This window comes from Phocoena sinus, chromosome 1, assembly GCF_008692025.1.
Source record: "Phocoena sinus isolate mPhoSin1 chromosome 1, mPhoSin1.pri, whole genome shotgun sequence".
Taxonomy (NCBI): domain Eukaryota; kingdom Metazoa; phylum Chordata; class Mammalia; order Artiodactyla; family Phocoenidae; genus Phocoena; species Phocoena sinus.
The window spans coordinates 168411514-168483602 of record NC_045763.1 but is presented as its reverse complement, the minus strand read 5'-3'; the positions used below and the strand labels follow the sequence as shown (position 1 = coordinate 168483602).

At 36.2% G+C, this 72089-nt stretch overlaps 1 protein-coding gene across 2 annotated transcripts; it reads left to right on the top strand.

Annotated features, from left to right (window-relative positions):
- The first annotated feature begins 33571 nt into the window (after nucleotides 1-33571).
- LYPLAL1 (lysophospholipase like 1) lies at nucleotides 33572-67629 on the top strand. Of its 2 annotated transcripts, XM_032603966.1 has the most exons (6): nucleotides 33572-33695; nucleotides 34419-34464; nucleotides 38149-38248; nucleotides 52449-52618; nucleotides 62170-62285; nucleotides 63091-67629. In XM_032603966.1, exons 1-6 carry the CDS (start codon nucleotides 33687-33689, stop codon nucleotides 63307-63309), a joined length of 660 nt encoding a protein of 219 aa, XP_032459857.1. In that variant the 5' UTR covers nucleotides 33572-33686; the 3' UTR covers nucleotides 63310-67629. The 2 variants fall into 2 exon arrangements, with proteins under 2 accessions (XP_032459857.1, XP_032459848.1); XM_032603957.1 differs by lacking the exon at nucleotides 34419-34464 and having other exon boundaries at nucleotides 33582-33695.
- Nucleotides 67630-72089: the final 4460 nt, after the last annotated feature.

Here is a 72089-nt window from a genome sequence, read left to right as displayed (position 1 = left end):
GGACTAAATGCTCCCACCAAAAGACACAGATTGGCTGAATGGATACAAAAACAAGACCCTTATATATGCTGTCTACAAGAGACCCACTTCAGAACTAGAGACACATACAGACTGAAAGTAAGGGGATGGAAAAAGATATTCCATGCAAATGGAAACCAAAAGAAAGCTGGAGTAGCAATTCTCATATCAGACAAAATAGACTTTAAAATAAGGACTATTAAAAGGGACAAAGAAGGACACTACATAATGATCAAGGGATCGATCCAAGAAGAAGATATAACAATTGTAAATATTTATGCACCCAACATAGGAGCACCTCAATACATAAGGCAAATACTAACAACCATAAAAGGGGAGATCAACAGTAACACATTCATAGTAGGGGACTTTAACACCCCACTTTCACCCATGGACAGATCATCCAAAATGAAAATAAATAAGGAAACACAAGCTTTAAATGATACATTAAACAAGATGGACTTAATTGATATTTATAGGACACTCCATCCAAAAACAACAGAATACACATTTTTCTCAAGTGCTCATGGAACATTCTCCAGGATAGATCATATCTTGGGTCACAAATCAAGCCTTGGTAAATTTAAGAAAACTGAAATTGTATCAAGTATCTTTTCCGACCACAACGCCATGAGACTAGATATCAATTACAGGAAAAGATCTGTAAAAAATACAAACACATGGAGGCTAAACAATACACTACTTAATAATGAAGTGATCACTGAAGAAATCAAAGAGGAAATAAAAAAATACCTAGAAACAAATGACAATGGAGACACAACGACCCAAAACCTATGGGATGCAGCAAAAGCAGTTCTAAGGGGGAAGTTTATAGCAATACAAGCCCACCTTAAGAAGCAGGAAACATCTCGAATAAACAACCTAACCTTGCACCTCAAGCAATTAGAGAAAGAAGAACAAAAAAACCCCAAAGCTAGCAGAAGGAAAGAAATCATAAAAATCAGATCAGAAATAAATGAAAAAGAAATGAAGGAAACAATAGCAAAGATCAATAAAACTAAAAGCTGGTTCTTTGAGAAGATAAACAAAATAGATAAACCACTAGCCAGACTCATCAAGAAAAAAAGGGAGAAGACTCAAATCAATAGAATTAGAAATGAAAAAGGAGAAGTAACAACTGACACTGCAGAAATAAAAAAAATCATGAGAGATTACTACAAGCAACTCTATGCCAATAAAATGGACAATCTGGAAGAAATGGACAAATTTTTAGAAATGCACAACCTGCCAAGACTGAATCAGGAAGAAATAGAAAATATTAACAGACCAATCACAAGCACTGAAATTGAAACTGTGATTAAAAACCTTCCAACAAACAAAAGCCCAGGACCAGATGGCTTCACAGGTGAATTCTATCAAACGTTTAGAGAAGAGCTAACACCTATCCTTCTCAAACTCTTCCAAAATATAGCAGAGGGAGGAACACTCCCAAATTCCTTCTACGAAGCCACCATCACCTTGATACCAAAACCAGACAAGGATGTCACAAAGAAAGAAAACTACAGGCCAATATCACTGATGAACATAGATGCAAAAATCCTCAACAAAATACTAGCAAACAGAATCCAACAGCACATTAAAAGGGTCATACACCATGATCAAGTGGGGTTTATTCCAGGAATGCAAGGATTCTTCAATATACGCAAATCTATCAATGTGATAAACTATATTAACAAATTGAAGGAGAAAAACCATATGATCATCTCAATAGATGCAGAGAAAGCTTTCGACAAAATTCAACACCCATTTATGATAAAAACCCTCCAGAAAGTAGGCATAGAGGGAACTTTCCTAAACATAATAAAAGCCATATATGACAAGCCCACAGCAAACATCATCCTCAATGGTGAAAAACTGAAAGCATTTCCACTAAAATCAGGAACAAGACAAGGTTGCCCACTCTCACCACTCTTATTCAACATAGTTTTGGAAGTTTTAGCCACAGCAATCAGAGAAGAAAAGGAAATAAAAGGAATCCAAATTGGAAAAGAAGAAGTAAAGCTGTCACTGTTTGCAGATGACATGATACTATACATAGAGAATCCTAAAGATGCTACCAGAAAACTACTAGAGCTAATCAATGAATTTGGTAAAGTAGCAGGATACAAAATTAATGCACAGAAATCTCTGGCATTCCTATATACTAATGATGAAAAATCTGAAAGTGAAATCAAGAAAACACTCCCATTTACCATTGCAACAAAAAGAATAAAATATCTAGGAATAAACCTACCTAAGGATACGAAAGACCTGTATGCAGAAAATTATAAGACACTGATGAAAGAAATTAAAGATGATACAAATAGATGGAGAGATATACCATGTTCTTGGATGGGAAGAATCAACATTGTGAAAATGACTCTACTACCCAAAGCAATCTACAGATTCAATGCAATCCCTATCAAACTACCACTGGCATTTTTCACAGAACTAGAACAAAAAATTTTGCAATTTGTATGGAAACACAAAAGACCCCGAATAGCCAAAGCAATCTTTAGAACGAAAAAAGGAGCTGGAGGAATAAGGCTCCCTGACTTCAGACTATATTACAAAGCAACAGTAATCAAGACAGTATGGTACTGGCACAAAAACAGAAAGATAGATCAGTGGAACAGGATAGAAAGCCCAGAGATAAACCCACGCACATATGGACACCTTATCTTTGATAAAGGAGGCAGGAATGTACAGTGGAGAAAGGACAGCCTCTTCAATAAATGGTGCTGGGAAAACTGGACAGGTACATGTAAAAGTATGAGATTAGATCACTCCCTAACACCATACACAAAAATAAGCTCAAAATGGATTAAAGACCTAAATGTAAGGCCAGAAACTATCAAACTCTTAGAAGAAAACATAGGAAGAACACTCTATGACATAAATCACAGCAAGATCCTTTCTGACCCACCTCCTAGAGTAATGGAAATAAAAACAAAAATAAACAAATGGGACCTAATGAAACTTCAAAGCTTTTGCACAGCAAAGGAAACCATAACCAAGACCAAAAGACAACCCTCAGAATGGGAGAAAACATTTGCAAATGAAGCAACTGACAAAGGATTAATCTCCAAAATTTACAAGCAGCTCATGCAGCTCAATAACAAAAATACAAACAACCCCATCCAAAAATGGGCAGAAGACCTAAATAGACATTTCTCCAAAGAAGATATACAGAATGCCAACAAACACATGAAAGAATGCTCAACATCATTAATCATTAGAGAAATGCAAATCAAAACTACAATGAGATATCATCTCACACCAGTCAGAATGGCCATCATCAAAAAATCAAGAAACAATAAATGCTGGAGAGGGTGTGGAGAAAAGGGGACACTCTTGCACTGCTGGTGGGAATGTGAATTGGTTCAGCCACTGTGGAGAACAGTATGGAGGTTCCTTAAAAAACTACAAATAGAATTACCATATGACCCAGCAATCCCACTACTTGGCATATACCCTGAGAAAACCAAAATTCAAAGAGAGTCATGTACCAAAATGTTCATTGCAGCTCTATTTACAATAGCCAGGACATGGAAACAACCTAAGCGCCCATCATCGGATGAATGGATAAAGAAGATGTGGCACATATACACAATGGAATATTACTCAGCCTTAAAAAGAAATGAAATTGAGCTATTTGTAATGAGATGGATAGACCTAGAATCTGTCATACAGAGTGAAGTAAGTCAGAAAGAAAAAGACAAATACCGTATGCTAACACATATATATGGAATTTAAGGGAAAAAAATGTCATGAAGAACCTAGGGGTAAGATAGGAATAAAGACGCAGACCTACTGGAGAACGGACTTAAGGATATGGGGAGGGGGAAGGGTGAGTTTTGACAGGGCGAGAGAGAGTCATGGACATATACACACTAACAAACGTAGTAAGGTAGATAGCTGGGGGGAAGCAGCCGCAAGGCACAGGGATATTAGCTCGGTGCTTTGTGACAGCCTGGAAGGGTGGGAAGGGGAGAGTGGGAGGGAGGGAGACGCAAGAGGGAAGACATATGGGAACATATGTATATGTATAGCTGATTCACTTTGTTGTGAATCAGAAACTAACACACCATTGTAAAGCAATTATACCCCAATAAAGATGTTTAAAAAAAAAAAAAAAAAAAAAAAAAAAAAAAAAATGTCACTAGTACACAAAACAGAAGCATGTATTATACATTCACTAACTCTTGTTAATTTATTTTTGCAAGTTCACTGCAAAGTAATTCTTCATATGCTAAATGTATCCTCCTTAATCTGTAGCCAACAATGTATTCCCTTCAAATAAAGTAAACTTCCATATTAACTTCGAGAGATAATAACTAAGCAATTCATTGGTGTGCTAGAGGTAGATTACATTTCATCAGGATGGCTAAAGGGACTGGCTGATCATTTCAAATTCCAAGTATTGTAGTTTTACTGAAAAGCAAAATAGATACAATATTTGATTCAGTTGTTGGTCAGTCTAAACTGTATAGAAACAGATAATTCAAAAAAATCATTTTTTACACCCTTATCTGTGGAATCCAATCTTAGAAATATTCTTCCTACAGAACATAGGTCTCTTTGTTTCCACTAGCATTAACTGGTTTTACAATCCCTGCTTTAAAGTTATTTGAGAAATTTTTAAAATACCACACTATGGTCTGTTTTCTCACAGAATCTTTAGTGAAGTAAGTAAGAATACAAATATAGACAATGCCATAATGAAGTGGCTTCATCTATTATAAAGACAGACTAGCCTGTTAACAATTTTAAAATCTTTCTGTTAGTCCCTCCCATCCTAAAAATCATTGGGGTCTTCTTTTTTTTTTAATATTGTATTCTCAATGAAATAGGTTTCTTAAAATGCTTTAGAATTTTCTCTGAGTTAATGTTTAACTAATGCTTTAGTGCATAATTGGTGTCTTAAATAAACAGAATTAGACAATTGAGACTGACCAAATTTCATGTCCACTTCTCACTACTATCCCAATACTCTATTCCTATTTGAATTCCTTGCCATTTTCCTGGAATGAAACTGGACCTTAATGTTGAAAGTATGATTGGGCCTCTTTGTTCCCACCACTATTTCCACCACTCCCCCAATCCTACCCCACCACAACAACTATTTTGCTTGCAATGATTCACACAGGTCTTCCTGATTGATAACACCCAGGCTTGCACTTCTGCCAAGAACCAAAGCTCCTTGAAGATCCAGCTGCTGCACTTACTCATACCATGAGATCTCAGTACTGATGCCAGACAAACCAGTATCAGAGTTAGTCATGCTCTTTAAAGAGCCCACAGTTTCTGCTACACAGTTCATTCCCCACAACTGCCCCTACATGTCAATTTCACAAAGCCCATTTCAAATGATGCGCTTTGTAGCTGAAAACATACTAATCATGAAAAACCCCCAACACCCTGCATGATTCCCACCATAGACTGGGAGCTCTGGGACTCCACTCCTCTACTCTTCAGGGCCACCCACAGCACTGTAGCTGCTCCCTAACTTCCTAGTATACACGCGGTCCCAGCTGCCAGCCATGACAATGAGGTTTTCATGTCATGACCAACTCTCCAATGGAGTTGGACTCAATCAGAACATCTATTTCAGGGACCCTAACTGCCTAGACACCATCTAATGGCAGGGACCCTAAACTACGATCACCCCAGGAGAAGCTCAGATGGAAGGAGTTGCCTTTACCAAGGACCACTTGTAAGAGGGAAGAAGAAATCTGACTCCATATTAGATATGTTCCTTGTGCTTTAACCTTTGTGCTTTGCTGCCTGTGCTTAGTCATGCTGGCTCTGCAACCTTTGTAAAAGAATGTTGCCTATAGCCTGAAATATACAGGACAGTCTATTCTTGGGGCTCTGACCTTTAAGAGTCCATTTCCATAGAGATAAGAAGTTGCAGAATGGAGAATAACATTTGTCTTGTTGAAAGTTTACAGGAACATCATGACCTGACCTGCACAGACAGCTGCAAGAACAGAGGATTCCCACACCAAGAAGTTTGCAACAGCTAACCACGCCCCTCCCTCACCTTGCTTTTAAAAATGCTTTGCTGAAACCCTTCAGAGAGTTTGGGGTTTTTTGGGCACAAGCCACCTGTCTCCTTGCATGGCCCTGCAATAAACCTTTAAACTCTGATATTTCCATTTGTTTGGCCTCACTGTGCATGGGGCACACAAACTTGCATTCAGTAACACACTTACCGATGGATATTGTCAGCCTAGGGTGTTTCCTTTTCAAGAAAAAAAAGAAAAGGTAAGAAGGTAAGAAGGAAAACAGTCTTTCCAGGGCACCTGGAGAGTCTGAAAATGAGAAACACCATGATAACTGTATTTTTACACTGAGGTAAGTCCTTCAGTGGATATACCAACATAAAGTTTAAATCAAAAATACACCTTGATGAGATGCTTTTTTAGAGTTATCTTGTATTAATTTCTGACACCTAAGTGTGGATTTCCTCTTCTGTCTTTTTATGATTTGCATAAAACATGGTTCTGAGTGATTTTACATTAATATTAAAAAACAGATAAGTTGCCCTCTTTTCATTATGTGTTCACTTCTGCATAATATTCTTTACTGGAATTAGGGACTGTCATTTAGGAGTACTCTAAAATGCCAATGACAAAAACGAAATTAATTAATTAATCCAAACTTCTCTTTCACTCAGGTGACTATTAATTAAAAAGTCACACTATCTTTAAGAATTTCCTGTAGAGGATAATGTCCACTTATTTCTAGAGTGAGAAAAGATTATCTTCTGTAACATGCTAAGTTACAAAAATATTAGCTATATGAAACTTTGTCACTTCCGCACATGCTTCTTTTGGGCAATAGACCCTTCCCCACTTTAGAAGAGTCACTTACAAAGAAATCCTATAATATTGTTTTAAGCTGTGTAGCAGGAATACCATATCTCTGAGTTCGTGACAATTTAGTATAGGCCAAGTCTTGTATATTCCTTGAGAGCATGATCCATGTCTGATTTACTTACTTTTTAAAATCTTCCTGGTCCCAAAACACCTAGGGACAGTGCCTTAATACTAAATACTGATGCTGAATTAAAACAGTTAAGGTACTTGAAATGATTTAAGTTCAATATATTACTTTGACTTCCCCCTTTCACAATGTAGCCTCTTTGTAATTGACCCAAATTCCCTAGAGCTTTCAATATATTTGAATTATGTCAAACTGCTGCAGCATTAGCAGAGATAAATTTTATTACATGGGATTAATATAAGGAAGTAGATGGGTAAATTCACTGTAAGATATTTATTTATGGATCTATCACATCACATGAAAATGTGAGTTTAAAGCAATTGAGAAAATCTACTATTAAAGAAGAATAAACTCGAACAGACTCACCAGAAAATGTTAAACTATTTTGGTGGATTTTGGTTTTGTCAAATTCTTAAATATGTTTGGCCTAACACATTTCCCTTTAATTCCCTTAATATACCCTGTGGATTTCCACAGAAATGTGAACCGTATGTTTCTGATTCATTTATACTTAACTCATCAACATGTTTGGTAAGAATGATTTCAAGCACAAAGCCTCATGAACAGTTTCTGTGGGCTCTTTTATTTTAGTTAGTAAACAACGAGAACCTGAACCCAGAAATCTTGGGGCCTCATTTAATACTCAAATTCCATAAAGAATGAGAGAGTTCTTAACTGGATCAGGCACACTTTGCCTTTGACGGCTCCTCGCTCCAAACCTTGCAGCTGGGAGAAATTATTTTGATATTTCCCTCTACTTCTCCGTCACTTTTATTTTAGAGAGTGTAAGCCTTTGATGGTGCGAAACTTGTTTGAGTTGGGACCAGCTGACACCCCATCAGCTCTGTTTGTTTGTGCAGGATGAGGCTCTAACTGCCAGGGCAGCCTGCTCAACCAGGGAGTCTGAAGAGAAGGCTCTTCTCTCCCAGTAGTAAATTAAAGAGGATCAAGTGGTGTAATTCTGTAATCTCTTGCGACCCACGGGCTACAATTTGCTTATCTATATATAGAGAGAAATTTTTACCTGACTCTCTCCAGGATATGAGTGAACAAGTACAAAATTATCTATTTAATGACTCTTCATCAAGCTGATAATTCCTCGGTTTTCTCATCTAATCCCAGTATATTTGATAAAGCATGGGGACACATGCATTTCCTTTCTCTACAAACTTGGGAAAGCATACACTAAAGGTCTATGTCTGAGTATTTAATGAAAGGTATTTTGTTCCCACATTCGGCTAGTACCTCTCTGCCATTAGCTTACCATCACGTGGGATTTTATATTTCTCATTAAAATGGCTGACATCTCGGTTTAGGAAATTAGCAACAATACCTCCGGTTCCTCCTCCTTCTTCGTGGGCATTCCTCCAACAGCTGTCAGATTCTAGTTTCCCTGTGGTTTGTATTTATAAAGACTCTTAATGTTCTGTAATACATTAGAGATAATCTGCTTATACTGATGTCTGCTTTTCTCTCCACCCACCCCTGCCATGTCCTTCATCACCAAACCCCACTCCTTCCCTGTTACTTCTAAGGACTCCTTTGGTGACAAAATCTTAGGGCTAGAGGCATTCCTTTCTTCTGCTCCTCACTGAAAAATAGAAATAAAAATCCTCTGGCTATGAGATATATGTAATTTCTGTAGAAGAAACTTAAAAACAGAGGATTAGCATACTGAAATAAGAATAATCCAAAGGAAATTCCTAGGGAGAAAAACAGCTCTCTTTCATCAACCTTCTCTGGAATTAAAGAGAGATGAAACAGATATGTGTGGTATTTGCAGAAAAGAAAAAAAAAGTGTGGTTTTCAATACAGCACATAAAATGTACCTTCTGAGTTTCATAAATGAAGGCCCTGAGCTTTTCTTTTATCAAACGAGAGTGGAAAAAAATTTTATCAGGAAAAATACACAGTGAAAGAAAACCATGCGGAAATTGGGTCCTGAGCCACTCGTTTAATAAACATTCCTGGACCAAGGTGTTGTGGAAAATAAGGCACTAGGGATGGAAGTGTTTTACCCCTCATTTATAATCATTAAGGACTTTTTATTTCCTTGCTTACATAAATCATTCTGCCCTATTAAGATAAAAGTCTGAATGGCCTCACTCCAAAGTGGGGAGAAGGAGAAATTCTAGGGCTTCCATATATTATTTATTTTAAACTTCCTCCTTTAAATTTTCTTTTAAAAATATAGTGTATAATGTGAACAATATACTAGTTGAATAGTACATGTATACATTTTACAGATAAATACACAGATATTGGAAGAACAGGCTCAAAATGCCCCTTTGTTTTGTTTTACTAATAGGGATGCAGAATCAAAAACAGGTTTGGAGCCCACTGACCTATTAAAACAAATCTTGTCAGAGAAAGATAAATACTGTAAGATAATCACTTATATGTAGAATCTAAAAAATGCAACAAACTAGTAAATATAACAAAAAGAAGCAGGGTCACAGAGATAGAGAACGAACTAGTGGTTACCGGTGGGGGGGGGGGCAATATAGGGGTAGGGGAGTAAAAGGTACAAAGTATTAGGTATAAAATAAGCTACAAGGATATATTATACAACACGGGGAATACAGCCAATATTTTATAATAACTATAAATGGAGTCTAACCTATAAAACTTGTGACTCACTATATTGTACACCTGTAGCTTATATAATATTGTACAGCAACTATATTTCAATCAATCAGTCAATCAATCAATTGAATCGAATCCTGAGCTGGTAATTCTGGACCCGATGCACAGCTCCTGACCTGTGACTATTGAGCTGCTTTCCCTTGGACAACTCACTCAGTTCTCTGAATCTCCACTTCAAGGTCCAAAATTAAATTAGATACTGCCTGTGGGAAAATGCCAATTGTACATTGTACACGTGCTTATTAAAACCAGGAACTTGAAATTCATAGTGACTTGCAACAGAACAGGTTACAAGGGTGAATAAGACTGTCATTGAAGAGCTGGGAGTCTAAGAGTAGAAGAAAATTTAAAAGCTTATTCTGCTGTAATCTTTATAATGAGGGCACCAAGAAGGGTTGTCCTACTACCTTAGACAGTTATATGTCGGATATGACACTGTCTCCTCAGGATTTTCCTGTTTTTGAATTTAAAGGCATAGTTTATGCACACAGTGGAGTAAAGTTCTCAATGGCTATAAACTGAAAGCAAATAAAGGCTCAACTATTAAAACTGAAGAAAGAAAATAGTTAACATAATTTAGAGTCAGCTTTGGTTAAGTATTCTTCTAAAACTTCCTTAGTTACATCCTCATATTTCTACCACAGAAAACTTTCTGGGTTGTATGGTTTATTCAAGGACCATTTTCTTAAAATATTATGATTCATGTTCTCAAATTAAGATTCTTGGATGTGTCCCTTTGGAGTTCGGAGAGTCACTTCTTATGTTCACCCAACTGACAAGTTCAACCCTCTAATTACACTGCTCAGCTATAAATAATATGGAGTATTTTTCATTCCTTTCCTTTCAAAATTAAAAGATCTTTATGTGACATACCACCCTTACTATATTTTTGATCTCTTGAAAAAACAAACAGTTTTTAATTCATCTTGGATTCCCCAAAGCCCCAAGCATGATTTTTTTGCACAGAGCATGTGCTCAAAACATATATTGAATGAGTGAATGAATGTGAGAGAGGAAAGTAGTAGTACCTTACCAAAATCTAGAAGAGCTTTCCCCAAATGTAATCCTTGTACCGTTTACATCATTCACTCTTCTGAGACTTTGTTTAAACACACTGTAGCGGACTCCATTTCAAATGTGTTGAGTCTCTCATATATTAGTAAGCTCACCAAGAGTTTCTGGGCACACAAAGTTTGAGAAACACTGACCGGGAGGAACGTCAATTCCTCACCCTTTTCAGTTTCCAGTGAATATCAGGAGTGTTTAGGATAGTTTCAATTCTGAAATTCTTTGAGACCTAAACTTTCCCTTTGCTTCTGAGTTTGTTTTGTTTAGAATCTCACCTGGATGCCCAAGACTGCATGTTTGTCGTAACTTGACAGCAGCGATCTTATTGTAGGGGTGGGGGTTAGGGGCCCACTGAAAGTAGTGACTATTAATGACTACGATGTATTGAGTACTTACGACATGCCAGGTTCTGTTTCAAGCATGTTTTATATAGATGTCTTTATTTAAACTTCATATTAGCCCTTATTTACTAGGTACTATTATTAGGTCCATTTTACAGGTAAGAAAACTGAGGCACCTAAACAGATAAGTAACATACCCTTGGTCACACAATTAGTAAATGGTAGAGCTTGGGTTCAAACCCAGGCAATGTGGTTCTAAAGCCTGCACACTTAGCCACTAGGCTAAACTGCCTGACAAGAAAAGGTGATAAAGAACAAAGTTCTAAGGAGTTCAAGAAAGAAAGAGACGATCATGCTGCCATAAAAAGAAGACTTCTGAGAAAAAATGAATGCTGTGTGTTTGTGACTCTGAGTGGTTAAAGCCACTGTGAAGGTATGATCTGACAACTTTTTCCTGAACAGCCGTGGCTTAGCTGCTCTCATACCCACTATACCCCAGCCACAAATGTCATTCTTGGAGCTGGTGCCTCTGGTTGATCTCAGTATGAGCTGTCACTCAGGGAACTTGGGTTCTCGATGTAGGGGAAGTCTCAGAGCTACAGGGAAGCTTAGACAAAGGAACAGATATCCAAGTGGAACTGGAGATTCCATATACAGCATAAATAAAAATATAATTTTAGGGGAACATAAATTTATATATCTTCACTGTGGACACACCAGAAAGTGGAAGCAAGGAATTTCTTACATGCCTTGATGGCAGCCCAGATTATATGAGACTTAAAAAATTTAAAGGAATATAGACTCCAGACCAAGTCATTCTCACCAGCCTCAAGTCATAGTCCTGGAGAATCCAGTTTCCTGGGGGTTGGGAAAAGTCACTCCCTTGGGTTTAGGGTAATTGTACAGCCAGAGTAGGTGATGGCAAGTACTTTAAACTTCAGTCCTTTCTAAAGAGGAAGGATGAGGTCTATTCACTTTCTTCTCAGATTAAGACAGGACAGCTCCAGTTGTGATACCGAGTTGTCATCAACAAGAGGGATAATGTCAGATACATCTTTCTGATGCAGCCTCCTGATGCTCTGCTCATTCCCAATAAGAAATGAGGAACTTTACCTCAGTAGTCAGGGGAATAGGTCAGTTTAAAAAGGGAACTAAGACCCAGACCTACCTGTATTAGTGAGACAGACACACAGTTCAAGTCATCAAGCACATTCTGAATGTCTGCTACATGCCAGGCATAATGCTAGTCTCTTATGGGAGAATTTCCTGCAAGTCATATGGAAGAGTATCTCATAGGGCAAAGAGTCATGGGAATATGACAGATCCTGGTCACTAGATCTGGTGAACAAACTCAGGAACAAACATAAAGTAGATCAGTCTTCTGAGGGATGACCTTGAACACTGATTAAAGTCCCATGGTAAGGTTAATAAAAAAAGAAAAAAGGATTTTCTTTCCCTCAACAAGATAGGATAACTTTTCAAAGCAAATCCTAATTATAAAGTCGACAAAAGGAAAAGATCTTTCAAAAAATAGGCACCAAAAGTAGCTTTCAGCAGGAATATTTCAGTGTAACTCATCACACATTTAAAATGAAATGTGAGTTATTCACTATCAGGAAAGTTCAAAGCCCTTCAACTGAATTTGTTTGACCTGTTTGACAGCAAAATAAATTCGATGGGTGGTCTGGTTCAGGCACCTGTCCAAGTCCAATCACATTACATTTTCATAGCATCGACACTTAAGAGCTCCATCCCTGTTGCATCAACAACAGTGCATGGGAACATCTCCCAAACTCATGGCAACTAACATGTTATACAAACACATCTGCTTCATAAGCTAGACTCTGTTGTTTTCCAGAAAACACAAACTCAGCAAATGAAGAAGGGATTCGCATGCTACAACTTAAAGCTCTACCGCTTGAAATACACCACATGGACTTTGGGAGTGAGGATTCATCTCATGTTAGTCAGGATACTTTGCAAAAGCATGAACAACCTTTTCCAGCTCAAATGGCAGAGAAGAAGCTAAAATGCAAGTTTTCTAACTTTTAAACCAGTATATTTTCCATTACACAGGATGCCTCTCAGTTCAATTTTCCGCATCACTGAAGTCTGTAATAGAGTTATTGAATATCCACCACCTTTTTTCCCTCTCTTTAGTATTTAAGGTGTGGCCAATAGATCATATAACCTAGATTTGGGCGCACAACTCTGCCATTAACTCGCTGTACTGAACAAATCACCTAACTTCATGCAAGTCCATTTTTCTAGCCTACAACTATATTGACTAAATTGAAGGGGCTTTGAAAGGATTTTAAGAGGAGTCTTGCAAACTATAAGCACCATGCAAGTATGTTTGTATTAATAACAATAATCTCCCTGAGGTTGAGGATTATATACACATTTGTTCAACTAAAGTACCTTGTGTAGAGTAGTAACACTAACTGAACATTATTAAATACTTGCTATGTGTCAGGCACTGTTCTAAATACTTTACTTGTACAAACTGATGGAATCTTTACCACAAGCCTACAAAGAAGTTCTTCTTCTTCTTTTCATTCGGCATGTATAATATCTGAGCCTCAGAGAGATAAATGGGGAAACTGAGATTCCAGCCCCAGAATCCCTATTTCATGACCACTAATGCATAAGGTGTACATTATAATTAATAGCACTGGACCAGTGGCCAGCAAACCTGCACTGTTTCTGCTTTAGGGACCTCCTAGCCAGAGTAAAACACCTGCTAAACTCACTGATGAGCGATGTGTTCTTTCACAAGTCTGTGAATCCTGCATCACCCGCCTATCTCACTGACATGCATTGAGTCTCAAGGAGAAAACACATTTTATACAAGTGTAAGGGGCTTTCAACAATATTTGTTAAGAAACAAATGACAGCCTTGCATAGATAGCTAGACTAGTTTGCTCCTCTCTCTTATTTTCCCCTTCTTTGGTCTAGTCTAGTATGTAGTGAATTAGGTTTAGCTATCAGAGTAGAAGCTGCTGTTTATGTGCCCATGTATGGAAGAGTCAGGAGACCTTAGAAGACTTAACACAAGGTCGAAGATCTTGCTGTGGGTCCATCCAATAATTGTATCATGGAACATGCAAGACCCAAGGGATGGCTCCATTGCCAGATCACTTCCTGTGCTATATCCTGAGGCCTCAACATTTTTGGCTACTCATCCTAGCAGACCTTCTCCTCTACAGCTGCTCTGGCTGACCACTTTTAAGCTGTGAAATGATGCAAGCCTGAGACATTATTATTACCACTTATAGTGGATTGAATATTATCCCCCCAAAATTCACATCTATCCAAAACTTCAGAATATTACTTTACTTGGAAATAGGGTCTTTACACATGTAACTAGTTAAGGATCTTGAGATAAAATCCTCCTGGATTTCGGGTACCCACTATCCAATGACCAGGGTCCTTATGAAAGAAAGGAGAGGGAGACTTGGGCACAGAAGACACCCAGACACGGAGACAAAGAACAGAAACGAAGGTCATGTGAAGACAGAGGCAGAGATTGAAGAGCCTCAGTGCAAGCCAAGAAACACCAAGGATGGTTTGGAGCTACCAGAGGCTGGAAGAATCAAGGAAGAATGATTCCCTAGAGCCTTAGGAGGGAGGATAACCCTGCTGACATTTTGATTTCAGACTTCAGGTTTTCAGAACTGTGAGAGAAAAAACTTTTGCCTTTTTAAGCAATTCAGTTTGTGATAATTTCTTGCAATGGCCCTAGGGAACTAATACACCACTTATTTGCTTATTCTATAAAGAATTAGAAAAGGTCTTTCAATGGGTTTAGAATTCACTGAAGAATCAGAGATTCTGACTCTAGAACTAAATTAAAACTTCTGTAAATCACACTCTATGTGGGGAGAAAATTCTATTAATCACACTCTACATGGAGAACACAAGGCACTACTGGCAACATTTATTTTCACTTTTGATGGTCCAATAGTGAGAACAAAATCTACTTAGAGTTGGGGGACTTTTTTCTCTTGTGTAGCATACTTCCATGCAATTATAAAATAGCATGCTATTAAAAAACACAGTCTAGGGCTTCCCTGGTGGCGCAGTGGTTGAGGGTCCGCCTGCCGATGCAGGGGACACGGGTTCGCTCCCCAGTCCGGGAAGATCCCACATGCCGCGGAGTGGCTGGGCCTGTGAGCCATGGCCGCTGAGCCTGCACGTCCGGAGCCTGTGCTCTGCAGCGGGAGAGGCCACAACAGTGAGAGGCCCGCGTACCACAAAAAAAAAAAAAAAAAAAAAAAAAAAAAAACACAGTCTATTAAAAAAACCTTAAAGGAAATATTTTAGAAAACAATGAATTCCAAAAATATAAGAAAATACTGTCATATATCTGCCATCAAACAACCATTTCCAGAAATATTTTCATTACTCTTGGTTACTAGTGATCTATCTAGCCCAGTTTTAAACCTATTATATAGTAAAGTTTATTTAAAATATTCATCAATCCACATTTTTCCACAACCTAAATAACTAGGGACCATCAAAGATGATTTTTTTATAACCTATTTTAACTGGGCTCATTTACACACTTTTGACTATTTTGTCCTAGATTATTATCCAAAGTGTAACATATGAGAGACCCCAAATTTTAACTTCGTAGGAAAAAAAAAAAACCCTGTAAAAATTTTTATGCTTTTCACTCAAAGGTAGTGCTCCCAGCATGGTGCCCGCTACCCATGTGCAGCTGTGACTGAAAAAACTCAAGGTGTGATTAAACAGTCTTTTTCATATAATCCTCCCTTAAAGGTTTTTTAATTGGAACACAGCCACCATTAACAGAGCCTGTTCACCAGAAGTCTTTGCTCCAAGTGACGAAAGGAGCCACCCAACTTCTGACTCCTTCATGCCAGGCTGATGCTTGCTACTGCCATCTCTCAACAGTGCACTGCTCTGTCACACGTCAGTTTTAATAAAGCAAATAACATGATGATAACTATGTTTACAAGCCTTTGACACTTGGTGGCTTCATAAGAACCTTATTTTTTCACAGCACAAACAAGAAGCACTGGGGCGGATCTTCTCAAGTAGAAAACTCTCCTGTGTACACATGCCCGCCTCTCCCCATCCCCACACAGCCCCTCCTTTTCAGTTTCCCCATATCCTCAGCTGTAGGGTTATTTTCTGGTGTACTAGCCCAAGGACTTGAGGACCATTACAGGTCTTCCTTCTGTATGTTCCCTGCATCTGATTTGCCATCAAATCCTTTCACCTTTTTTTTTGCTTGGCCATTCTGTGCTGCTTGCGGGATCTTAGTTCCCTGACCAGATATCAAACCCTCGGCAGTGCAAGTGCCGAGTCCTATCCACTCGACCACCAGGAAATTCCCTCCTTTCACCTCTTAACAGAAGCTGCCTCCATTCTTGTCATGGTTCCAGCTCCTATCACCTGAGCCTTCTAGAGGACACTCTTGGGCATGCACTCCTCCCCTCTGGAATCCCTTCCACCGTCTCCATCGAGCTAAATGTGCCTAAAACATCACTCTCTTCATGGCATTCCCCTTCTTAATATTTTGTTATGGTTCCCAATTTTCCACTAGATTCAGTGCTAATCCCATAATGTGTTTTCAAACCCCGCTATAATGTAATTCAATTTATCTGTCGATCTGGCTTGTTCGTAAACTCCAGGACAGCAGTGTTCCCACTGCTTCCTTTCCAGCTGGACCTCCCCATTCTCTAGGCCTCATGATGACTCTTTCACCCTGTCCCCAGTCCTTCTTTAATGCTGGGCACAGAATGTCCTCCCTCTTCCCCACCATTTAAACCCGACCCATTCTTGAAGATCCTGCTCAGTCTACTTCTTCAGGGAGTCTTCTCACACTACTCTACTCTACATAGTAATACTCCACCTCTGAAATAATTAACTCTCAAAGTCTTTTATTATGTGTAGCTTCCTGTCCTTCTATCTCTCTCAGTCCCTCATTCTCACGAAACTGGCTCAGAGACCTTGTTGGGGACCTGCAGGCTTTATCCTCTCATTATTTTTCTGGTCTACCTGCCCTTTCTTAGTTTAATGTTATCCCCACTTACCCTATACATTATTACATTCTCATCAATTCAATCAATAGTCCCATCTCACCTTGACCCTCTGCCTTGCCAACTCCAATACAAGATTATTAAATTGTTCATTTCTTCAGTGTCTTTTCAGTACCTACTGGTACAAATTTGATGACGACATAGACTAGCTCCTTTAAATTTTCTATATGGATTTATGGCTACTTAACAATTCTTCCCCAACCTTACCCAGCTTCCTTTTCCTTTAAGCCTTTATAGATTTTCTTAAGTCCTTAATCTTTTTCCTATTCTTTTCATTCCTAGAAAATGTCCATTACTATGTACAGTCGTGCTCGGCTTCACTATCCCCACACTCAGATTTGCCTATATTCTTTTCTAGTCTTAGAGGAAGAGCATCTCTACTCTGCCCGCCTCTTGCTTCCTTCCCCTTCCGTCTTTGAGTTCTTGTTCAAGCCATTGTTCCAGTTCTCCCTCTCCTGGATTCTCTTGTCAATTTATAATATGCTCAAATCACCCCCATATTTTCAAATACCCCTTTTCTCAGCTCTGTCTCCTTCTTGACTTTACAAGTAAACTTTTTAAAGACTACACTTGCTGCACTCACTTTTTTACTCCAGATTCCCAAACTGAGTCACAGAAACTGGATGCCTAGCCCTACTGCTCCACAGAAAATGCTCTCCAAAATGTACATATGTACATTAGAATACTATTCAACCACAAAAAAGAAGGAAAGCCTGCCATATGAGACAACATGGATGGACTTTCAAGGCATGATGCTAAGTGAAGTAAGTCAGACAGAGAAAGACAAACACTATAACTCCTCTTATATGTGGAATCTAAAAACAAACGAACTCATAGAAAAAGAGATCAGATTTGTGGTTACCAACTTCCAGTTATAAGATAAATGAGTACTGGGGGTGTAATATACAACATGATGCCTATAGTTAACATTGCCACGTGGTATATTTAAAAGTTGCAAAGGGAGTTTAATCCTAAAAGTTCTCACCGCAAGGAAAAAAAAATTCTTTTTCTGTATCTCTATGAGATGATATATGTTAACTAAACTTATTGTGATAATCATTTTACAATATATATGTCATTATTCTGTACACCTTAAACTTACACAGTGCTGTATGTCAATTCTATCTCAATAAAACTGAAAAAAAAAACGTTGCTGGTCACCTCCCTCCTACCTACCAAATCCAGTGGCCTCATTTCATTCTCATATAGCACCCACGGGTATTTACCTAAATAACTGTCTCAAAATAATTGTCTTCTTTGCTTTCATGACATTCCTCCATACTTCCTTCTACCTTCATGATTCCTCCTGAGAGGTTTTCCTGATTTCTCTTCTTTGGTCTAGCCTTTAAATGTGGGTCTTTTAAAGAAAAATTATTCTTAGTTTCTCTTCCCTCCTACTACTAATTTTCTCTAAAAGTGATTTCTTCAATTCCTATGGTTTCATCTGATTCCTAGACACTGATGACTCCCAAAATTTACTTCCACCCTCAATCTAAGCTTTAGACCCATATTTCCAACAGTCACCAACTTCTGCTGACACCTCAAATAACCTGGGAAAAGCCAGACTCACTCTCTTTACTCTATACTTGCTCCTTCTTCTATATTCTTTATCTTTGTTAATAACTTCACCAGAACACTTGGAGACAGTCATTTTAGATTTTTTCTTTCATCTCCAAGTCCAGTGGGTAACCCAGTCCTAACCCATTCCAACTTCCCAATCTGCCCTCACCTCCATCCTGAAAACCACTACCTAAATTCAGGTAATCCCTGTCTCTCTCTAGTCTATTGAAAAAGACTTCTAATGAGTCCCTCCCTATAGCCTCTTTCAATCTACCCAATATATTGTCCCTTAAGTTATTTCTGTGTTGCCAGAGCCATCTTGTTACATATATGACCACGTGACTCCTCTATTTAAAAAGAAGAATCGACTCGGATCTGAGATATGTTTCTAAAAGCTAGTTTGTCCTTTATGTCTTCCCAAGTTAAAATATGGTCTACATATACAGGCTGGTTGAGAAGACCAGTGTATAACTTTGGCCATGTGGGCTTTACTTGAGAGATGCTTCCTATTTTCTTCTGTTGCTCAAAGTACCAGGTGACATCTGTGAAACCATTTCTTCCTCTTTCCAGATGCAGTTTGCTCTGCTCCAAAATGGGTTTCTCCATGTCAGTGGTGACATCCCATCTTCATTTGCCTGCTGTTGCAGTTTCCTTGTACTTCAAGGAAACCGTGGTTAAGTGATGGAATGTGGGCTTCAGTGACCTTTCTTAAAGATGTCTCATTTATTTCTATAGAACAGTCTTTCCACTTGGCATAAAAATTAATGTGTCTTTTATAAATACTGGCTGAAATTGAAATGCCCAGTGTCCTGGCTTTCCATCTAGAATAAGATTATGATTAGGATCAAAAGGACTCACCTAATTGAAGATGGCTCTGGATTTTTTAGATTATTTTAGAAGACTTCCTATTGTTATTTTGCATTTTACACGTGCGAACAAAGCTATAACGCCAATTAAAGCTGCTTCCGGTTTACTCTGACTACACATGAAGGTGCTTATTTGCTGTCAGTGCCAGCCTGGGCACTAACCAAGTCTTGATGCATGAATCTCCCTGTCCCCACCACCAACAGCTGTGGCTGGGAGAATTTAAGCATATTTTTCAAGCCTTGTGTAGGATTTGTAAAGGTTCTTCTACTCTACCTCCCAATGTAAAGCATTACTTCATAGAAGACTGAAAGCCTTATTTTATGTTGATTTTTAAGCCTTTCACACAACATAAATATAAAAAGCTTTATGAGTTTACTTGTACTGTCTCACTCAAGACGGATCTTAAAAATGCTTTAAGAATCTCCCCCTTGCTCGTCACGTGTTAGGGTGTGTGTGAGAGCAGGAAAGAAAAAGCCAAGGATTAAGTTTGTTTATCTTAAAATTTTTAGCTTGTCATCGATCATTTCATCTTAATGTGCTACATCATGTTACAGTAATTGTTTTAACCCGTTTCCTGCTGGCCATACCAAACCTTCTGTGAAATCAATTTAAAGTTTTTCTTTTGAAATTTTTCTCCAGAAAATAAGGGAAATAAAGATTTGAAGTGATTATACAAATAATTACAGCAAAACCCAACTATTTAAGTAGAGTTTGAACATACTTTTCACTACTGGCTCACAATTTTTAGCAAATTTGTCATGCAAGGCACTGGGCTATATGTATTTTGCAGCATATAAAAACACCTAGATTAAATGGGTCAATCAGTTCATTAACTAATTAATTAACTTCCTGCTTCACTTTTTCTCTAATTACATAGCTGTTAATATTTGTTTAGGAGAGCCAAACATGATATAATCATTTTCATAAGCTATTATTCCATGTTATAGAAGTTCTGTGATACAAAAATCACACAATTATAGTATCCTTTAAAAAAAAACACAACCCTTCCCCCATCCAAAATTTAGGCCAATATAAACTTGTCAGCGTTCTCCCTCTCAATTTCATACCAGGGCGTGGTGCTACACAGCTGGGGAGCTGAGCTAATAAGTGTTGAAAAATGAAAAATGCTGCTTTATGCCATCACATAAACTGGCGAAAATAATACTTTTACCTCAACCCCATTTTTGACAAACAAATGCCAAAATGTAGATGCTGTAAGAATGAAACTTTATGGTATTAGACTTGTGGGACAAACGGGTCTTGTGGGATTTTCTTTTTATTGAATACTATATGTAATAAGAAGTGGCATAACATTTATAAAATCTAATCACTTTTTGTTCCTCTTTGAACCTCAAAGCAGTCGTTTCCAGAAAAGCTGTTGGAAACACTGCCTAACGATCTATTTACCCAGTAGCGAAATAGGATTATCCCTTTTACAAGGAGACTGAGCTTTCCCTAACAATATAAATACTGTAATATGAATGCACACTTTGAGGATTTTGAGGAATACCATGCTCAACAAACATTTATCGAACAACTACACAGAATTCAGAGTGAGGCTAAGTGCTCCCATGTAATCTACATTCAATACTGAAATCAGGATCCAGCTGATTGGGCTATGTTTCCTATCTGATGGCCATTCACTCATTCTCACTTACTCGCCATTCATTCAGCACTCAATCTGCAAAGATCTAGTACAGGTTTACCATGTCCAGGTCACACAGGCCTACTAAGTCATGAGAATTTCACACTTATAGCAAGATGGCCCAAACTGATCATGAGGAGAAATCCCTTCATTCAGGGGCTAGGAATCAACCTGATGGAGCCAGAACAACGTAAGCAAGGAAAGAGAGCCAAGAGCATACACTGTTAGGGTACATTCCTTCCCCACAGAGAAGCATTGAACTTCAGTGAAAAGAGGAGACAGAGCAGCTCACGACCCTCTCCTAAGGCTTCTAGGTGCTGTTAGGGTGCAGTGGCTGGGAATTTCTGATTATATTTAAAGAACTGTGATTGTCTATTCTATACATGCCTTCCCTGATTTTCCATAGCTAGGAACATATTCTTTCCTCTGAACTTATTAAAATTGTATCTGTAACCTTCTTATAGAAGTTACTAGTATGTATCTTACGTTATAGATATGTATGCCTCTTGTCTCCCTACAAAATGTAAACTCCTAAGGGTAGGACCAAAGTCTGACGTATCTTTCATTCACCAACAGTATTTAGCATGGTGCATTTTGAATATTCTGTCATTTGGTTGAATAAATGTCCTCAGTGGAGTCAAACAATACATAATCTAATACTCACAGCATCAGATAATACTTACTTCAGTAGTAAATAAAGACAAAAACATAAATACTAATTGAGAAAACAAAAAAGCATGCCTAATATTTGGGAGAAATACTGTTTAGGCAGTCTAAATCATGTGCCGATCAATAAGTGATAGGAGAAATGAGGGAACTCTGATTACAGTTTTTAAAATGTGGAATTACATGAAGAAGCCACTGAAAAGTGACTTTTCCCAAATTCCCCAAAGTATGTGAATATATTTTATAGGACACAACCGAAGACTACAGTTACATGAGCAGAGACATATTATCATTTTTATGTTCCATAATTTAATAAAATGCATCACCGGAGTATTTTCCTCACAAACAAATGCAAATTCTGCAAATGGCAGATGGTTTCCAGGAACAAATCTATTCCCCCATCACTATTATTAATCTCAGCGTTACTACTACTGAGTTACCACTCAGTTTACCATTATATACACTGAAATGGTAAAAACAAGAAGGATTTTGGTTCATTGTAGTAGGTTCTAACTATTAAACAGTCATTGTAGTAGGTTCTAACTATTAAACAGATGGCTTTAAAATGTATTTTTTTTCTCATCACCCTGCTGCTATACTCTGAGCTATAGAGAGGAACCATGAGTTCTTTAAGAATATAGACTTGTCAGTTATCTTTGCTTTAGTGTACCGGATATAGCTGGCAATCTACCGGTGTTATTGACATTTTGTCTAACTTGGCTAAGTAATTTCACTCCGGAAGAGAGGATTATTTTAAATAGATAGATAGGTGTGAATATCTATATATATGTTATTCTAAGACTCGGAATGTTCACATTGGGGAAGTGGTGAACACCAGAAAACTTTAAATTAACATGAGACATATGGATATGTGAGAAATCACTGATTTTATATCACTTACTATGAGATTTTGTTCCTCCACTTGAATTCAAATGATGACCATCACAATACAACTTCACTGGACTAGGCACAAAATAAGCAAAAGGCTTAAGTGAGCTTAAGTGAATCAACAGCAAAACAGCGAGGCATGACAAAAACACTCTTAGGGATGCAATAAAGCACTTTTTTCAAACAATGTGGGAGGTGGGCAAGACACTTCAGCAGAACAGCTTGGACTATAGCCATGTGGCATGTGGTGACATCTTTTGAGGAAAGGATTTAGTCAACCACAGATCAAGAAAGGAAATAATTATAAACAGTGACAATCTCGGAGAACAACAGCCATAGCCACAAATTAAAGTTCACTCTTCAAAGGACTTCATATTAAGCTTCAGATCCCAAAATAATTGGCATGATTAGCATAACCTTTGAATATAAAGAACAACCTTTTTTCTAACCTGTGATATGGACCACTACAGAAAAGGAAAAAAAAGAAATAGTTGTTTCTTGTTTCTTTACAGTATTTGTGTGCCTTTTATTTTCCTTTTTTTTTTTTTTTTAAACTCATATGATCTTTTAAATGAAATCCCTAGAGAAGCTTCTGGATTGCCCCTATTGAGAATGCCTTAGAGATGTGTGGAACACAGTTAAGAAATGGTTGCTGTTGAGTACGAAGAGTCTGACTGAACTTTTAATACCGCACGTTCTATTTTTCTTCTCTTCTTTTCCTTACTCAGAAGTGAACAAGCCCCTGAATGATGCGATGAGGGAAACTTGGTGCTTTCTTTACACAATGCACAACTTGTAGGAAAAACCGCATGTACCTTGTGTTTATGACCAGAGCCATGGGTCAAAATGAAATAATCAAGAGATTTCATTTGCAGTGCATTTTTATGTTTTCTGGAAGTTTGTTTTAAGACAAGGAACATATTTATTGATAGTTCAGTCTTTTCATTGGTCTAATGAATGGCTTAAAGACAATGATAAGACTTGAGTCTGTGTGTGTGTGTACTGAAGAAAACATGGAATTTACCTTCTCTACTCCCATTCTAGTATGTTCTCCCTGAATAAGCAACAAATTGGTGGTAGCTATTACCCCAAGTGGTTTCCAGATGTTAACCACATGACTGAACAGAACTATTCTCTGACAAGAGAGGCAAGTGATGGGAATTGTTAGTATATGTGATGATTTTAATAACCATTAAGCACACTTTTTTGTCTATCAACTCCACCTGCACAATGTAAAAAACCTATATAAATGGGATACTTTTTATGGGAAAGACGATGATTTAAATCTATATAGCATATGTGAATCTTTCTTTTTTTAAAACAAAAAATAAACTAACAATGAAAGCTGGTTATTATTTATCTTTTAATGTTTTAAACTTTTTTAAGACTAAATTTTGTGCTTATGCTCTATAGAAAGGCACGTACATTCTTACAATCTATGTTAAGATATGACAAGCCCTTTTGATGTCTTATTACATAGTCTAGGTAAAAATCTGCTTTTAAATTGTTTTCCGCTAACATTGAACACTGATGCACTTTCTATTTTTTTGTTAAGAAAAATAAATAATTCACACTTTTCCAAGTGAAGGTATGTACTTTTTCTGGCTTTCGTTAAATTATACCATTGGAAGCAAGTACCAGCAGACTTCGTGGGTGGCATTTCTCACTGAGACGCAAGACATGAATCAATATTTTTATTAGAGTCAACCCACTTGTCTTCATCAACAAAATATTGTTAATGTTTTTCCATTTAGACTTCAATGCTGGTAAGAAGAACATACAAATTGTTAGAAGAAAGAAATAAACTACTCAGATGAACAGTTTTTCAAAGACTATCATTGGTACAAATTGAAGCAAGAAGTTGAGATTTTTGCCAGTGGAATTTCCAAAAGCTAATGTTTAGCGAGTGTTTTAAAAATGTAAATTATTGAATAGATTGCTTATTTCTCTCTTGTACTTTTACTATTGACACAAATGTAGTGAATGATATTTTTTGAACGTCCTTTGGCTATTACACATTCTATAACAACCACGTAAATATAAACTAGTGGGGAGTATGGGAGAAAAAAGTAAATGACAATGCGTTCTCCACACATGTGCGTGCACACACACACAAATACACATCTGCAGCCTGCCTTCAAGTGAGAGAATCACTGTAAATTTTGTAGCACGGTGGCAACATTAAATGGAAGCTCTTTACTTTTGTTGGCATTGTTTTTTAGGGCCAGAGTAGGGGAGTGGGAAGTGGGAAAGACAGAAAAGTAAATGGTCAAATGTGCATATGCAGTGTTTGTAATGGCCATGTGTGCTGGAGGAACAGGTAAGAGGGGCATTTGAGCTCAATAAAGACTAGACAAAGGAAGAGAAGATAGATTTGAGATTTGAAGAATGAATAGGTTAGTAAAGGAGGGGAGAGCTATGCCGCTGAGAGATCAGAATGGGCAAAGGCAAAGGGGCCCACGGTGGCACAGCACATTGGGAGAACTCTTGCTGTTCAACATCATGAAGAGTAGAACAGATTGGCTGTCTCCAGAAATAAATAGGAAAAATAAAGAGGTATGTTCCTGAAGAGTGTTTTGAAAATTGCTTTGTAAAATCAACCTTTATACCAGATGTAAAAGCACCTAAAAAAAGGACTGTGAAGAATCCTTTTATTGTCTAGGCACTGGGACTGCAAAGATGGAAAAAATCCAATCTGCCTTCAGAAAGGTCAACGAAATATACTCAATGAAATATAAATTATGCCATATTTAATTTGTCTTGTACATATAGACTTTGAGATGTATATGATGCTTTCTTTCTTAAAGTGAGGCATTCCCATAAAAATGACCTCATTTCCTTATTCTTGCCATGCTCAGATGTGCAAGTATCATCTTCAAGAAAAGTGTTTTCTAAGTAGAGTAACTTGACCTCAAGAGTGTACAAGACAGTCCTTTGGAATGTGGAAAGAAGATATTAAAACTTGTTTACATCTTATTTTTATCCCAAGCTTTTAAATTTCTACTTTTATTTATGTTTTGTGTACACAGAATGTATTACTAAATAATGTATTCATATAACTTATAAGTAAATAAATATACATATACAAGAGGTGTGCTAAAAACTTTTTAGTGATAGGGCATATATAACAGAAAAGTTCTGGAGACGATCTCTATAGAAGTTAATATTTTTCTCCTACCAATTAAGCTGGATGATACGGTAGCTAGCACCAGGTGGAGAGTGCTGCTTTGGTTTAGCTGAAGATATAAAGCACAGGGCTTCTCATAAGCTTTGCTTGCTGGGAATCGGAATGATCTTGTCACCATTAATCTTATATGTTGTTGCTTTCAAAACTATAAAAGCATGGAGCAAGGTAGTCACACCTGAGGTCCATATATTTCTAGGCAGTCCTTTGGTGGATTCAGAAAACCCCCAAAGTGCACTGGGGTGTGCATGTGTGTGTGTGCGTGTGCGTGTGTGTGTGTGTGTGTTTGTGTGTGTGTCTCCCTTTCACTTGAAATGGCCCATAACTTTAAGCTGAATCTTAGGGAGACCATGACCAGCCCCTACCCAACACCACCAACAATTTAATAGACTTATCACAGGACAAAATCTTATCTTTGTGGGCTGGCTGACCCGTGTGCTCCAATCACATATGCCACATTTTAAGCAACCAGCCTTCCTGGATTATGGCTCATTCCCTGTCCTTATGACCTATTTCTTCTTCTCATTCAGGGTTACGTCCTAGCTTTGTTTTATTCCCACTACACAATCTCTTGACAATGTGCTCTCTGATTTTCAAAAAATTCTGCTTCCCAAGTGAAGCCAGAACCAGTCCTAATATTGTGATCCTGGCTCTGCCCTTGTCTGGTTTCCTCCAAGTTTTGGCCTGTCCACCTCTCTGGCTCTTCCTGGCTACTGCCAACACAACCAATGACAGGTAGATGTCTGAAGGGGTGTAGAGTTTAATTCTTCCTTCAGGCTTTTCCTTCAAAATATAACTCAATTAAAAGCATAATTCAATTCCAACAAGTAATATTTACGATTCCATTCTAGGCATCTCAGGAAGATATAAAAATAAGTAAAATAGGTCCTGCAAGTAAAATAGGTCTTCACTTAAGGAAACTACAGTTGAGTAGATCACAGGGATAGCAGGAAAAGTATTTAAACTTAGGTTTCATACCTGAAAGCCACTGCACCTTCCACCATACAACACTGACAACTTTGTCCAAACCAGGTGGGAATTGTGTATGGGTTTGTAGATTTTCAACACTGTTTAATAAAAACATTTCTTTTTTAAATCTGAAGCTCTATCTGAAACCCTATACTCATTAAACAGCAACTCTTCTTTTCCCTCTTGCCTCAGCCCCTAGTGACCACCATCCTACTTTCTGTTTCTATGAATTTGACTACTCTAGACACCTTGTATATGTGGAATCATACAGTATGTGTCCTCTTGTGAAAGGCTTATTTCACTCACCATAATGTCCTCAAGTTTCCCTCATGCTGTAGCATGTGACAGAATTTCCTTCCTTTTTGAGGCTGAATAATATTCCATTGTATCATATACCTTACTCTATCCACTCATCTCTTGATGAACATTTGGGCTGCTTCCATCTCTTGACTATTTTGAATAGCACCACTATAAACATAGGAGTGCAAATATCTCTTCAAGACCCTGCTTTCAGTTATTTTGAATATATTCACTTGCATCCATTTTTAACCTATACAAAGAAAATTTTCTCCTAAAGACTTACATTTTGCCAGCATTTTATAAAAAATCTCTGAAAGTATAATTAGACAAAGGAATGGTATTTGCCTTTAGAATATGAATTAAGGAGAATTTTACAGTTTCTGTATTTTCTTAATAAAACAGAGATGACAATAGAAAATCCATTGTCATACCTTTACATAAAATATTTTCCATTGGTCAATAATCTAGACAGATAGATAGGCAGAAAACAGTCCACTTCAGAATAAACTGCACTTACTTTCTAAATTGCAAAGGTTGATTCATATGATCTGATTGCCTTCTTAAAAGATCTTCTTTAATTCTTTTTTTCCTGGCTTTAGAAATCATCAGGAAGAGAGTAGAAAGAGAGAGTAAAGGTACTAAAATCAGCCACACAAGAAAGGAGGAGAATTATATTTGCTGATATTTCTGATACTACTAAATAAAAGTTTGTGCAGTACAATTAAGAGTTTTGAGCCAAGCATAATTAAATATCAGAGGTATACTTATAAAAGTGGCATGTGTCACAAATTTAAACTCCTTCATGATCTTAGAATCATAGGACTTGAGAGCTTATCAAGCCCTACTCCCTGATTTCTCAGTTGGATAAACCGGTTCAAAGAGACTAATGGTCTGTTTAATGTTACACAGCTTGTTACTCCTGAAGCTGGAACATCACTTCAATATTCTGCTCACTGCATGCTATTGTGCCATTATGCTATTATGATTACATATATATTTCATCTGCTCTTAAGTGAACGTAGCAGGACATAGATGTTCAGACTGTATTAATAGGGAAATTACTCTTTCTGCTTTGCTTTGCTTTTTTTTTAAAACATGTGTACGGAATGCATCATCTTTCCCTCAGCCTATGGGATGGTTTGAAGATTGAGACTTTCCTGCCCTCAAGGGAACAAGATCTGGTTAGGCGTTGCTAATACCTCTTGCTCTGAATTTGAAGAGCCATCAAGATCTGTTATAGAAGGCAAAGAATGGATGCTAGGGTACACAGACATTCCGAAGATCAATGGAGGAATTCCCATGAGGGATGTGAGGATATAGAGGAAGGTGACTAGGAAGCATTTCCAGAAAGTATCAAGAGCTTAGGAATATGAGAACCAGTCATGGGAAGTGCTCAAAAGGGAGATGATCCCTTTCCTAAAGAAGAGTCATGTCGCAATGCAAACAACACCGTTGCAGTTTCCAGTCACATACACTGACCACCCAGCCTACGTCTGAGGCAGAAACTTCTACCATCCTCAACCAAGTCCTGTACACTGCTTTGGTGTGAATCACTCTGACTGTGAATAGTCCATCAGGAGTGACAAGTGCCCATGCTCCAAGACTATATTTAGTCTGTATCTGAGTAACTCATGTGTCATCCCCCCGCCATGCTGCCTCAGCCTAGCTCACAATACCCCAGGTGACCCATCTGCTATGAAATGGCCCCATGTCTGCCATGCATATATAGTAGGAGTAGTGGGTGAAAAAAGGAGGATTCCCCACACCTGCATTTAGAAGGACTGAACTGAAAAAACTTAAGGTCCCTAGAACTGAGGAAATGGCTATACTAAAGTTTATTATCTCATATAGCCATTCATTTCTAAAAAGTTCATTCTTATTGTTTAATAAGAATTCAGGACTTTGAAGTATTTTCTAGTTTTTCTTTCATAAATGGATAAGGGAAAAGTATAAAGGAACTTACTTTGTTAGTTTATAAAATTTTAAGTATTACCTAACACTGAGATATTTTGTCCAATTTGTACGTACTGTTAATGTATATGTGTTTCTCTCTCTGAATAATGCAACAGATAAAAACCAACCAACGCAAAGAGGGCAAGATTTGATGCTCAAGAATGAGGAAAACAACAAATGCATAAACTGTATATTGTATGATGACTAAAGTGATTCCAATTAACTGTGATCATTTGAAAGTACCAAATATACTACTCTAAATGGCCTATCTTACAATCATCACTTCTGAAGCCAGTAAGTGTGTCCTAAAGGATTTCTAAACACATAGTGTCACAGCAAACTAAACTCTCACCTTACCATTTCTCTTTAGATCCCAACAGATATTGAAACACTGCAAAAAGGGAGGGTTTTTGTTTTTGTTTGTTTGTTTTTCACTTTTATTTTATTTACTTGTTTTTCTGAGGTTAAACACTGAAGTTACCAAAAAGGGAGTGCATCAATAATGGGCATATAGATTGGCTGAAAGGAAATGAGTAAAAAACAAAAAAATTAAGAGACACACAAAGAGTAAAAGAATGTATGAAGAAAAATCTTCCAGGGATAACTCTTCCCCCAAGTTCAAAAGAGCAAAAGATCCACCAGAAAAGAAGCAAACAACCATCCTGGGACTTAATTACATTGCAAAGTAATGCATGAAAGGATCATGAAAGTTACAAAATAAGTTACCTGAAAGGAACAAAACATTTTTGTTCAACAGTTTCCTACCAGATGGCATTTCTAAATACAGTAATCTAAAACCTTCTGTTTGTTCTATGAATAAAGATGAAAGGAGTAGCAACAATAGCTAAGCATTGAAATCACTGGAAATAAAAGAGTATTTTGATTAGGTTTATAAGAATCTGGCTTATTCCAATAATGATCCTAAATGTGGGAAGGCTCAAGTTCTAGGTGACACTCAGAATCCCAGCATTCAGGTACTGCTTATCTACTTGCTCAAAGTGATGCTCATTCAAGGCGAACTGGTGCTCATTCAAGGTGGAGGAGCAAACCAGGAATGAAAACCAGGAGACTTGGGGATAACCTGAAGAAACACAGAACTCCTAATCGATAGAGACTCTAAAGGGCTACAATCTAAATCCCAGAAGCATTTTTTTTCCTAAAATAGAAGAGTTGGGACATACCCTAATTTTTGTGAGCTACTGTGTAAATGTGTGTGACTGGACTTTGGCGTCAGATAGAACCAATATACAAATCAAGGCTCTACAAATGACTGGCAGTATGAGCTTGAGCCAAGTTCTTTACACCTCTGAGCCTCACTGGCAAAAACAGGTAGTAACAGTGCACAGTTTTCTTACCGACCAGGGTTCTTGGCCTCCTTAATCAATAGGAATTGATAAGAAACCAGACAAGAAATTCAGGCAAGGCTTTACTGGGGCCCCTGCTGCAGCCATGGGCAGCAAGAACAAGCAACAGGTCCCCTTGCTTCCTCCCTGGAGGCGAGGTGGGGGGGGAGCTAGTTCCTTATATGGGGTGAGGGAAGGGATGTGTCCAAGGGTCAGGCCAGAGGGGTGCCTTAGATGGTCTGCCTACCCCTTCGGTGGTGCTGTGTGCAGGGAGCATGTGCAGTCCCCTGATTTTGCTCCTGGCTCTTCAGAAGTGGCAATTGGGTTTTTGGTCTTTTTGTATCTTGTTGTTCATTATTTGACCCAACTGGCATGCAAGCAGTTATTTTTAGTCCCTTATAGTTTCTTTGTATTTTGTAGTAGACGTCTGTCCAGGTGCAAGTACTGCAGCAAAGGGTCCCAGATTCCAGCCTGTCTCAGTTTTATGGGAATGTACTTATGATACCTAGTTAAGTCCCAATGTTTTACTCTTTTTTACTATTACTATTTTACTATTATTAGCAATAATAATCATAATAATTATGTTTCTGATTTTTTTGCCATTTCAAAAGCATGGAGTAGTGCACAAAAAGTTTTTCTGGCAGTAAATGGAGTTCTAAGAGTAGAACTCAAAGCCTTACCTGGCATATCTCCAGTGGTCACTCCTCGTACAGCCCTGCCCCCTTCTCACCTGGCCTTGAAGGTTATCGAGAATTCAAGTGGGGAAGGCCGATCTAGAGACAGAAGTAATTTTTTGTTTTTTTACTTGGAGTATAGCTGCTTTACAATGGTGTGTTAGTTTCTGCTGTACAATGAAGTGAATCAGCTGTATGTATACATATATCCCCTCCCTCTTGGACCTCCCTCCCAGCCCACCCCCCCCATCCCACCCATCTAGGTCATCACAGAGCACCAAGCTGAGCTTCCTGTGCTTTACAGCAGATTCCCACTAGCTATCTATTTTACACATGGTAGCGTATATATGTCAATCCTAATCTAGAAGCAATTTTTGAGAATTGGCTATCAGATCTCTGCCCATCCCAGCCTGTCCTCCTTAATGACTTCATTCTCAGTACTCTCTGTTGAAGATTTAGAGGCTTGTGAAAGAAAACAAGAGTTCCTTTTTGATCTGGTTAACTAATGGCATGTAGGGCCATTCCCAGGGACAGCATTCGTATAACACTGATAGCATAGAGCTTACCTTGGCAACTGAAGATGAGCAGTTTAGTCACCTGGGAGTAGCATAATTACCTTGAACAAGTAAAAGATATGTTGCAATTGCTTAAATATGGAGCAGACTACAATGAATGGAAGGCTGGTGTTTAATGGCTCTTAAAGATCCACTGGGTTGTTTGCTGAATTTTACATGAGGAGTGAGCCACCTGCTGGGACTGAAGCCCTCAGTATTAAAAGATGCCTATGATTAGGCCTTGATATAGAAAGCAATTCCTTTTTTTTTTTGGTACTTTAAAAATTGTGATAAAATATACGTAACAAAAAATTTACCATTTTAACCATTTTTAAGTGTATAGTTTCAGTGGCATTAAGCACATTCACAATGTTGTATAACCATCACCATTTCCAGAAATTTTTCATCATCCCAAACAGAAACTCTGTACCCATTAAACAACAACTTCCCATCATCCCCCCCCAGCCCCCCACCCTGGCTTAAAGTCCTTGGTAACCACTATTCTACTCGACTCTGTCTTTAAGAATCTGTCTATTCTAGAGACCACGTACAGGTGAGATCATAAAATATTTGTCTTTTATGTCCAGTTTATTTTCAAGGTTCATCTGTGTTGTAGCATGTATCAGAATTTCATTCCTTTTTAAGGCTGAATAATATTCCATTGTATGTGTATACCACATTTTCTTTTCCATCCACCCATCCAGGGACACTTCGGTTGTTTCCGCCTTTTAGCTATCGTGAATAATGCCATCAATACTGGTGTGCAAGTATTTGAGGCTGCGCTTCCATTTCTTTGGTATGTATACCTAGAAGGAGCATTGCTAAATCATATGGTAATTCTGTTTAACTTTTTAAGGAACCGCCAAACTTTTCCACAGCTGCTGCACCATTTTACATTCCCCTCAGCAATCTACAAGTGTTCCAACTTCTCCACAAACATTTATTTTGTTTTTCAATAATGGCCACCTTCAGAAATAGAGACACAGAGGTAGAGAACAAACTATGGACACCAAGGGGGGAAAGTGGGGCAGGGGGGATGAATTGGGAGATTGGGATTGACATAAAACCACTAATATGTGTAAAACAGATAACTAATAAGACCCTGTGGTATAAAAAATAAATAAAATTAAATTTTAAAAACAAAATGGCCCCTAGGGCTACCATGGCGCAGTGGTTGAGAGTCCGCCTGCCGATGCAGGGTACACGGGTTTGTGCCCCGGACCGGGAAGGTCCCACATGCCGCAGAGCGGCTAGGCCCATGAGCCAAGGCCGCTGAGCCTGCGCGTCCGGGGCCTGTGCTCCGCAATGGGAGAGGCCACAGCAGTGAGAGGCCCGCAAACCGCAAAAAAAAAAAAAAAGGCCCCCAATAGGTATGAAATGGTACCTCTTTCAATCAGATTATCCTAAGCAAACTATTTTTATAAACTACACGATGAGTTATTATTACATGGCTGTCTTATCCTGTATATAAAATGCTACAAACATCCTGTGTAAGTCTCACAGGAGAAGGTAAAACATGGTTATTATATGTTAAATTTTAAACATCCTAACACCAATATTTCTCCAAATCTAAAGCAATCCTGAGTTTTCGAACTGCAGTTGAAAATCCTACGGCAAAGAAGTATATCCGTGCCTTACCGAAGGGGTCACCTGTATGATACCAGTCTTGGCAAAACAAAAGGCTCAGTACAGCCTAAACTGCCTCAGACTTGACCCGGAGGCAGGACTGCGCAGCCCGACTGCGCATGCGCGCCTTGAGGCGCGCTCACTGCCAGCCTACGTGCGCGGGCCCGCGGAACAGCGTAAGGGCGGGGCTCGTGAATCTCTAGTCGTGGCGGCAGTCATGGCGGCTGCGTCGGGTTCAGTTCGCTTACAGCGCTGCATGGTGTCGCCGGCGGGGAGGCACAGCGCCTCTCTGATCTTCCTGCATGGCTCAGGTGGACTACAGTTTTCCGTCCCGGTTACTGCAGCATGGGAAACGCCCTCCCCCACTCGGTTCCCCCAGTGTTGCCCTAGTGGGGGAAGCGCTGGCCCTAGTAGGGCGCGGTGGACACGGAGAGGGTGACTCTCCCCGCGGTAGCCCCGCGGCTGTGGACACACGGGTCTGGTAACGTGTCCCCGGCCGTCCTTACCCCCCACCCCACCCTTGTCTTCCTTTTGCCTGTCTTGCAGTCACTGGCCCGCTGTTCTGGCCTTTGTGTCCCGTCATTCGGCCAGAGGCCCTCTGTTTACATTCTCTCCATTGCAACCATTGCCACACATTCCCCCACCCCATGTCTCTCCCCCAAATTTAAACAGAGCAAGTTAGAAAGGTAAGTCTTTTGCTAGAGACAAATAACATTATCTAGTACTTTTCAGAGTCAGCTACTAGTGATTGGAATTTTCAACCGCAGTGGATTATTTATCTCCTTTCTGTGAGGGACCATGCCAGGGCTCGAATGCCTTTCCCACTTCACTCTTTCCTGCTCCCCCTTCCTTGTCCTTTCCCACTCCCCCTTGTCTTTCAGACCCCAAGATAAAGCACAGAGTCAACTCTGAGTCCCAGGGGCAGGTATTCTCCTTCCACCGCCTGCCTTTAGTGATGTGTTTAATTCTGCACGGTGTTTCTTACACTTACCTGTAAGTTACTTCTGTCTTCCCCACTTCACTTCTTCCTCAAGACTAAGGACGCTTGTTTGAATCTTTGCATCCCTAGTGCGGCCCAGGGTAAGTTTTTGGGAAGTGTTTTTTAAAGAAATGAAATGCAGCTTGTGTCCTCAGGGGGCCTACCTAAATTTAAAAACAATTCATTTAGTTTGACTCAGCAGTGGAGATCACAAGATGGTGCATGATTTACTGCCAAGTGAATTGTAAGGAAAAAAACTTTGGATAGGCATTATTAAGGCTTTTGGAAAATGAAGAGCTTGTTAGGTTTGCCAGAGGAAGTGGTCTTTAAACTGGGACTTATGTAGGCTTAAAGAGGACAGTCATTGGATAGTGGAGAGGATTGTAAAGGTACAGGGTGGAAACCTGGAAATGGGCAGTTGTAGGAAATATTCTCATTTTAAAAATGAGTCTGGGTAGATTGAATAGTTTGTCCATGGTCACTTGGCTATTACTGTGAGTGGTGGTGGAATTGGGGTTTGAACCCAGATCTCTGACTCCAGAATCAGTGCTCTGGAGAGGTAAGTTGAAAAAACTGAACTAGGATGTATCATTTTGGAAATAGGGAAGAAAAAGACCAAAGGTGTTTGAAGGGAAAGACTTGACTAATGAAATATACTTAGAAGATGAGGGGTCTAAGATGACAGCAATACTTATAACTCGGAGACTAATACTAATATTATTTGGGGCTCCAAGGGTGTTTATAAGCACCCAGAAATTCCCCAATACCATAGTCCTTTTCATAAGTAAATAATTTCATAAAAAGTCTGAGACTTCTTTTTTCCCTGGACAGTTTTGCTTAAAGTTACTATCCTCACTCTTTTCAGTTTCAAATTACTGACATTTTAAAATTTGTAACCATATGTCTCTGAAAGCCAAAGTTGTACGTATATATTTTTTCCCTCTGTGCTTTGAACGAAGAGTTTATCCAAAGAATCCTGCCAGTTATGCAAGTATAACGCAGTTCCTGTGTATTTTGAGCTCCAACTTATTGGGAATATGATTTTACATTAGACAATAATATATGTGGTTATGTTATAGGATATGTTTGGCTTCTGGTTAATACAAATGTGGGCAAACCGATTTTAACAGTTTTACCATACTCTTGGAATAAGGTGCTGGCTTTTTAAAGAGCGGACTTTATGAATGGATGGATGCATGTTGTTTTGTAGCATTTAGTTTTGCTTTTCAAGGTTGAAAAAGTGTTTAGAGGCAGATTTTGTTTTTTTAAAAAATCTTGAAAACTTGAGGTTCTCTTCTAGGCTGTGGCAGCCATAGAACATCATATAGGAATAGAGGTTATATCTAGCCAACTTAGTTTGAGTGTTTCCAACTACTAAAATACCAAAAAAGTACCTTCTTCTTTCAGGATGATGAAAACAAATGATAGCTTAATTAGCTTTGCTCAGCTTCTCAGATTAGATAAGTTCACTATTATACGCTCCATTAGGACACTGTGGTTCTTCTTTCAGTGGCATTCACCGTATTTGTAATTACCTAATTTAATGTGTGTATTCCACACTGAGCTCTAAGGTTCACACAGGCCCAAATCATGCATGACTTGCTTTCTCCCCGTAGAGTAAGTCTCAGCAAATTGACTGAGTTGGCTCTTACTAAATTCGCCAGTAACCTCTGTGTTGCTAAATGTAATGGACATTTTTCAGTCGTCATTTTATTTGAACTGTCAGCAGCATTCACCTTTCTTCTTGAAACACTCTCCTGGTTCTTTATATCTGTATATGTATTTTGCACGCTCATTCTCCTCTCCCTGGCCATTAATGTTGGGCTTCCTCAAAATTCGGTCCTAGGTTCTCTTTTCTTCTCCCTCTACATTTTTCTCCTCAGGCTAAATTCCGTACAAGCCCACAGATTCTATTTTTATCTCCGTTCATGTGACACAAATATGTGTCTCCATTTTAGATCTCCTTTGAGCTCTAACCTGGTTATCCAACTGCCTAATAGTCATTCATGCATTAATCGATTCATTCAAGAAATATCTATTACATGGCCACTGTGCAAAGCACTGTTCTACGCTCTCAGCTCTTAAGAACCTGGATTTTGTCCTCCACCTGGTTGTAGTTTGCTCAACCCTTCATGTAGGACCTAGAATGCATAACAAAGGGGTACCTCACACTCAGTGTGTATAGACCTGCTGCCTCGTGTGTTTCCTGTCTTGGTGTATATAGCTCTGGCCAAAAACCTTGCCATCACCCTAGAAACCCTTCATAATTGACCCCTCATAACTAATCTGTTGCCAGTTTCTTTTAATTTTATCTCCTAAATATCTCTAGTATCTATTTCTGTATACTCCACTGCTATCACTGTAGTCTAAGCATCTGTCATCTGAACAGTAGCCTCCTAACTATCCTTCCACATCTATCTTTGTCCTCCTTCAGGTCTGTCTTCACATAGCTTCCAGAGTAATCCTTAGAAGCATGCCCCCTTTCTGCCCCCAAAAAACCTTCATGGCTTCTCCATGCTCTCAGGCTTTGTCAGGATGTTAGGATCCATCCTGCATTCACTGCTTTTCCTCTCATTTTCTGCTTTTCATTTCTTCAATGCCATACTGTTTCCTGCACAGCATTTCAGCATTTGCCATATCCTGTCTGAGATGCTTTTCCCTGTGCACTTCAGTTTTTACCATCCTGTAGATCGCAGTTCAAACCATTCAACGACTATCTGCTGGATGCCTAGTTTGTGTCAGCACTGTCCTAGGCATCAGATGAACAAGTAACTCACTGGCTGAAACACAAAATGAACCTTGCCTTGTGGAGTTTATATTCTAGTGAAGTTATCCCTGAATCCTTAACTGGGTCAATTCTGAATCTAATAAACCCTTGAGGTACGAAGTGTCTTACCTTTGCAGTGGTTACATTTGTCTTTCACATTCATTTATATGATTATTTGACTAATGTCTGTTTCTCACAATAAACTACACACTCCATGAGTATAGGAATTCTTTCTCCCCATCACCTTCCCATCACCGCCTCTCTAGCAGTAAGCACAGTGTCTGACACATTAGTAGGTATTCAATAGATACTTTTTTAATTGCTGCCTTAATGAATTGATTGATTAAAAACTAGAGTTGTTAACTTGAAAATTTTCTCTTTAGGACCACATAAAGTGAACCTATAATTCCTTCCATTTTTTTATGGAAATACACATATTAATTCTTGCACGAGGCTTGGTTGTTTTTCAGCCATGGGATGTACAGTCATTATTTTAGATTAAACATTGCCAAAATTAAATTCTCATTTCTTCAGGTAAAAAATGAAAGTATGCTTAATACCCCTTTTGAAGAAATTTGGTTTTTTAACCAAGAAAATTGTTTTAGTTTGTTACAATTACAAAATTTTATAAGCACTTTAGGAATTTACTATTTTTAAGAGTAAAAAAAATAAATGACAGTGTTTAAAATCAGATATGGAAAGGATTTCTTTTTTAGAAAAATCAATTGATTTATTTGTTCCTATTGTATCCTTTAAACAAATGAGGAAACTTAAAACTCAAAGTTAGACAGGTCTTTAAAGTGAAGTCAGGAGTAAAATGATCAAAATTATTTCTAACTATTGATGGCTGATCAGTTATTTCCTATTAATAAATCGGTTTCTATACAGTTATTTTTATTGATGAAGATTTTTTTATTCTGTGTTCCAGCCTCTGTGTGACATGAAAGTTATAGACTGCTTTTAAATACACTGTATTGTCAAACTGTTTTAACTTAATCTAGATTTTGTGATTCATCAGGTGATTCTGGACAAGGATTGAGAACGTGGATCGAGCAAGTTTTAAATCAAGATTTCACATTCCAACATGTAAAAGTTATTTATCCAACAGCTCCTCCCAGGTATGCAGTAATTTAATTCGTTACTCAGTATAACTCTGTGGCATAAAATATATATAAATGTACCAGCTAGATGGTTTTATAGCTTAATTCTGTATTTAAAATCTTTTAAATTGGGGTTCTTTTTTCCAGAACTTTTTTTTTGTTTTAGCAATTACTCTGTTAGACCAAGTTTTGCTAGGTAATTTATTCTTTGAAAAGCATTCCCTGAAGCTCTTAACTTAAACTTTGTCCCAGGCATGGTTTACAGGACTCTGCTTTCTGTGGCCCTGCAGATTGCTCATCTTTCAAACTCTTCCCCTTCATTCACCCCCTAAAGAAACTAATAACTCAAACAAGGATAATCTTTCTCATAATTCAGTTAAACCAGAGTTCATAATCTCTGGAAAAAGGCTTTTGTGGCATTCTTTCTACACATAGAAGGTTTTAGAAATAATTTTAAGCTTTTTGAATCAGTAAACCAGAATAGGAACATGGAATCAACTACTTAATCCATATTTATACAACCTGTAGACGTGTTTAACAAAATGCACAATCATAAGACTGGTATAGTTTTGAAGTCAAACTGCTTTTCTATGATTATTAAATTAACATCCACATGGTCTTTTAAACTGGGATTTACAAGTTTTTTTGTGTGTGTAAGTGAAATATTGTGCCGAACTATGCAACCCAATCTGACTTCCCATAATCTGTTCATGATTTGGTCTTATTAGCACACTGTGTGCTTTTGCAAATGCTTTGATTTATTTTTCTGAAACTTAGTATTAAGGAGAAGTATTGATGGAAGCAGAACTTCAAGGACCTTTCCATATCTACTGTTAAAAATTTACTTACTTGAGTTGATAGAATTGAAAAAGGTAGAACAATAAAATGGTAATTTTGTTCTAAGATTTAAGATTCAAAGAAAAGTTATTATTTTAATATAATTTTGGAGCAGTTTAGTATTTTGGTAGTGAAGATAAAAGACCTAATGGCCAGTGGGTAATTTTTGTGCTGTAAATTGAAGGTCTTTGAAAATGTCCAAAGAGCTTATTATTTACTATTGGCTTTTAGGGTGAGTGAAGTTAAGAGGGAGGAAGACAGTGGTATTTCCCATGGGAATGGGAAAGATAAGTTCAGTTTTGGCTAAATATAAATGTAATTGGCTGATAAAATTGAATGGAAGATCATTGGAAGCATGATTCTAGGAATTACTATTTTCGCTTATGAATATCATGTCATCACCAATTATGATATGAATTCTAGACCAGTGTACCTTATACTTAGGCCATAGATGTTTCTGAGAGTCCAGAAATCTCCATGTGCTCTAAAGCATTATTTGTAGGTGCTGTTGTGATTTAATAAAATATAAAAGCATTGAAATTTTTTACTGAATTCATAGTAACTTTTTATTATATGTTTTCATAGTCAATAGCTATTTGGACAGATCAACAGACATTTTAGACCATGCTATCAATGGAATATACTATAAGCTACATATATACATTTAAAATTTTTGGCACCAAATTAAAAAAAAGGAAGGAGAAACAGCTAAAATTAATAGCTTATTTTATTTAACTCTTATATCCAAAATATTATCATTTCAACATGTAATCAATATGAAATTATTAAAATGATATTTTACATTCTTTTGTTCATTTTCGTGTCGTAGACCATTTTAGTTTTTATCCTCAGTTTATCACTATGCATACCTATTTATCTTATTTCTTATTTTCCTTCAGGAAAAATTCCTAGAAAGTGCTCAGAGGTCTTAAAGTCAATTTCTTCTTGTTTAGAGGATTAGCTTTTCCAAATTGTTTTCCAAAAATGGAACAATTTGCATTATTTAACTTAGCCTGTTATTAATGTAATGTGGTTAGGTTAAAAAAATAGTAGATTGGGAATTCCCTGGCTTTCCAGTGGTTAGGAATCGGTGCTGTCACTGCCAGGGCTCCAGGTTCGATCCCTGGTTGGGGAACTAAGATCCCACAAGCCACGTGGCACGGCCAAAAAAAAAAAACAAAAGTAGATAGATAGGTAGTTAAATAGGTATAGATGTGTGGTTTTTTTTTTCTTGTACACTCAAATTTTTTTAAATATTTTTTCTTGATCACAAAATTAATTGTTGCCTTTACAATGATACCTACTTTATAATTTAACAGCCTCTCAAAGAAGACTGAAAAGAAAAATATAGAGTTGTATCAAAATAAGAGCAGACTACTAATTTGTTGATCAATTTTAAGCTTAGTTAATGGGTATGTGCTTTGGAAATATATTTGAAGTCACTTTTATGTTATAGTTAGACAGTTTTAATGCCATTTATATTTCAATATATCATTAATAAGAGTAAAGCATATGTAATACATGTCTAAAGTGACAAATATAGTAATAAATCAAAAATAAATCCACTTGTTATTCCTTGTAATTAGTTGAATGAAAACTCTGGTATGTACTATACAACGTGGAATCTTTGAGAAACCAGTACTTCAGTTAAAGAGGAAAAGTGAAGACTTTTAGAAATAGGTCATCTAATTCTTAATTAAAATAAAATTATAAGGGCTATTAATGAAGAATTTGTCAGTTCTGTGTCTTAATTTTCACGTCGGAAATTAACAGATTTGACTAGATCTCTAAAATCACTTACAATGATTAACTTTTTGGATTTGGGGACCCTTCAGATTTTATCTAGTAAAGATAGAGTAAGAACCAGTAGTGTGGGACTTCCCTGGTTGCATACTGGTTAAGAGTCCACCTGCCAATGCAGGGGACACAGGTTCAAGCCCTGGTCCGGGAAGATCCCACATCCCGCAGAGCAACTAAGCCTGTGCACTACAACCACTGAGCCTGCGCTCTAGAGCCTGTGAGCCACAGCTGCTGAGCCCACATGCCACAACTACTGAAGCCCACATGCCTGGAGCCCATGCTCCACAGTGAAGCCACTGCAATGAGAAGCCCACGCACTGCAACGAAGAGTAGCTCCCGCTCGCCACAACTAGAGAAAGCCTGTGTGCAGCAACAAAGACCCAATGCAGCCAACAATAGAAATAAAAAATTTTTTAATTTCTAAATAAATAAATAAAATAAAAAGCAAACTGGGTTTATATGAAGTTCAAAACCAAGCTAAACAAAAATCATTTTAAAAAAAAGAACCAGTAGTGTAATACTCATCGTCTTTTTTGCTGTACTTGTTAGGCCAATAGGTCAGGGAAATACCCAAGATGATAATATTATTCAGTAGGAGATTGAAGATACATGGAAGTATTGTGGTACAGTATTTAAGAATGCAGTTTTTGGATTAGGCAGACCTGTGATTGAATCCTGATTTCTCTACTTAATGCTATAAGATTTTGAGCAAAGGTATATTGCCTCCCTAATGGTGTCCCAATTTCTTGAGCACTGAAGTAGAGATAATTGTATCTACCTCAGAGTTGTGAGAATTGAACATATAATGTACATAAATTCTTCAGCACGAAGTCTGACATAAAATAAGCACTCAATAAATGTTAGTTACTTAGAGTAGTCTATGATATCCTTGTGGGCAAGATATAGAAATATCCAAAGAATTACTGATAATCCTTGAGGAAATTTTCCAGATCTGTGTTTCTGGGTTGTATTCTTAAGCCTTATTTGGGTTTGCAGTTTTATTTTAATTTAGGTGAGGAGACAGTGCTCAAATTTCCAGATGATATCCTCAAAAGAAATGCCCAGTCATGTTGTTTGCCCATGTTTTTATTTGGTTGTCTATCCTTTACTTACTGATTTGTTAAAGCTCTGTATACTTTTAGATACAGCTTGTTGTTGTTGTTAGATGTGTGCGTTCAAATATCTTGTCCCTGTCTGGTTTGCATTGTCACTCTTAATGAAATCCTGTGACCAGAAGTCCTAATACGTTTCTTGAAAAGTAAAATTTACAGTGAAATGCAAACATCTTAAGCATACAGGTCAATCAGTTTTTATGAATATATGCACTAGTTTGCTTCAAATATAGAGAATGTTCCCACCACCCCAGAAAGTTTTTTTGTGCCTCCTTCCAATCAATTCCTACCACACATAGATTACCATTGTTCTGATTTCTATCACTGTAGTATAGTTTCGCCTGTTCTTGAATTTCAACTAAATGGGATAATTTAACCTTCTGTGTCTGGCTTCTTTCACTCAACATAGTGTTTGTGTGCTTATCAGTAGTTCATTTAAAAATTTTTGAGTAGATATTATATGTGAATGTACCACACATTTATTTATCCATTCTACTGTTGATAGACATTTGGATTATTTCCAGTTTTTGAAAACAATGTATGTCACTGCTATAAGTACTTTTGTGTTTTTGTGAACATATTTTAATGGATTCTTACCTGAACTCTGTTCTGTTTCATTGGTCTATTTTTTTTAATTTTATGCCAATATAAAACTGTTCTGATTAATATAGCTTTATAGGGAACTTTGAAATCAAATTGTATAAGTTCTCTTTAACACTTTTTCATCCTAGGTTCTTTGCATTTGTATGTAAATTTTAGAATCCACTTACCAATTTTACAAAACACCTGTTTGGATTTTGATTAGAATTGCATGTAATCCATAGCAGGTTTATTTACAGAAAATTGATGTCTTCCAGTCCATGCACATGGTGTGTCACCGTTTATTTAGATCTCTATTCATTTCTGTCTGCAGTGGTTTAGAGTTTTCAGTATAGAGGTCTTTTGCCAAATTTATTCACAAATATTTTATGTTTTTTTGTTATTGTAAATGGAATTTTTTTAAATTTAAATCTCTAATTTGATTGTTACAAGTACATAGAAACATTTTATATTTGTATCTTGTTCTTATATCTTGCTATCTTCCTAAATTCACTTATTTCTAGTAGTTATTTAGTAGATTCCTTATGATTTTTGTATAAACAATCATATCATCTATGAATAAAGGCAGTGTGACTTTCTCCTTCCCAGTCTTCCTTTTATTTTATTTTATTGTCTTGCCTTATTGTGCTTGTTTGAACTTCTGATAAAGTGTTTAATAGAATCAGGGAATGCCTTCCTGTGTAATCTTAGAGGGGAAGTGTCCAGTATTTCACCATTAAGTATGATGTTAGTTAATAGGTTTTTTCTTTGCACCTTTTATTAAGGAAATTTATTTCTTTGCCTAATTAGCTGAGAGTTTTCTTTATGAACTAGTTAGATGCTTTTTCTGTATTGTTTTGAGATAATCTTGATTTTTATTTCATTATTTCATTATTTCATTTTGTCAGCATGGTGAGTTACATTGGTGGACTTTCAAATGTTAAACCAACTATTCATTCCTATTATGAACCCTGCTTGGTCATAATGTATTATCCTTTTTATATATAGCTGAATTTGATTTGCTGTTATTTTGTTGAGAAATTTTGTGTCTGTGTTCATGAGGAATATTGATCTGTAGTTTTCTTTAATGTCTTCATAAAGTTTTGTTATCTAGGTCATACTGTCTCTTAAAATGTGTTAGGAAATGTTACCTTCTCTGTTTTCTGAGTTTGTGCTATTTCTTCCTTCAGTGTTTGATAAAATTCACTAGTGGAATTATCTGGACCTGAAGTTTTCTTCTGTGAAGATTTTGATAATTTCTTTCATATAATGAGAATATTAAGATTTTCTGTTTCTTTTTCTGTCAGTTTTGATCATTTGTGTTTCTCATGGAATTTTTATCTAATATACAAAATTTATTGGCATAAAGTTGGTTGTGATATTTCCTTTTAATGCCTTTAGGATTTGTGTTGATATCTTTTATTCCATTGCTGATATTAATAATTTGTATATTTTTCTCTTTTTTCTTTATCTTGCCAAGGGGTTATTAATTTTATTAATCTTTTCATTGAACCAGCTTTGGCTTTGTTATTTTGCTCTCTTATTTGTTTTCTATGTCATTTATATTTGCTCTTATATTTATTAGTTCCTCCTATTTATTACCTTAAAGCTCTAAATTTCTCACTAATTACTGCCTTAGCTAATTCCCACTAGTTTTCTCTTTTGTATTTTTAGTATTATTTATATGGAAATATTTTCTAATCTCTCTTATATTCCCATTATTATTCCTGTGTAACAAACCACCCCAAACAACTTTTATTATGGTGAAACATCTATGGGTTAGAAATTCAGAAAGGGCACGGCACTAATGTCTTGATTCTGTTCTATGATAATTGGGGCCTCTGCTGGGAAAACTTGAAGGCTGGGGATGACTGGGCAACTGCTAGGGACTGGAATCATCTGAAGGTTCACTCATATCTGGCACTTAATACTAGATATTAGCTGGGACCTTCCTTTGGTCTTGTTACTGTGACACCTGCATGAGTTCTCATTATCTGGTGTCTTGGGCTTCCTGGCAGAGTGGAGGCTGAGTTCCAAGAACAAATGCCCTAAGGAGAACCAGAAAGGAGCTGTATTGCCTTTTAAGACATAGTCTTAGAAGTTACATAGTGCTGTTTCCTCAAGAAGAGCATGTGGGATGAAAGATATTGTTCTGGCCAGATATGGAAAACAGAGTTCTGCAAGCTTCTTTAACCCGTAAGTTATTTAGAAATATGTTGTTAATTTCCAAATATTTAGGGCTATTCTCAATCTCTTATTGCTGTTGACTTCCGATTTCATTCTACTGCTGCCAATATTCTGTACAGTTTCAGTCTTTTGATACTCTTTGGCACTTGTATTATGGTCTTGCATAAGGTCTTCTTGGTGACTGTTATTCTGTGCCTTTGTGTATAGGGTTCTATAAATGTCAGTGGCTTAAGGTGGCTATAGTATTACTCAAATTTTATAGTTTCTTAGTGATTCTAAGTCATTCTGTTAGTAACGAATGGGTATTAACACCTCCAACTATGATTGTAGGTTGGTCTATTTCTCCCTTTAGTCCTGTCAGTTTTCTCTTCATGGTTTTTAAGCTATATTATGTACATTCCCAGGTAGGATTATTGTCTTCCTCATTAATAGCTACTTGTATATTTTAATGTTTGTTTTTATCTCTGGTAATTCCTCAAAGTGTACTTTGTTTAATAATAATATAGTATATATCAGCTTTTATCTTTACTGTTTATATAGCGTATATTTTTCATCTTTTTACTTTTAACACCTATATCATTATATTTAAGGTAGGTTTCTTACAGATAACATATATTTGGGCTTTGTTTTTTCTTTAACGAATCTGTCAGTTTCTCTTTTAAGTGATTTGTTTAGACCATTTGCATTTACTGTAACTATTGATATGTATAAATTTATTGCTTTTTGTTACTCTTTTTTCCTTTTCCATCTTTTTTGGATTTAAGAAAATTAATACTCTATTTTCATTTATTCCTTTTTTTCCTGATTGTTCTAGGGATTATAAGATGCATATCACACCTTTTACCTGTTTACTTTTTACCACTTTACACAAGATGTTGAAGCCTTACAACCATATAGTTTCCTTTATCCTCCCCACCTTTATGTTATGTTTGTTGTATATGTTTTATCAATGTACATTGAAAACTCTGTCAAACAAAGTTATAATTTTTGCTTTCAAACATCATACATGTTTTAAAGAACTTAAGAAGAGAACAATAGTCTATTATGGTTACCCAGTTGTGGCCTATTACAACATATCAGTATGTTTTGATTAAATTGTGAATTGCCACTTTGGCTATAAGGTATTCCTTTTCTCAACTCTATTTAATAGATGTTTTTAACCAGCTGAGTGAGGGGCATATTAAGTAAAAATCAGCATTTAGTTGCTATGTTGATTTAAATGGAAAATATTGCTTCATTGTTTTATTATGTTAATTTAGACTATATTTAATTGAAGTGCTCAATAAAGATTTTTATTTTGTGACATACTTTAGCTGTATTTGTAATTAGAGGTTTTCTTGGTTTGGGTTTACTAGTAGAATTTCCATTTAAAAATTAACAGTAATTTTTAACGGGCCATCAGTAATTTATATGATGATATAGTTTCTCGGTGTTTTGAAAAATTCTAAAAGCAATAAGATTCAGTCTGTAGTGCCTCTACTTTTAGATTCACTGTTTTTTCATGTGAAGTGCATGTTTATATTTTTCACTAAACATATATTCTGAAACAGGGTTAGGCACTCTTGATTTAGGTTTAGTAATGGGTTCATCTTTACTCCATCACTTAGGATTCATACCTGAAGCATGATATTAGGAGATCTCTCTCCTGATAACAGTGGATCTGTACTATAAGTACACTCCACTGGCAAGGAACCCTCATTAAAAAATGCTATTTTGAAGAAATAGTATACTTCTTTGGTAAGTATTTTAAATGGTACATTTAAATATCTATTAGTATGTAAAAGCTTATTTTCTTAGAAACATGTTCTTTTTAAAAAAAAACCAACAAAAGAAAATTTTGACCTTTTTCTGGAAATCACAGAATGGATATTACAAGAATTAAAGTCAAAAGATATTCTGAGCAAAATAAAATAATTTTAGGTATTCTGCTGACAAAAATTATTCCCAAATCACAAATGATTATTGGCATTCATCGTTCAACAAATACTTGTTCTTGGCACTGGGGGTATCACTGTGGAAAAGAGCATTACAAGGAGAGGGAATGTCAGGTGCTAAGTCCCTGGATCAGTAATGAGGTGGTCCTGAAGAAAAATGAGGGAAATGTGACTGGAATCTAGTGAATGTTGGGGGAAGAGCAGTGAAATGAGCACAGAGAGGAAGCCTGGAAGCCGATGATGTTATCTGGAAGGTTATGAATGACGTTTCGATTTTATGACTTATAGGGAACAAAATTTGGTGTCAAGCTGAAATGTCAACTCTTTATTTTTTTAGACCTTGGACATTCATTCCCGCTTAATATTTTACCAGTGTATAATGGTTTGATTGATTGATTGATTGAGGAGCCACACGGATGTTCTTTGCCAAACATATTTATTTATGGTGGTAATGTCTGAGCTGTTTTATACCAGCTAATAAAGTGGTTTATTTGAGGAAGAAGGTGAATGAGTGTAATATATGTGCCAGTTTGTTTACCTGCTTTAAAAGACAATCTTACTTTCATGCTTTATTGAAAGGTTTTTCTAACATCTTAGGAGAATTATGCATTCTTGATGGTTTTATTAACAAAAAAAGTTCAAAATTATTCTTTGTCTCATCACATTTTTCCTATTATCTCCTTTGAACAGAATTAATTTTCTTAGAGAACTGAGAGAACAAAAGGCTACTATATTAGTAAAACTTATATTCTATGGAGCATCTATCTCTAATTAAGTAAGGTACTGTCAAAGACAAAAAGTTAAGTGAATGTCATTTTTTTTCTATTAATGGCTGAGTTCCCAGAATGATTCATATTTTAGCCTATGATATCATCCTTATTTAAGTGCTTCGACAGGCAAATAAACCCTTAGAGAAACAGAAGAAAATGAAAAGGGAAGTAGAAACAAGTCAAAAAAGTACCAGTCTAATTCAGGCTTTAGTATGAGTGTTGTATATTGTTTTCATTCAGAAGATCACTGTGATTTAAGTGACAATTTCAATAGTTTGAGAATTCTTTTTCTCTAACAGTGACATAAGTGCTATGTGGAAAGCACCTGCTTTCATTTTCAGAGTACTTTAAGAAAGTTAATCCTGAGAAGGGATTCTGGGAGGTGGGAGGATAGAATGCTTTCTGTCTTCTCTCCCCTTCTGATTCCAATTTATCTACCTCTCTTGAGCCAAGCAGCTTCTGAAGTCAGAAGGCCTACAGGAATGAGGGAGAATTTAGGCTCTGTGGGGGTCCCCATAGAGAGCTGGCGCAGGATTTTATCTTTGCTGCACCCAGTGTACCCACTTAGAGCCTGTGGAACGAGGCAGGAGAAGCCTTAGGTAAGGCCCAGAATGTGGCCGATCCTGGGAAGAGCACAGTCTGCAGAAATCTTCCCAGATTCATGTCTTAAAATGTTAATCCCCAGGCAATAATGCAATACTAGTTAATTCCCACAAGGACTTTTTTTTTTTTTTTTTTTTTTTGGTTGTGTTGGGTCTTCGTTGCTGTGCACAGGCTTTCTCTAATTGTGGCGAGCGGGGGCTACTCTTCATTGCAGTGGCTTCTCTTGTTGCAGAGCACGGGCTCTAGGCCTGCGGGCTTCAGTAGTTGTGGCTCGTGGCCTCTAGGGTGCAGGCTCAGTAGTTGTAGCACACGGGCTTAGTTGCTCCACGGCATGTGGGATCTTCCCGGACCAGGGATCGAACCCGTGTCCCCTGCATTGGCAGGCAGATTCTTAACCGCTGCACCACCAGGGAAGTCCTGAAATCCCACAAGGACTTTTAAGGGGAATTATTTAAGAATTTACTAAATATTTGATTAATTTCTTAGAGAGATAAAGAAGATTAGATATCTGAGAATAGGCAGGACAAGTCTGGAAGACATGTGGTAATGATGGTAGGGAGAGGTGGCCCACCTGACTCCACCTCAGAACATATTCTAAAACCACTGTAGATACAGTCGACATGATCCTAACACAGGAGTAGATAAACAGATCAGTGGAACAAAATAGAGCCTTTCCCAACCAGAATTTTCCACCTGAATCACAGAACACACAAAATGACTTGTCATTTTCTTGAGTTTTGCCTAGGATAGAACAGAACTAGTACCAATCTAGATGCTTTGGAGAGAAGCCCATTCATTATAGACAGTAAATGTTATTAGGTATTAGGGTTTAATTCTCTTATTTACCTAGGTTGACACAGACTAGATAATTCAGAACTATAATATGGCAAAGGTAGAATTTCACCTTTATGAGAAAAGTTTTTGGTTTTTTTGTAGTAGTGCAGGCACAACTGGCTAAACATTTGGGAGAAAATGAATTTGAACCCTTAGGTCACTTCACGTATGAAGTAAATTCCAGAAAAATTCAAAACTTAAATGTAAGAATGAAAACAAAAATCTTAGAAGGGGGCTTCCCTGGTGGCGCAGTGGTTGAGAGTCCGCCTGCCGATGCAGGGGACATGGGTTTGTGCCCCGGTCCCGGGAGATCCCACATGCCGCGGAGCGGCTGGTCCCGTGAGCCATGGCTGCTGAGCCTGCGCGCCCAGAGCCTGTGCTCCGCAACGGGAGAGGCCCCAACAGTGAGAGGCCCGCATACCGCTAAAAAAAAAAAAAAAAACTTAGAAGAAAATCTTGGATTCTATATGTAAAAATGTGTGGACTGAGAATACCTTAAATAAATCAGAAGACCCAGAAATTTAGTTTAATACAAAAAAAATGGACAGATTATATCAATTGTAAAAGTCTTTTATTTGGCTTTTTAAAAAAAAGATACTTTAAATACATTACGTCAATATACAGAAATTGATTTGAAAAAAATACTTGAAATACAAATGAAAAATATTTATGGCAATAATACACAGATGCGGTTCTAAACTAATAAAAAAAATCAAAACCCCAATAGAATAAAATAGCCAACGTTATGAATAAGTAATTCCTTTATGTGGAGTTCTGGAAAGGCAGCACTAATCTATAGTGATAGAAATCAGTCAGCGGTTTCCTGGGAAGTGAACGGGACTTGCTTGTAAGTGGGCATGATGGAATTTTCTGAAGTAAAGTAAATGTTCTGTATCATAATGGAAATACATTGTCAAAGGTCTTTGAACTTTGTATTTAAAATGTGTGCATTTATATATGTAAACTATACCTCAGTAAAGTTGATTTTAAAACCATAGTTGATACCCTTCAATGGTAGTATTTTAAAGTATGTTAGTACCTGTTGTAATTAGGGTAGGGCTGTTGGGCAAAAGGATGTTCTCAGACCTTTCTTGTAGAAAGGTGAATTTTTATAGCCTTTGTGGAAGCAACTTTGAAACATCTATTAAGGTAAAAATCATACCTCTCCATCCTGTGGTCCTATTTCACAGAGTCTGTTCCATAGGAATAAAAGTCCCAGTATGTAAAAACATGTACGTGAATATGTTTGATGCAGAATTGTTCTTAGTGGCTAAATCCTGGGTACCAAATAAATGCCCATTAGTAGGTGAAGGGCAGATTAAATTGTGGAACATCTTTATTATATTATATAGCTATTTAAAAGGATGGGTAAGAGCTATATCAGATGAAAGGATTTCCATGAGGTATTGTTAAAGGACAAAAGTATGACACACATAAGAAAACCAAATAGGCTTATTTCATTTTTGAAAAGCAAATGCTCTAAAAACTATAATGTAAAGAAACATGTTTTAATGTATGTGCAAAGAAAAACATTCCAGATCATTAACATAGTTTACCTAATGTGAAGGGCAGGATATACAATGGGGTGGGAGAGGAGAGGAGGAATGGAGAGTTGAGCAAAAAAATAAAAAGGACTTAATTGGAAGACATCAAAACAATACACACACAGACAAAATAGCCTGTATTTGCAAGATTTCATGCATGTGCATAAACTAGGAGAAAATGTTAGGGTTTTATGTACTGACTTACAGAGATATTTGTAATATACATTCAAACTTTAGAAAGTATGTTACCAAGTTTATAACACGATTATATTTTAGTAAATACGAGGTTCTCTGAAGATGAGTTCTTGTTAAATCTGAGTCAGAGCAACTGCCTTGTTTCCAGATTTCTTTCACTTTCTCTGAGAAAGTTTCCAAAATATTTCTCTTGACTCTTAGGCTCCTTAAGTGGATATCCGTTTATTTTAGAGTGTTAAGACCAATACAGAACAACAGTTGTGTAGTTCTCCTATTCCCTTCAGCGCCACCCTTTGGTCCTAACAGTTGGATGTTTTTGATGGTCAGATCTGCACAGACTGCAGAGTCCTTTTGCTACAGTGGTTGAGAGAATGAGAATTGAATAGTTCTACCTCCTTGGGTTTGCCAGGATTCCACTTGGTTTTTCACTAGAGAAAATGCAAAGAAGCACATTCAGATCTCAGCTGGTGTCTTTCAGCCCTCCACTTTTTTGTTCTGGCTGTACATTTTATGCTTTTATTTCACTGACTCTGGAGGGTGAGTATATGTAGCTAAATTTGAGATGGGGCAAAGTAGTAGAGGTGTTGGTCTAGGAGAAACCCTGCATCTGTGGTCATCACTGGTTTAGATTTCTTTCAAATTATAATGTATACTTTTGTCACTGTTTGTGTTTTCTGTGGTCTTCTTCCTTATAACATAAAACTTTTTCACGGTCACATGAGGAGAAAGCAAGATTTGCTAAGTGAAAAGCTGTATCTTTTATTAAACTTTCCTATTCCTCATCTTTGGAAAACTATTGTTCTCCATGTGTGTCTTATATATCCCCATAAACGTCTGTGTGTTTGCTACAGGAAGCTTTAAGAGTGTTTTCATTCCCTTCATTTACCTTTACCAACATAAGACTTGATACAGGACCCCTTGACCCCATTATAATTGATTAAAACAGAATATTTGGAATACCTTGGGATACACACAAACGTGTGCATACACACATGTATACTTAAAATAACAGAGCATCCAGAGCAAGATTCACTAATACTGTAACCACCCCATCTCATACTTAAATGTAAAGCGTCTTATAATATCAGTCTTGTTCAACAAGACACCCAGTTCAGGGCATCTTATCACATAAAATGTTTTTAAGTCCAACAAGGCACCCAATTTGAGATCCAAATGATGCAAACAGTGTGGAATATCTGTATGATGAGCACTTCCAAAGATTATCTGTATCCCATTAAACTCATTTCAAGGTTCCTGAGAAGATTTAAAAATAAAATAGCTCCAACTCTTGATTAACAAAACAAAACAAAACAAAAATACCTAAGACTCCTATTCTAAGGATAATCTACCTGGGTATGATCAAGAAACCTTTAAATTACTAACGTAGCCTTCATGCTTATGTGCTACAAACTAACCACCTTTTGAAAAGCATTTTGGTAAATCATATTTTCTACTCTTGAGGCATTGACTTTTTGCATGGCCAGACATTATTTATTTAGCTGTAAATAGTTAAATAATCATTTAAATTGAGTGGAAAAAATAACATGCACACGCAATAAATAATTACCCTTTTTTCATGGGGATTTTCTGGAGAATTTATGAAACTTAAAAGATGGAGAGAAACTAAGATGATGAACTGGCATTAATAAATGTTAATAGAACCAAGGTAAGTATAGGAGAGTTAAGGCAATCAGCATGGGAATATTTTTAATGTGAATTACTTTTAAAACTTGGAGGAAATTGTAATTATTCAAAACACTAATTTTTTAGAAATTAAAACATCTGTTTTAATTTTTTCTTTTTCTTTTTTTGGTTTTAAACAGGCCATATACTCCTTTGAAAGGAGGATTCTCCAATGTATGGTTTGACAGATTTCAAATATCTAATGACTGCCCAGAACACCTTGAATCAATTGATGTAATGTGTCAGGTGCTTACAGATTTGATTGATGGTGAAGTAAGAAGTGGTATCAAGAAGAACAGAATATTAGTAGGTAAGATCTTTAGGTGTTGAGAATTTAAATATTTTTTTCACTTTTGTGTAATTCTATACATTGAATTTTACTTGGAACATTATTTGGAAGCACTTTGTGTATCATTTGACCTATTCACAGTTTCAGATAAACTTTACATATTAAGAATTTTAAGGGTAATAGAATTATAAGCAAAAACTCATAAAACTTTAAATGATTTTCTTTTTAATAATAACATACTTTAAGACTCCCATGGCGGTTAAAATTTTCTTTCTACTTTAATTTTCAATTAAGAGATTATTCATTCCAGTTTTTAAAACATTTTATTTTAATTGGCTTAAGTTTTATATGTTTAAACTACTATCGCCATAATTAAGATAAATTCGAGTACATAGTCAAAATAAAACAGCAAATTCATGAAAAGTAAATTCTTCAGAGTTAATACTGTAGGAATAAGGTATTCATAAACTTTTGTTAAACATGTCTTTAGCAATCTCTCTTCCCAAGGGGATATAGCATGCCTTTATATAAGCTTTATTCTACTTACACCCCTTTCCTTTTCTGCAATCATAAAATACATAAACCATTTTATAATACATACAAAAATAAGATAAACTGTATAGAATGTGAATGATACAGGATGGATTTTTGTTAAAGAGTTATTTCCAAATAACTACTTAATTTATAATGAGTTGTATTTAATGTTGAAATTATAAAGCAAATTAAGTATCTTCATCATGTTCTAAATAACATTAAAATGTACATTGAAATCCTGTGTAGACAGGATTTGGGCAAATTAATAAACTTCCTTTGTGTTTATTGAAGTACTAAACTATTCATTGAGTTGAGAAGCAATAAAATATACTGGATGGAATACATTTTTCTGTCTTGGCTTCAGCATTCACTTTTGTTAGTTAAAAGCAGTGCGCCCTCCAGTGCAGTAACATCACCTTTCTGGGCCTCTGTTTCCTCATCAGTGTTTAACTCTATATTTCTATGTTTCTGTGTTTAACATCTGTGTCATAGAGATAAATACAGAACGTTATGGGAGTACTGGGAAGAGCATAGTGAAGGAGCACCAATTCAGTCTAGGGCATCATGAAACAGTTACAAGATAGAATTCAAAATATGTGAATGTGTAACAGATTCTGTCATTCAATGATTTAGCAAATATTTTCTAAGTTTCTAAATACTGTGTGTCTGGCAGTAAGTTAGATGCTCAAAGAGACACACCGATAAATGGAACAGGAATGCCACAGTTGCTTACAACCTAGAAGAGCCCATGAGGTACTTAAAATGGTAACTGTAAGGCCAGCCAGCCTTGATGATTGCCCTAAAGCAATATAACTGACAGCTCTTCAAAGGGAATGATCATCTGTATGTATTTTTATTTCTCAGGACCCATCGCAATGCCTAGCACAGAGCTAAACATTTATAATGAGCAGCATGACCTGATCTGTAAATTGATGACTTAAGTAGTTAAGTATCACAGGAATTCAGATGAAAAGAGGTAATAAGTATTTGGGGCTATTAGAGAACAATTTAATAGGAAAGTATCAGAGGCATTTGAGATTTTGAGATGTGCAAATAAATAAAATTTTAACTATTATAGTGTAGAGGTCTAAACATAGAGAGTAATATGAATGGTAAATAGAAGTAAAAAAAAAAAATAGTGCTTGTTTTTATCTGTCTGGATGTTAGATTGCTTTAGCAGAAAGTTTGTTGTCTGACTGGAAAATGCCTATTGATCTGATAGCTGGACTAACAACCTGAAGAGTATAATGGTGTAGTGACCAAAATGGGTCGAATCTAAAGTCCACCACTGCCTAGCTGGTTCATCACTTAATTGCCCACACTGAATTTCTGCTACCTCATCTGCAAAGTGGGAATAATAATACTATAAAAATACTATTTTACTGGGATATGATGTTTGTAAAACAGTTGGCTCATTTTACACTCTCAATAAATACTTTCTGGTTCCCCTTTTATCCTTTATTCTGTAGGTAATTGAGGAGAGATGATTAAAGTATGTCTTTGAGTCATATAGTTAGAACTGTGCTTTAGGAAAATTAATCTGGCAGAAGGGGTAAGTGAAGAGATAACAATTTGGGTATGGGAAAACCAGTTACTGAATTTATGATTATAGGGTAATGAGATCCTGAAGTCACGTAATGACAGTGGGAAAACAAAATATTATTACTGTAAGAAATTGCTTTAAATTAAAATTATAAAATCTTCATACATAAAAACGTAGAAAATATACAAATCGTACTTCTAATGTATATGTGTTAAAGAACGTATCACGTTGAATTGTAATTGCTTGTCTCTTGCCCCATCCCTCCTCCTTGCCCTTCCCTGTATCCATCAGTTACTTCATCTTATTCATCTTTGAAAAGAGGTTATGGATTGTTGTAAGGTCGGAGAGCTGATAAGAATTTTGAATCTGGGTTTACTTCATTTCAAAGCCCATGGTTCTTCCATTTAACTGAACGTTTGTAAAATTCTTAATACATCTTGTCAAATTCCTTTTGTGAAAAAACTGTACCAGTTGATACTTCTCCCACCTATATTTAGAATGTCCATCTTATTATACCTCACTGAATAATATTGTCTTGAAAAATATTTGCTAAAAATAAGTAAACAAAAGTGGTAATTAATATGCACTTAATTTGTTATTTTGCTTTTAATTCTGTTTATGTTTTGACACAAGAAAGCTATTTTTACTTGTCTGTTTTTTTCCAAATAATTTCTCAGTTTAAAAAGGTATTTCTCATACCGTATGCTAACACATATATATGGAATTTAAGGGAAAAAAATGTCATGAAGAACCTAGGGGTAAGACAGGAATAAAGACGCAGACCTACTGGAGAACGCACTTGAGGATATGGGGAGGGGGAAGGGTGAGTTTTGACAGGGCGAGAGAGAGTCATGGACATATACACACTAACAAATGTAGTAAGGTAGATAGCTGGGGGGAAGCAGCCACAAGGCACAGGGATATTAGCTCGGTGCTTTGTGACAGCCTGGAAGGGTGGGATGGGGAGAGTGGGAGGGAGGGAGACGCAAGAGGGAAGACATATGGGAACATATGTATATGTATAGCGGATTCACTTTGTTATAAAGCAGAAACTAACACACCATTGTAAAGCAATTATACCCCAATAAAGATGTTTAAAAATAAATAAATAAAAAATAAATAAAAAGGTATTTCTCTAGAACTTGAATAAATATTCAAATAGGTGTTCTACTGGCTTTTCTATAATTTTTTAAATATTTAATTATTTGATTCATCTGGAATTTTTTTTAGTTTCTTTCTACCATATCATGGAAGGTTTTAATTATTTTCTGAAGTACCAAGAGAACCTTGTTAAAAGATGATCTTATTTATAAAGGAATCAGTAATGTAGTCGATGTTTTATCAAAGCTCCACTGAATTTTTAACAAAATTTCATTTTGGAAGGGTTATAAACTATATTATAAAATTTGAAATTTATTACAAAGTGCATATAATAGGATATTTGTATACACTTATGAATATAAAAATTGGGAAAGAAAAAAATGCTTTTTTAGAATTTGTGAGATGAGCTTATGAATTCCTATAAAGCCTCTTTCCTAGCTTGAGATATGAAAGAGACGACAGAAGTGCAGATCCAAGGTTGTTGGTCCTTGTTACTTTACTTTTAGTTATTTAAGCAGTCAATGAAAATAAATCTTCACTTACATTTCTGTAGAGTTAAACAAGTGTGCCAAAATACACGTGATTCTTGACCTTCTTTTATTATGACAAGACGTTACTTATACTACCTCCTTTTTCTTTACATGGATTAGCTATTGATGCATAGAGGAAATAGCATTCTAGTCCTATAGGGATTTTCTCTTGTAGTTGTTTTTTATTTTTTTGTCTTATTGATCTAACTGAACTTCTCACTTATTTGAAAACATGGCACATGAAGCAAAATATCATTATGTATTCAAATATTTGTACATGCATTTCTTGAGTTGTGAATATCATAATTGCAAATGCATGAGTGCAACTGACAGCAGTATAACATGGTTAAGAACTTGGGCTCTGGACTCAGACTGCAGGTTTCTAATCCTAGATTCACTATTTTGTAGGTATATGAGTTTCCTTAACCTCTGTGTGTGGATGATAATAATAGTACTTATCTTACAGAGGTGTGATGATTCAGTTAGTCAATTCATGTGAAACACTTAGAAATATGCCTGGCAGGTAATGTTGAAGAAATTTTCTTGCTGTTATTAAACACTCTCTATACCACCTTCCCCATGGTCTCTCCAGACAACAGAAAGGCCGTACTGGACCAGTGCTGCCTGTGGAGACTCAGGGAGCTCATTGTTCCTTCCCTACCAGCTGTTTTCTTTCCTCAGTAGTATACGTGCTGTACTTCCCTCTTTCTTTTTCATTGCTCATAGATTCTTTAAACAGAAGTTACTGCTTTATATTTTTCTACTGGTAATCCTTTTATCAAGTGTCTATTATAGAACATTTTAAATTAAGTAAGATTTAAATGGTATTTATAACATTTTAATGAAGGAGGGATCCAGTGGGACGTCAAAGCAAAGTGCATTTGAGATGCTAGAGACACATATACAAACAACATAGGTTACTTTAAAAAATTAATTATAAGAGGAAAAACTAGAAAAATTAGAAGATTAGAAAGGAAAGGGACTTCTCTGGTGGAGCAGTGGTTAAGAATCTGCCTGCCAGTGCAGGGAACACGGGTTCGAGCCCTGGTCTGGGAAGATCCCACATGCCGCGGAGCAACTAAGCCCGTGTGCCACAACTACTGAGCCTGTGCTCTAGAGCCCACGAGCCACAACTACTGAGCCCGCATGCCACAACTACCCACACACCTAGAGCCCGTGCTCTGCAACAAGAGAAGCCACCACAATGAGAAGCCCGCGCACCGCAACGAAGAGTAGCCCCCGCTCGCCACAACTAGAGAAAGCCCGCAGGCAGCAGTGAAGACGCAATACAGCCAAACATAAATAATTTTTTTAAAAAAAAGGACAAAATAGAGATAGTAGTACAAAATTGTTACCCTTGTTGATTTTGTTTAATATGTGATAAAATTTCAGATTTAATATCACACATTGTGTCCTCATGGAACTCTTTTCTCTGAGATTGTAATTTTAACCAATATAGCTTTGTAAACAAAACTATTCTCTATATTTGCGTAGGTGGCAGCCTATTCTTTTTCTGTGATTTTATTTTGATTAGTGATATTTTATTATATTAAACTTAGTTTAAAAACAATGTTTTTATAGAGTATGATATACCACCTTTTCTAGGTAGTTTACACAGCTTAGTCAGGTCAAAAATGAAACTTCTCATACTCAATTTAATTTCCAAATTGTTAATAAAACTTAAGTGCTGGAGTACCAAAAACTATCAAAAGCTTTACAGTATAATGAGGGAGATAACAGAAGTAAAGTGTTCTAAAGAACAAGTCGATTTTGGGGGGAGCTAGGAACTGCTTCTTAGAAGAGATCATCTCCAATTGAGTTTTAAAGAATGAGTGAGAATATGACTGGTAAACAAATAGGGAAACACATTCATGAAAGAAAACAAGGGACACATTAAAATCTCTCAGGGACTACTAGTTTGATATGCGCTTCAACTCCTAGGATTATTGAATTATATACAGAGAATGACATGATCAGATGAGCATTTTAAAAAGATTACACTGACAACACTGTGGAGGCTGGCTAGTCTGAAGTCCGGGGGAATAGGAAGATGGCAAATGCAATAGATCCAGTAGAATGATGAAAGACCAACACGTATAGTGTTTCACGACTTTGGAAACAAAGGATGAGTAAGATTACACTAAAGAACATTGCAGTCAACCGCGAGTTTAGCTAAGAAAAATCCTTTGTTTTCTTGTTTTCAACAATGGAAATATATTTCTTTCTTAATGGAAAGAATAAACTTTGGTTAGAAAGGAGGAACTGGGCAAAAGCTTTAAATGTGTTCCTTGGAGACATTTGTGAATCCTTACTATGCATATTAAGAAGATCAGATATAAGAAAGTTTATTTATTTTTATATAATAATACCACACATGATTCTACAGAGGGTATGGTAAAAATTAGGGGAAACACAGGCAATAAAATAGCGACTTTTAAATTACTTTCTGAATTTGGCAACATAGCTATTGTTAAAACCTGGATTCAGATTCTGTATTCTGAGAAAATTATTAAGAATATAGTTTAACACTATAATGTGTTTAAATTATACACATTTTTTCATATACAGTATCTTTCTTGACCCTTGTAATAGGTGAAGTAGGAAATTATTATTCTCATTTCAGATAAGAAGAAACTAAAGTTCAAAGAGACTGCTGGCTAAAATAGAGTTGGAACTAGAACCCAGATCCTATGCATTGACTTAGGAACTTTGTACCATAATGAGATTCCTTTTTCTAACCACTAGGTGGTGATAATTTGTTGTTAAGAGAAAACTGACATAATTTAGATTTAACTTTGATCTAGGATGTATAGAACCTGACAAATGATAATGACCAGATTATTGGTATAGTTTTTCATGTTCTCTGATAATATTATCAGAATTTTGAAGCAGGGATAATCAAGTGCTTCTAGAATTACACCTGAATAATTTACATGGATGCTCTACATACCCATTATGATGCTCTAAATACCCATCATGAGGAAAGCAGTTAAGGGAGTAATGGTCTGTTAATACAACTGACTATTATGTAACCATTATATACTATATACATACATTTAGAAGGTACTTAGTATACTTAGTATGTGTTCAAGGAGTAAAAAAATAATTATGGAATTTTGTAATTCTGTTTAAAGACATTCAAATCAGTATTACATGAAAGTAAGGTATAAAATTGTACATATAGAGTGAGTTTAACTGTTAAAATGATTTTTTAAAAACATGTCAAAATTATATGTGAGTAGTGAGATTTTGGATAATGCATTTTCTTTATTTTTGTGTGGTGGAAATACTTTACACAGTGGGCATATATTCACATATTAATTTTAAAATAAGATTTAAAATTAAAATGAAGGGGTAGTTGCAGCTCCACAATTTCCAGGCTGACTTTCCTGACATTATATAAGTTTCTTTTGAAGCTCTTGGAGGGAAAACTGGAGAATGATAGCATCCTTCTACTTTCTCTTAACATATATATATATCTTAAATAATGTACGTTTCTTCAGCAACAACTATCAGAACTTTTAAGGCTTGGGACTGCTGTTTTAATAGCTTTCCATAGAAGATGATAAATATTTTGTTTACCCTGCCAATTTTATATGAGAGAAAATATACAAATATGGTGGGCATAATTTATATATTCCCAAATTTTTGAGACTTTATCACAGTTCATTCTGAAAAATAATTATATATAAAGCGGAAAAATTGTTGCAATTTGGTTGGAGGGTGGATTTTATTCCATTTTTAAAATCCCATTCAATTGACAGTAAACTTGAATTGTAAGTTCCCTGCCTCCCCCCCGCAACCCCCACCCCCGGACTTTGTTTTCAGATAGATTAGCTTAGTTTTCCCAGTACAGTTTTTGTACATTATTACTGTTTTATTTAATTTAAAGAGTTCATAAAAACTAGGTTATTTTTTTAACATGTTTTTTATTCAGCCTATTAATCTTAAATGTATGTTGAAATGTTAACTCTTGACATTTTAATGCTTCACCAGCGACTATAAATATACATCGTAACTATTACCTACAATGAGTTTACTCATTGGTATTTACTTATTGAGCAGTATATTTTATATTGCATTTTAAACACTTAGATGAAAATTGAAATAACTAGCCTTTTGTGTTAAATTTTCTTCCATTAGAAAAAAGTACATAAAGTCCCTTTCACACCGGTGTCCGCAACGTTAAAGGTGACTGTATTGTCAAAGATCGCTGGTGAGGAATTGCAGGCTACCTCACGAGATTATAAATGGACAAGGAACTTAGATTGAATCTTAAAATAATGAGTTTTCAACGAGTACATTTTTCTTCATTATAAATTAGGAGAATTGAACATGAGGTTAAATGTCTCAAGGATACCTTTGTTCATAATGGCATTTCATACGTGGGAAAATGTTTTCTTTCTTAGTTTTGTTGCTGTTCTTGTTGCTGTTCTTGCTGTGAGGCTGGTCCCCCCGAGAGGCTTGGAAATCCCATAAAGTGATTAAGTTACCCTAGTCAATAAAAGCGCAGTGATGGGGTGGGTGCATTTAATGTGTAAAAATTTTCTCAGTAGGTGTGCTTTTATAATAATTTTTAAATATGTTTTTGCTCACTGGTCTATTTTTATTCACATTTTATCTTTGTATGATTTTTAAAAAATCTTTATCACATTAAAAGATCACATTTAATGATATTAGCCACATTATGTTTTTATGGAACATTAATTTCGTTTTGCTCCATTTATGAAATTTAAAGCTTTTTTTCTATCATTGGTGCAGCTTAGATTATCTAGAACTTCATTGTCCCATATGATAACCCCTAACCACATGTATTTAAACTCAAATTTTAACTAGGTAAAATTAAAGTAAATGTTTAATTCCTCAGTCATACTAGTCCCATTTAATATGTTACTTAGGTACATTTGGCAAAAAATATAACTCAAGCTCTTGAATTTCTCCAAAAAATAAAAACTGTGTTCCTACAGCCTTGTTATCTCTAACATATGGATTTCTTTTAAATCATGAGATGTCTTTTAACTCTCAGTCATGCTGGGGAATATCACACCGAGTCTCTAAGCTGAAGCTGGGCCATCTTCTCTGCTATGTCACGGTCAGGTACCTACCTCCATATTCTGTGTTGTGTCGGTTTTCGCCTTTGAACAGAAGGGTCCAGGTATTTTAATCTGCATACCTCTGGTGACTGGTGTCACTCCAGTGACAGTGTTTGGCACATAAAAGAAAATAAAAGTTTGTCAAGTGAATATTTTTTCCCCAAACTCTTTTTTAAAAGGACATATGGGTACATATGTTTGAATTATACCATCACAAGTCAGTTTTCAAAATAATATTATAATACGAAGATGTTTTATCTTTCTCACCAAATTTTTGATCATCCTTCCTAATTCAGAGATCACTAAGCATCTATTATATGGCAAACTCTAGAAATATAATCCTCATGGAGCTTGTAGCTTGGCAAGTAAGACAGAAAGGTGCATGTTATTAATTGTAGCTGCAGTGTGAGGACTCCTATAAGTATAAACAAAATGTAAGTAGACACTAGAAGTTTAAATAAATAACACTTGTGCTATGACTCATATTTTGAAATATAATAAATATTTTTACTTGATGACCAAAATTTATTTTTTCAATTCTAGCTCCTTTTATAACAAATTATTTTACCAGTGATGGCATAGATAGAACAGTGTTATTTACTCATAGCAGGTTTTTTTCCATGAGATCTAAAGTAGGCTAAAATTCTCTTTAGCATTGTATCTCTTTTAGGTCTCCAAATATTTATGGAAGATTGGCATAGCTATATCTTGGTCTAAATTATCGTACATATATTCTGCTTTTTCTGATAAGTGAATTTTTGCTTCTTTTAGGAGGATTTTCTATGGGAGGGTGCATGGCAATGCATTTAGCATACAGAAATCATCAAGATGTGGCAGGAGTATTTGCTCTTTCTAGTTTTCTGAATAAGACATCTGCTGTTTACCAGGTAAGTTCCAGATTTTAAAAACAAAACAGAAAAAAAAATGAGCCATTCACACATTGAAACTAAAACAACATTGATAATTACACAATAACAATTGATTCACAGAGCATTCCTGGGAATTCAAATTAGTTATATTGATAAATTCCAGCTGGTCATTCATGTTTAGGAAGTGCCTTGTACAGAGATTATTGTTAAGCAAAGTGTCAAAGAGAAAAGGATAAAAAATATGTGTATGCTATATATGTATCCTGCATACATATTAAAAATATAGATGATTACAACTAGGTTTGCTTATTATGTCATGAACATAATCACACCAGAGAATCAGTTACATGGCTGATACCTATTTTTCAGCAATATCCTGACTTATGAGTATGGCATACTATAGTGCCGCAGCCTCATTACAAGAAGTAGAACCAGTAGGTATGGAAATGAAAACAAGAATGCTTTTTTTCCCTTGATTGTACCTGAGCTCTGTGTTCCTCCCTCTTTCCACTCCATGTGAAGAGGTTTGTCTTCCCACGACACAAGGTTTCTTCGGGAAATGCTTTGACCACTTTTGAGACAGTCCTCTACAGAGTAAATTCAGATCACGTACAACTGTAGCTCCAGCGGTGCCAGCAACCAGCTAAGCTCCTGGTCCTGGCCCATCAATATATACCTCAGAGAGCTCTACCACTGCCTCTTTTTCCCCTTTAAATATTGACGCTTTGGTTAAATTGGAGTTTTTCTGCCCCCTCTGATTTCTAAGAATAACGTTCTTAAATAAATTTCTTAAACTTCTCCATTTTTATGTTCTCTTCTCTAGGCTCTTCAGAAAAGTGATGGTGTCCTCCCTGAATTATTTCAGTGTCATGGTACCGCAGATGAGTTAGTTCTTCATTCTTGGGGTGAAGAGACAAACTCAGTGTTAAAATCTCTAGGAGTGAGGACAAAGTTTCATAGTTTCCCAGGTGTTTACCATGAGTTAAGCAAAGCTGAGCTAGAAAAACTGAAGTCATGGATTCTTACAAAGCTACCAGACTGAATGAGTCAAGATTGATTTGTTAATATATGAGTAATGTCTTTATGAAAAGTGATTTTTACTGCCAAATTCTAATTTGATAAACAATAATTAAAATATTAAAAAATATCAGCAGTTTACTGACTTATTAGTTATTGAAATGCTTAGCACCATAGAGAGTAGTATAATCTTATTAATGGTTAACGTTAATTTAGGCAAACATCTGTGTATTATTTGGCAGATACATTTTTATAAATATTTGAAGGCCTTGTAAGTAAGTAAATATTGAAATATTAGAAAGTAATTAAACTAGCTTAAATAAAGGCAATGAGAAACCAGGAAAAGTTTTAACATGATATTATTTTATCTTTGTTATCACTTTGTTTAAATTGCCTTTCCGGAGATATTCATGCTCGTGTAGTTTTTGACAGAATAACATTAGTACCCCACATTTATAGAGTAGTTTCCCGTTACCTCACCTGACCATCACAAGAGCTTGATGAAGCAGACTGAGTAGTTGTTACTGGTATTTTATAATAGGGATAGAAAGATTGAAAACTTTCCCAAAGCCCCAAGAGTAAAAACTAGAATCCAGACCTTCTGGTCCCAGTGGAGCTCCCTTTCTCTGAGACCAGATTGCTGCTCTGCTCCAGTCCTAGGGTTCCGGTTGCTCTTCAGATCCTTGTCAGCACTCAGTATGGCCAGTCTTTTCAGTTTTATCCATTCTAGTGGGTATACAGTGGTAACACTTTGTGGTTTTAATCTGCATTTTCCTAACCTAATGATGTTAAGCAATTTCTATATGCTTATTTGTGATCTGTATAAATTCTGATGATATCTCTATTCAGATCTTTTGCCCATTTTTTATTAGGGCATTGTAAGAGCTTGCATTGTAAGAGCTGTTTATATATGCTGGATAGAAGTCCTTTGTTAGCCAGATGTTTTACCTTTTTTTTTTTTCTTAGTCTGTGGCTTGCCTTATTTTCTTTACAGTGTAATTCAAAAGAGCAGAAGTTTTTAATTTGATGACGTCCAGTTTATTCATTTTTTTTCATTTATACTTTGTGCTTTTGATGTCATATTTAAGCAATCTTAAGAAATCCTAGGTCACTAAGATTTTCTCGTATATTTTCTTCAACTAATACACTCCTTTAGTGCTATAAATCTTCCCGCAAGTATTATATTAGCAACATCCCACGATCTTTTTATATTTTGTGTTTTCATTTTCATTCAGGTCAAATCTTTCTAAATTCCCTTTTGATTTCTTCTTTAACCCTTGGGTTACTTAAAATTGTGTTATTTTGTTTCAGTATATTGGGAATTTTCTAGAGATCTTTGCTATTGATTTCTAAGTTAATTCCATTGTGGGTCAAGAGAGCATACTTTGTATGGCTTGAAACCTTTTAAATTTATTGTGACTTGTTTTATAGCCCAGAAGATGGTCTATCTTGGTAAATGTTTTGTGTGCACTTTAGAAAAATATGTATGATGCTAGTGTTGGGTGGAGTGTTCTCTACATATCAGTCAGGTCAAGTTGGTTGATATCCTTGTTTAAATCTACGATATCCTTGCTGATTTTCTGCCTGCTTGTTTTATAAATTATTGAGAGGGGAATATTGAACGTTCCAAGTATAACTGAATTTGTTTCACTTTGCCATTCCCTCAGTTTTTGCTTCATGTACTATGAGGCTCCATTATTAGATGCGCAAACATGTAGGACTATTATGTTCCCCTGATGAACTGGCCTCTTCTTCTTTATGAACTGATCATCTCTATCCGTGATAGATTTTTTTGCTCTGAAATACTCATTGTGTGATATTGATATAGTCCTTCCAGCTCCCTTTAGACTAGCATCTTTTTCCATACTTCTCTTTTAACCTATTTGTGTCTTTATCCGTAAAGAGCAATGCCATCAGGCAGAGCACAGTTAGGCCTTCCTTTTCTATCCAGTATGATCATCCCTGCTTTTTAATTGATTATTTAGAACATTTTAATGTGATTGTTGGCATGTTTGGATTTCAAGCTACCATCTTAACTGTTTATGTTCTCTATATTCCATCTCTTCTTCTTTGCTCCCTTATTCCTCTCTTTCTACTCCCCCTTTTTTTCTTGGATTATGTGTTCTTTTGCTGGCTTCTTAGTTATGATACTTTGTACTTTTATTTTAATGATTACTTTAGGGTTTATAGCATATAATTTTTATAAACTTCTTAAAATTTTGAAATAATTACAAGCTCACAGGAAGTGTTAACGGTAGTACAGAGGAGCCCCATGTACCCTGCGCCCAGTGGTTACATCTTACATAACTATAGTATAATGTCAAAACCAGGAAACTGACATTGGTACAATGTGTGTGTATAGTTATATGCCATTTTTCCACATGGCTGCATGGATTCATGTATCCACCACTACAATCAATATGCAGAACTGTTCCATCACCACAAAGATGCCCATTGTGCTGCCTATAGTCATATCCATCCCTTCCTCTGTCACCATCTAACCCATAACAACCACTGATTTGTACTCCATCTCTATAACTGGACATTGTGAGAATGTTATAGAAGTAGAACTATACAGTATGTGACATTTTGAGATTGACTTTTTTCACTCCATCCAAATTGTTGCAACCATCAATAGTTTACTTCTTTTTATTGCTGCATAGTATGCCATGACATGAATGTATTCAGTATTATAGTTTGTTAAACTGTTCTCCAATTAAAACACAGTTTTTTTGGCTATTACGAATAAAGCTGCCTTGAACACTCTTGTATAGATTTTCGTCTAGCCGTAATTTTTTTTCTCTCTGGGATAAATACCCAACAGAGTGATTCCTGGGTTGTATAATAAGTGTATGTTTAAGAAACTACCAGACTTTTCCAGAGTAGCTGTGCCAACTTATATTCCTACCAGCAAGGCAGGAGAGATAAATATTCTCTGCATCCTCATCAGCATTTTGTAGTTTCACTATTTTTTTTTTATTTTAGCTGTTCTAATAGGTATATAATGAAATCTCATTGTGGTCAAAATGTGCATTCCCTAATGGCTAGTGATTTTGAGCCTATTTTCATAAGCTTACTTGCCATCTCTATATACTATTTGGTAGATGTTTCTTCATGTCTTTTGCCCATGATCAAATTGGATTTTCTTTTTGTTTGCGTTAACTGTTGAGTTTTGAAAGTTTCTTTTAATATCTTCTAGATGTGAGTCTTTTGTTAGTTATATAGTTTTCAAATATTTTTTCACTGTCTGTAGCTTGTCTTTGCAACTTCTTAGGTCCTTTTATGCAAAAGTTCTAAATTTTAATGAAGTCCAGTTTACTGACTTTTTCTTTCGTGGATTATGCTTTTGGTGTTAGTGAGCTATTGTGAGTTAATTTTTGTACAAGGTGTGAGATTTAGGTTGACATTCATTTTGTTTTTGCCTATAGATACCAAGTTGCCCAGCACTGTTTGGTGAAAAAACTATCCTTCATTGAATTATTTTTGTACCTTTATCAAAAATCAGTTGTCTGTTGCTTGTGTGTCTGTTTCTTGTTTATCTGTTCTGTTCCATTGATCTCTGTGTCTGTCCACATAACGTTAATTACTATAGTTATGTAATTCTTGCAGTCAGTTACAGTTAATTCTTCCTAATATATTCTCCTTTTCAAAATTGTATTAGCTATTTTAGTTCCCTTCCTTTCCATATAAATTTTAAAATACACTAATCTATATCCACCCAAGAAATCTTGCTGGAATTTTGAAAGGAAGTGTGTTAAATTTGTATAACAATTTAGAGAGAATTGACATCCTTTCCATATTGAATCTTCCAATTCATGAACATGATATATTACTCCACTTATTTAGGTCTTCTGGAGTTTCTTTCATTATTTTTTTATAGCATTTAACACACAAGTTCTGTACATGTTTTGTTAGATTTGTACCTGAGTATTTTATTTTTTGAGGAATTATAAATGGTACTGTATTATTAAATACAGTTTCCCTGTGTACATTGCTAGCTTATTGAAATACAGTTGTTTTTTGTGTGGGTGTCTTATATCATATGATCTTGTTTAGGTCAGTTACTAATTCTAGGAGGTTTTCTGTAAATTCCTTGGGATTTTCTACAAAGAAAATGTCACTTGCAAATTGGAATCAATTTATTTCTTCCTTTCCAAATGAAGTCCTTGTATTTCCTTTTCGTTGCTTATTACACTGGCTAGAACTTCCAGCACCATGCTGGATGAGAACCGTGAGAGCAGACATCCTTGTCTTGTTCCCAGCCTTAGGGGGAAAGCATTCAGTCTTTCATTGGTAAATATGTTAGCTGTAGGGTTTTTTGTAGATGTTCTTTATCAAGTCAATGCAACTCCTCTCTATTCCTAGTTTTCTAAGAGTTTTTATCATGAATGGTTGTTGAATTTTATCAAATGCTTTTTCCACAACAAGGGTTAAAATTATGTATAATTATTAATGATATAATTTATTATTATATTATAGTTATTAATAATATAAAATTATTCTCTTTAGCCTGTTAATAATATGTTCTTCTGTATCTGGTATGTGTTTTTACTCTTGCTGTTTTTAAGAGTTTCTCTTGTCACTGATATTGAGCAATTTGATTATGACATATATTGGTTGGTATAGTTTTTCATGTTTCTTATCCCAGGGGTTCCTGCTAATCTTTTTAGGTGGTTCTTTCTGGCCCCAGATAGTTTTCTCTGTGAATACTCCAGGTGGACCATCTCTAGATCTCTGGAGTTCTGTCTCTGTGAAACTTACTCTTCTCTGGTACTCTGTCCTCTCAATTCTAGCCAACATCATCTACTCAGACTCTTAGCTCTGCATGTCAACTCAGGGAGTCCACCAGGCTCTGCATGGATTTTTCCTCTCTGTTCTGCAGTCTGGGAACTCTCTCAAGGCAGTAAGCTAGGGACATTATAAGGCCCACCGTGTTTCCTTTCCTTCTCTCAGTGATCACTATCCTTCATTGCCTGATGTATGCTGCTTTGAAAAACATTATCTCCAGTACTTTGCCTTTGTTTGTTTGTTTTGTTTTTGTTTTCTGTTTGTTTCAGGTGAAAGAATCCATCTAGTCCCTGTTTATTAATAACATTATATCTGAATGCTAAATTATCCTTTAAAGAGATTTTTTTAAAGTTTTTTAAAGTCTTTTATATTTACCCATATTCTTTCCTTTTCTAATGTTCTTCATTCCTTAATATAGCTTCAGATTTTCATATGGTATCATTTTCCTTCTGCCTGAAATACATTAACATTTATGACAGACATGTCTGCTGCTGTTAAATTCTTTCAACATTTTTCTATCTGAAAAAGTATTATTTTGTTTTTTATTTTTGAGAGCTGTATAGAATTCTAACTTGACAGGGTTTTCTTTCTTTCATTACTTTAAAGATCTTATGCTGTCATCTTCTAGTTTGCATTTTTTCTACTGTCGTTCTAATCTTTTATCCTCTGGCTGCTTTTACAATTTTCTCTATTTTTAGTTTTAAGCGATATGATTATGATGTGCGTTGGTGTTGTTTTTTCCAGTTTCTTTGTGCTTGGAATTTCTTGAGTTTCTAATCTGTGGATTTATAGTTTTCATGAAATTTGGAGATGTTTTGGCCATTGCATTTTCAAATATTTGTTTGCCTATCTCCTGTCCCTTTTTTGTAGGAATTCAATTATACTTATATTAGACTATTTGAAGTTGTTTCACAGCTTACTGGTACTTATTTTTTTCTTTTTTTAAATTTGTTTTCACTCTCCATTTTATTTTGGATAGTTTCTATTCCTGTTGTGAATTTCACTGATGTTCTCTTCTGCAGTTATTTGTCATTAATCCCATCTTTTTTATCTCAGATATTGCCTATCTCTAGAAGTTCTTTTTTTTAATTTCTTGAATTCATATAATTAATATGCTTAGTTTTTTCTCCACCTTCTGGAATATATGGGATATGGTTTTAATAGCAGTTTTAATATCTTTATTTGTTGAGTCTATCATCTCTGTCATTTTTGACTTTGTTTCAATTAATTTTTCTTTTTATTAAGGATAAATTTTTTTGCTTCCTTTATATGCCTAGTGATTTTCTATTGAATTTCAGACATTGTAATTCTACATTGTTAAGTGCTAGATCAGTTTGCATTTCTATAAATATTTATGAGCTTTGCCATGGAATGCAATTAAGTTACTTGGAAAGTACTTAGAAGTATTTTGATCCTTTCAGGCTTCCTTTTAAGCTTTCTTAGGTAGTACTAGAGCAGTGTTTGCTCCAGGACTAACTTTGCCCCACCATTTAAGCAACACATGTTTGAGTACTCTAGCTGATACTCACTGGATTGTGAGGTTTTACACTCTGACTAGTGGGAACTCAAATTTTTCCCAGTCCTCTCTGAGCCTCAGTGATCATTCCTTCTGTTCCTTCTAGGTAGTTCATACTTGCCTTACACAAATCTGTTGGTTAGTACTCTGCTGAAGATTTCAGGGGGACCCTCTGAAGATCTCTGGCAGTCTTGCAGCCGTCCAGTACTCTGTCATGTGAACTCGAAGCTCCTTGACTTTCTGGACTCCCAACTCTGTCTCTTCCTTCAGCTCCATCTGGGTCTCCGTCTCCATGCTGTAGCCTTGAAACTCTTCACACAGTAAGCTGGGCATTTGTAGAGCTCACTGCCTTTGCTTCTCCTTCTTAAGGGATGACTCTCCTGCACTGCTAGTGCCCAATATCTGAAAATATATACGTGGCCCACCTTTTCAGTTGTTCTAGGTCAAAAAATAAATCTGGTCCCTGTTCCACCTTGGCCGTCTTGGTCATAAGTGGAAGTCCCTTCATTCCCCTTTTATTTGAAGCTATAAACTGTAAATTTGAAGAGGGAGGGAAGGAGAAAGAAAGGGTAGGAAGGAGAGAGGAAGAGAGACAGAGACTGAGACTTTAACTAATAAAGTCCAAATCCCCTCAGAGAAGACTCAGTTCGTGCAGTGTTTTAATTATCTTAAGCTTTTAATGACCTTCAACTTCTTGAAATTTTAAATGCCCTGGCTTGAATATACATGGTATCACTCATGTTTAAAGCCCTTATGGCTGCAATTTGCCTTAAGAGTAACATATATACGTATCATAGATAAGGGTGTCAGGCTTATATGTGTTGAGTATATACATACCAAATATAAGAGAAAGGAATCCAGATTTTTTTGGTGAATATTTGTCTTATCACTTGATAATGATGTATTCTTGGATAAATCTCAGCCTCTGCTACAGTATACTCTTGTGAAATTGTTGTGTGAGGATCAAGTTGTATAGCATGTGTAAAAGCCTTTAATAAAATGTAAAGTTAAAGAAATTGAAGGTATTACCTGTATTGTTTTGCCAGAAATGGAGGAATGTATGTGTGTAATGGTTATAAATCTTTGTCCACAAACTGATCTATGCATGGAAGATATATCTAAATATTTTATATGATAATCTTCGATCCAATTCTACTCCCCTACCCATTGGGCTGATAGGATATTCAATCTTAGTTATCATTTGTTGCTTTACCTCATTCCAAGACCTGGTTCACAAGACCGCTGGTTCATGCCAGTCTGGGCCCCCTTGCAAAGGGCAGTATCTTTAGGGGAGGCCCTCCATTATCCAGTGCTCACTCACCTTGAGACACCTATTGTCCATACGCATGAGGTCTCTTAAAGCCAAGTATTTGAGGCTGAAAAGTCATTGATTGCTAAGGCTAGGCACACGAGGGTTTAAGGTTTTATCCTCCTAAGGAAACAGCTCAGCCATTTTCCTCATGTTCTGTTGCTTCACCCACATAAACATTTCCTAAGGCAAGAGAGTTGAAATGGTCTTGATACTTTCTTACATGGGAGAGGAAGAATAGCAACAAGAAGAAAGCATAAATCAGTATCACAGTAAATTATATATGTTTATATATTGGGGAAACTGGAATTTTTCAAGAGAGGAGAGATAAAGCTAGTATGTAAGTGAAGGGAGATGTTTCACTTTTTACTATATATTTCTTCTGTTTGAATTTTTATAATGAGCTTTATTGGTTTTGTAATCCTTAAAGTGAAGTAAAATGTTTATTGATGGCAGTTTTTCTCAACTAAGGACTGAATAGGAAAGATCACCATCAGTGGTAGGAAAATTAAATGTATTCTTTATAGGAAGTTAAGAATTTCAATTAACAAAATGAACTGAGAACAAAATATGAAACAGACTGGCAATTTGGCTATTGAGAATTTAAAGTACTTTAATACGTTAAAAAAAAAAGTCCAGATATCACTTAGCCAGAATATATTTAAACAATACGTCTTTATCATATAAAAGGAATTTCCTGATATACAATAAGAGAACAGAAAGCCAGGTAAACATTTCAAGAAAAGTCAGATTATATGATACACAAAGACCGCTGGTTCACAAGACTTTGTATATAAGTTTAATACATGAAAAGCTAGAATTATATTTACAGAGAACAAATGTACTGTTATGTACATTTTGATTCTCCTTTAAAATTTACCCTTTAGAAATATGTTTCTGTGAGTATACACATGTACAGTCTTCTGAAGGGAGTGTCGCCTCAGCATGTTCCTACACTGAGGGTAAGATGCAGACCCATGCATGTGTTTTCTCTGTCATATTTGTTAAATTCTGCCATTTAGCTGCAACCAAATCAGCTCAGTTTGTTTCATACAGCAGTAAGACTATGAACAGGACTCCAAGCACCAGAATGAGGTCAACCTACAGCCCTGCTCTCAGCTGTGCTCCCCAGGGCCCTGGTGCCACCCAGCTGAACAAATTGCATGGCCTAGTAAGGATGTGCCTTAGGAGG

Bases quoted from the DNA above. Each gene is read 5' to 3' on its own strand.
- LYPLAL1 (XM_032603957.1), top strand. From the start codon at position 33,602: ATGGCGGCTGCGTCGGGTTCAGTTCGCTTACAGCGCTGCATGGTGTCG. The intron at 33,696-38,148 runs GTGGACTACAGT...GTGATTCATCAG, and splicing joins GATCTTCCTGCATGGCTCAG to GTGATTCTGGACAAGGATTG. The intron at 38,249-52,448 runs GTATGCAGTAAT...GGTTTTAAACAG, and splicing joins TATCCAACAGCTCCTCCCAG to GCCATATACTCCTTTGAAAG.